The sequence below is a fragment of the Varanus komodoensis genome, unplaced genomic scaffold (assembly GCF_004798865.1).
Source record: "Varanus komodoensis strain SLA01 unplaced genomic scaffold, ASM479886v1 scaffold94, whole genome shotgun sequence".
NCBI classification, from domain to species: Eukaryota; Metazoa; Chordata; class Lepidosauria; order Squamata; family Varanidae; genus Varanus; species Varanus komodoensis.
The window spans coordinates 883572-948674 of NW_025336646.1; the positions used below are offsets into that span (position 1 = coordinate 883572).

The 65103-nt window shown below is 43.5% G+C and overlaps 1 protein-coding gene across 1 annotated transcript; it reads left to right on the forward strand.

Moving 5' to 3' along the window:
• Positions 1-12492: 12492 nt before the first annotated feature.
• On the forward strand, positions 12493-54500 carry MFHAS1 (multifunctional ROCO family signaling regulator 1). Its single transcript, XM_044418926.1, has 5 exons — positions 12493-15823; positions 40960-41239; positions 42616-43011; positions 51577-51955; positions 53997-54500. Exons 1-2 carry the CDS (start codon positions 12493-12495, stop codon positions 41088-41090), a joined length of 3462 nt encoding a protein of 1153 aa, XP_044274861.1. The 3' UTR covers positions 41091-41239; positions 42616-43011; positions 51577-51955; positions 53997-54500.
• The last annotated feature ends 10603 nt before the right edge of the window (positions 54501-65103 follow it).

Below are 65103 nucleotides of genomic sequence, written 5' to 3' on the forward strand. Positions count from 1 at the left end.
GTGAGGTGCAGTCCAATAAACGAGAACTTAGAGGAGGCCGGCGGTCAGGAAGTGGCAAGGCAATGCAACAAGAAGCAGGTACCTTGGAGCAGGAGCAGATCCAACGAGATCAGCACCTGCGTAGGAACAGGCTGCAGCACTCTGGAGACTGGAGTTGCCGAGGCAGCTGCTGGAGGGAAGAGCCAGCTGTTAAATAGCTCCTCTCCCCTTCTCCCAGGTGTCCGGGGAGGTGCTCAGGAAGGCCCTTGGAAGCTGCAGCAGACCAATTCTGCAACCATCAGGATCGCTATTCTGGAGCTAGGCCAGTAGATGGAGCCCAGGAGCTGCCCAGATTCTGATACACAATCTATGAAGAGATTCTATTTTTGTTGTTGGGTTCCCAATGGAGGGTTTGTTACCAGGGTTGGGTTCAGACTGCACCATAACCCACATTTCAACAATAGACAACAATTCAACAATAGCCCATGTTCAACCCAAACTCAGCCCCGAGTGTGAGTTCTTGTGTTGTCTGAGTCACAGAAGGGACCCTGGTGAGCCCAAATGGACCAGTTCTCTGATCAGCCAAATTCTGCAGATGCAGCAACTGGATTCCTGGCAGTCACTGCTTAAATATCTCAACCTGCATATGGTTCTCAACTATGACATAACTCTATAACTTTCTTAGAAGTATTATTTAAAAATTGTCCAAACCAGTAATCACTTAATGAATGCAGAATTCCAAACAGTTTCTACAAAGTAGTGCAAGGTGGAGTGTGAAGGAAGGCAGGGTGAGCCCCCGCTGTCCCCCCCGCCCACCAAGGGATCCACCCACTCTCCTGAGTCAACCCTCTGCCCCACTCTGCGCACTGGATTTCACACCAGTCCAGCCAAAACAACGCTCCCCACTTTGGTCGAAAGAGCTGATACAGGAGAGGGGGACAGGGGCTTGGGTGCTTGGCTGGAGAAGGATGGCTGCTTCGGGTACAGATGCTCAAGGGCTGCTGGCAAATCTCCGGAAGAATCGAAATCAGGAGGAGGGAAGGTGTGGGAGCAGGGCTGGGAATGTGGGCCATCCCCAGACTGGGATAAGCAGAGATGCTTCTTCCAAGGCCAGACTTCCCAGACTCTGGGAATAACTGAGATATACAGTTGGCAGGAGGGGACTCGGAGCGGGGGAGTTTCACAGATGCAGATGAGGCACCATGATATGGTGTCAGCAGAAGAGGATCGCCCAAATGGAGGACTGGTGTGCAGAGAGGAGTCATGTCCCCTTTCAGAAGGCCCCTCCAGAAGAGATGGGGGCCAGGCAAGCTCATAGGGAGAGTTCCTGGAAGCAAATACTAGATTGGATCCAATGAAGCACTCTGTGCATGCTCAGAAATTCTTTTTGGGTATTTGTGTGTTTGGAAAGTGCTTTGGACGTTTTGCAAGAAAGGTGTGTGGCTTGGAATGTACAAAGGGAGGAATCCTAGCTTACAGCAAGGGAAAGAACTAAAAGCAATCAAAAAGTGGGTCAAGAAGTGAAATAGGAAGGCAAGTTAATAGCCCAGCGCCAAAGAGCCTTCAGACTCATTGCCACATCACTCCAACAGAGAAAATTCCCAAATTGTCCCTGCTCTGATGCACCTCAGAAATGGTTGTCTCATGAGCAGAAATCCAGCAGGCTTATTCGGGCAAAAGGTCCCCAAGCAAATTCTCCTCTGGAGGGAGACAGAAGGCACACCCCAAATGCCTGTATTTCATCCCCTTTTTGACAAAACGGTGGTCTCTAGCAGCCTACCCTGCCACCTCGCCTGGCATCTCCTGCCTGGGCTGCATCCCAGCTGGAACGGAAGTTAAGCCCAGCTGTTAAGCCCTGAAAAGATTGACAAAGCTCAGCTCTTACACTTTGAATAAATCATCCAACCTCCTAACCTTTGCTGCCAGGCTCAGAGACCAGCCCACCCAGTTAACCCTTTGGGCTCCCATCTCAGGGAGGCATTAGATTCATGCCCTGAGGAGCTTCCAAACCAAATTTCAAGCATGAGTGAGACAGCTGAGGGGAAGGGAGGAAGGCGATGGCAAGGCAAGTGGAACAGAAATACAGTTAAGTGTACTTAGGCTTTGCTTCAGATGGGAACATGGACCAAAGGTTTTTCATTATGGATGCTGTTGATGCAGACAGCAGGGGCTAAAGTGCTGTCCAGGCATTTCCCAAAATCGCCTCTGTTCCTGGCTGCGTGAGACAAGAGTGCGCACCGTGTATGCGCTGCTCAAGAGCTCTGTCTTCACCTTTGTGTCCTGGAGAGGCATTAATAATATATACACAACTGCCTCCATTCAGCAGCACTCAGCAGGCTCCCTAGGGATGCTGAGGAGGGGAAATCCTACTGGTGCGCTGGGAGCAAGTGGTTGGCTCCTTAGAAAAAGAGAGAAATGCCCCACCTCTGCGCAGAGATCCGTTTATGTTAGCACACGTGCCATTTATTGTAACAACGCCTGGGTGTGTTGCAAGCTCAGATAACACCGGTTGTTATTTGCTTTGGAGTTGTTTCTGAGCAAGATGTTCCCAGGCCACCCTGCAGACCCATCGCTGCTCAGGAGTGTGGGAGCTGCATTTACGAAAGCCACTCCCAGTTGGTGCTGAGAATTGGGAAAGCCATTGCAGATGCTTGATTTTTTTTCAACTGCATTTGTCATTCTATTGGGCTGAAAGCAGCTGGACCATCCTATCAAATGGGCAGAACAGTGTACACATGCTCACACACAAACGCACAAACACTCTTTGTCCACTTAAACTATAACTTGAGTTCTGACTCACAAAATGAATGCCATTCTAGGGTTGTTAGTCTTGAAGGTGACATAATATTCTTTGTTCCTTTTTCATCAAAGTAAGATAGTTACCCTCCTCTTGATTTTTAGTCCACAGTAAAAAGAATACAGAGATTATACTAACAACAATAATGTTGTAAAAACAAAATGTACTTAGAAACATAGAAACAGAGCAAGTCAGAAAGGGTCTCCTGGGCCATCTAGTCTGACCCCCCAACTCCAGCCAACTCTACTCACGACATGCCCACCATGTGCATGCCTAGTCTGTCCTTGAACACCCTCACAGATGGGGCCTCAATCACCTCCCGTGGAAGCCCATTCCATACCCTCGGGGTCCTAACTGTCAGGAAATATTTCCTGCCATCTAAATTGAACCTTGGTTCCCTGAGCTTTGCTCTGTTGGAACGGGTCCTGCCCTCCTCTGCAGGGGAGAACAGGTCTCTACCCACCTCCACCCTCCCCCCACACCCACATACCTGTATGTTGTCAACAGATCCCCTCTGAGTCTCCACTTCTCCAGGCTGAAGAGACCCAGTTCCCTCAGTCTCGCCTCATACGGCTTCCCCTGCAAGCTGGCCACCAACCCTGCGGCCCTACGCTGCACTGACTCCAACCTGACAATATCCTTTCTATAACGAGGGGCCCAGAACTGAACACAGTACTCCAGTTGTGGGCGCACCAGAGTCGTATAGAGTGGTAGCAATACCTCTCTCGATCTCGAAGCCACACTTCTGGCTATGCAACCAAGGATGGTGTTCTGCAAGGCCTTGCTGAGCACAAGTTGTCACAGCTGAGAATCACCCTTATACCTGAAATCTTTTTACTAGCCCACCTAAGCACACATTCCACAGGTATTTCATGGCATCCTATCAGTGGCCCACAAGAAAGACAAATGAACAAGCTCTCATAATGTATAAAATCCTTCCCTGTTTGGAGGGGTCAGGCTTCTGTTTCTCAGCATGCTGCACAAATGCTAGTTTGAGCTTTTGTTGATAAGTGGTTATTATTTCAGTTTCCAAGGGGATGCACAAGATGATGGTGCTCAGCAAAGAGGCAATGGCAGCCATGTGCAGACTTAAAGGGTATTTACCTGAGGCGTAAAGGACCAATTTAGAGATGAAGAGCCTCTTGTTTCATTGTCAAACATAAACCTGAAATCATTTAACTTCACCAAAAGTATTATCCAGGTAAGCCACTACTGGTTTGGTCAGCAATGTGTGGTTATGGGTTCTTCTGAATCTCGGGGGTGTGGGGGTAGCCATTATCCTCTCAGGCTCCCAGAACTTCCAATGTAGAGAAGCACTTGGTGACCCCAGCACAACTACATTTTACAGAAGGTAAAAGGCATGGTGTTAGATCTCTTGCTATTGCTTCTGTTTATGCTCCCACTCAGGGAAGATGATCTCTCTAGATAGCCTTTTTCACAAGTCCAAATCCTGTGCATGCTTCAAGAGGAAAAATAAATGCATGCGATTGTGCCTCAGACACTTTTAAAGAACAGACAATTACTGGTTTTAAACGGCACATAAATTATGAACCACCCAGGGAGCTTTGGCTATTGGCTAGTATAGAAATGAAATGCAATAAAAGGGTAATATAAAAGGGATTATAGCACTCATCATGCACCGGTGATTCCATCATCGAACATTTATGGTCTGCAACCACCTTCGGGGGAACTGCAAGGGCCACCCCACAACATCTTGCCTTTTAGGTTGTTCAGAGCTCTGATGGGGGGGATGGGAGCCTGAATAGAAGCCTGGGAAGGAAGTGGGGAAAGATGGGGGGCGGTTACTATAGTTTCAGGTGGGGGAAGGTATGGTTTTGCGGGGAGGGCAGGCCAGGGGAGGGGAGCACAGCCCAGACAGCTAATGGCCGTGTCATTGTTTCATGCTCCTCTTCTCTATGGGGCTGGCGGCTGCTGTGTCAGCCTGCCTTCGGGTGTCCGGATGCTGCATTTGGATGCCAGATCAGTCCAGGACAAGACCTCCCCATCCACGACTTAACAGTGGATGAGGCAGTTGATCTGGATTGCATCATTGAGACCTGGCGGGACCACAAGCAGCATGAACCTCACTGAGGGTGAAGTCAAGCCTTTTTGGAAAAGGAAGGGAGGAGGGGGTTTCCACTTTGGAATCAACTCTTCACATGGGAGAGGGCTGCTTCCACAAACTGGAGGGAAACTTACTTTGATGGATGTTGCTTGAGAACAACCGTCTTATGATGCACCCTGTTCTCAGGTTCTGATGTAGCCTCAGGCCTCCATCTGCTGACCAAGTATCAGAATTACAGCCCTGGTAGTTGCAGGATTAGTCCCATGCTCTACTGCAGCTGCCAGGGCCCTCAGGGTCCACTTTACCGTCTTTCAGTGCCAGGCTAAGACCACCATCTTCGCCAAGTTGCCGATTCCAAATAACCCATGGAAATGGGGGGTATTGTCAGCTGTTTTTCTTCTCCTTAGCAGTCCTAGTGGTATGGACTAATTTAGTTATTTTGTTGTTAAAATGTTGTTTTAAGAATTTGATGCAATTTTATGCTGGTTTTGCTGCTCTATCGTTATAATAAACAGCATTTATTAACTGTTTTTCACCACCCAGACAGCTTTGGTACTGGGCATTATAGAAATGAAATAAATAATAATACAATTGACTTCACGTACTTGGCAACTGGAATGTCTAACAGTGATGCAAAAAAAGATCTCAGCTAAGATTAAGGAGGAATTAGAGTTTTATTTTTTAAATAATAGGCCAGAAGCCATGTCATAAGCTAGGACATGGAACGCAATAAAAGCACTCACTGGAGAGAAATGTTCAGAGGAGTTAGTTTCTGTTACAAAAACACAGAATAAAAATCAAAGATATTGTAGTTAGCAAGAGGGTATTTAAAAGAAAAGCACAAAAGGAACGGGTCCAGATGGGTCTATTAAGAACTTACAGGTAAAAGGAAATAATCAGAAAGGCTAAAAATACAATCAGTATATACTTGTAGTTTACATAGAAAGAACCCTATGAATTTGGAGACAAAATTACCAAATTGATAGTAGCTGCATTAAAAAGGATAAATAGGAATAAAATTATGGCAATACGAAATGAGAAAGTAGAGCGTATGTCTACTTTGCAAAGTTTTCTGAACAACTGCATACCTCCAAATGGCCACTAGGGTGAAATACACTCTGATTCAGACAGCTTGGGGATTGCTCAGAACACACATTATTGGGCTAAACCAGGAAACCTCAACAGAGAACATAGGAAGTTCCCTTGTCATGAATCAGACCATTGGCCAGCTAAGTCCACCACTGTCCGCACTGACCAGCAGTGGCGGCTTCGGGCAGGAGCTTTTCTGGCCCTGCCTGGAGACACAGGGCACCGAAACTGGGACCTTCTGCCATTGCAGAGGGCAATTTCTAAGTGCAAAAATAATCAGGCACTAGGACCAAACAGGCTCAAAGTCTTCTGCTGATGTGACAGTTGCTCCTGGAGAGGAGGATGCCGCTTAGCCTGGTGCCTCAGCTTTGACCAGTCCGCTTTGGGTACCCTGTGACAAGCCCAGCCCAGTATGAGACCTGGTCTCCTGGAAGCATTACTTTTGGCCGTTCTGAGGCTCTCAAGCCCCCTGACCACATTAGGCTATGCATCCAAGAGAGGGACGGCAGAGCTACTCAGGGCCCAAAGAATTGTGGGTGATTCTCTTTAAAGAGTTCTCAGTGACTGCATATCAACAGATAGATCTTGATCCTAAGAGTGCTCAGCGGTATCTTGGAGGGGGGCAAGGCATAAAGACATGAATATATTTCCATCTGCAGCAGCAAGACTGTGTTCTGTTAAATGGTGGAAAGGCAGCATCTAAAACTCCTTTAGAAGCCTGGTGCCAGAAGGTTTGGTATTTGACCCTAGCTAACCCATGTGTTCAGACTGATCAAAGGACAGACTAAGCCAAGCGCCTTCTCAGTTTGGCAAGCGTTTATCTCCCATATGAGTGTCAATAAGAACAAGAGTCAACTGCTGGCACAATTTGCCAGATTGTGGTTGAAACTATGGGATGAGTTGCATTGGGAGGAATGAGGCTGTAATAAAGATGATCTCTTGCAAAAATGCAAAGCAAATATAAATGCAGTACAATATGTTGTCTTGTAATGGACAATATATTAGGCATATATTTTTGTGATGCTGTTTTCTTAAACTGATTTTTTTGATTGAGTCCCCTCCTGCACATCTCTATGGGGACCTTTACTTGATGGAAGCAACTGGGTGTCTGTATATAAATGCAACTGAGCTCCCTGTCTGGTTACAAACTGGAATCCCTTTTTACCTTTACTAGCCCCCTGGGTCCATCCTGAATAAAAAACACCTTTGTTTGTGAATCCCCTTGCTGTGTACATTTGGCCAGCGATACGTAACAGGAGCTTGTTTGCCTTGTTCAGATGTAATGGGAAACCATTGCTTCCTGCCATTTAAAGACCCTGCATGAGCCTCCAATCGTGGGCTCCCTCCTTCTGTCTCTAATTTTGTGCAGTACCGAAGGAGATCAAAAACATCTACATTTTAATCTATCTACAGTTCCCTGTGGTGTCTGAACACAAAGATCTTTGTTTTATTTTAACTATGGCAGGTGAAAACAAGCTATCATCATCACATGTGTTTGTAGAACCGTGCTTGTTCTCTCAAACTAAGTTATCTGTTTGGAGTCAGAAACCACAATAATGCAACTGTCTCTAGTCTGAGCAATGAAATTGTGCTACTGTTCTTATTCCTGTTTTTTAGGCCTAAGGCTGCAATCCAGATATGCTTATATGGGAGAAGGTGTCACAAAACTATGCCTTGGGCTCCCAAGCATATGAACATATTGGAAAGGGGAGGATCTGCAATTGCCAAGATATTGTTGGACTGTGATTCAAATCGTCTCTCTCCATTAGCTATGCTGGCTGGGGTTTATGGGAGTTGTAGTCCAACATCTGAAGAGTCACACATTTCCCATCCCTGTTATGCGAATTCTGAGTCTGATTCTTGGGCCATGTAGCTCAGTGCTGATTACAGCAGGGACAGGCCACCTGTGGCCCTCCAGAGGCTTTGCCTACAACTCCCATCATCTATCATTGCTGGCTACACTGACTGGAGCTGATGGGAGTTATAGGTCTAAACATTGGGAAGGCCAGAATTTGCCCACTTCCGGTCTACACACTGGCAGCCAGGGGCTCTCCAGAGTTCAGAGGGGTCCTTCCCAGCTGCCAAGGTTTAAACTTGAGATTGACTGCATATAACTTACCCTAAAGCCCCTCCCAAAGCACAAGTCCAGGGAGCAAATCAATGGGATCCACTTCTGAGTAAAGCAACTTTGGGCTTCTGATGATCAGGACAAATCTGAAGTCCATAGTAAAGCACATTCCTAAATATTCCCAATCACAGCAATTTGGACTTTGCTGTAGCTGCTCGGCTAACGTCAATGCAGTAAAAATTTTGAAGTCACTTATTCCAGAATAGTTCTACCAGAATGATGGCTACAGTAGAAGGCTGGTCTATAGAAGGCCCATCTATTATAAACACTAGCATTCACTCATGAAACCAGAGCATCAGGTGACAAGATGCAAAGGATGGTTCTCTTGGACAGGAGTGAACCATTTTTGCTGGTGGTGTACTGTGCCATCCAGAGGACAGAAAAGATGCACACATACATAGCACAGTCTTCTTTTTTTCATTGGGTCATCTTCCCAACACATTCAGTTCACCATCTCTTGACCTTAAAACCTTTTCCTAGTCAGCATAACCTGAACTGTGGTAATAACTGAAAGCAAAAGCAAAGCGAGAAGATTGCCCATATAGGAACCCGTTTCTAGCCACTGCTTCTAATTCTGCTTAGTCCTTCGGTTGCAAGACATTCTCCTTTTTCAACACTTCTAAATCTGTCTCTCCAGCCACTCAAGCACATGTAGCATCTCTGGGTATATCATTTGCTTGACCAAAATAAGAACGTGAAGGGGAAGTGTGGGGAGAGCCTGCTTTAGTCGAGGACATGCTTGTCATTATCCAATTCCAAGGGAAGGATTATAGCTGATTGGCAGGTCACATGCTTGGCATAGAGAGGGTCCCAGATTCAAGCCCTGGTGCTGGAGCCAGCTCCAGATTGTTTTTTAGGGCCTCCGCTCAGTGAGTCCACCTTTGGGCCACCATCAGCACCAGCTCCTCTTCATCCTCATGATCGCTGCCACTTGCACGCTTGACAGGCCAAGAGCCAGGGAGCAAGAAGGCTGCAGCACCTGGTGTTCCTCTTTCGCCGCCGCCTCTTCCACTGCAGTCCAGGAAAGGACAAGAAGCTGCAATGGCAAAGAGCAATTCCAGGTGGCTCCTCATCCCTTGGCAGGTGCCCAACCATGCCTACCCTTGACGCCAGCTCTGACCAGCATCTGCAGGCTGGGCTAGGAAAGATCCCTGTTTGAACCTTTGGAGAGCCACTGCTAGCTGCTAGTCAATAGATGATGCTGAACAGGATCACAGACCTGGTCAAAGACGTTTTCTGATCTTCCTAACTGCATGCCCATATGGTATGTGAAAGTTAATCTGGACTGCGGTAATGTGATCTTGTTCGGCAGCAGCAGCAATATGGAATTGGCCTCTTTTAATCTGGTTCCCAGAAAATAAGATGAACAGTTTCGATTGAAAATTTTCTTTTGAATGCACAGGTGGCAGTTGTGGCTGGACAGAGTGGTGCTAAGTACCAAAAAGATCCAAGGCTCAGGCTCGCAGGCCAAAAATAATGCAGACATTTTCATATGCTTATTCATGTACACTTTAAAGTTAATGTCTGTGTATCTGCACGTGTGTCTTTCAAGGACCCTGTTTTCTAAGGACACCCCTATTTGTAGAAAGGGTTATACGAACTGTGGGGTGGGAGGATTTTGATTTCAGGGGGGAATCCAGCAGAAAGATTCAGTGGGGCAGCAGGAGATGAAGCACATGTGGGCAAAAAGCAAACTAATCCAGGGAATTTGATGCATTGGAGATCGTTAGGGCCTCTGTACCTTTACTGTAACAACTGCCCTTAGAGGGCAGGCTGGTGGGGATGATATCATCCCAGAGATTTGGGACTTCCAGTGAAAGATTTGGGACTCCAGCCATTGTGGGCTGCCCCTAACCCTGATGTTGTGACCAGGGATCTTTGCCCAACTTAAGTTTAAGCTGGTGTGCCAGCCGGGCTCATTTCTGGAGGAAGCAGATCTGGCCACAGTCAATTTTGTTATTTAGATCACAACCTGATTTACGGTTGCTCACTCTGTACGTGCCTGTCTGCAGAAAGCACTCTGAAACTTCAGCTGGTTCAAATTGCAGTGGCAAGGCTCTTGGCCATAGCCACTCCTCCTTTCTACCAACTGGCCTGCCTGTCAGCTTGTTTCTGGGTGGAAAGAAAGGTGCTGGGTGCCATCACTGTAAGCCCAAATGGCTTGGACCAGGATATCTAAAGGACCATCTCCTCCCCTGCATGCCCACTCCTGGCAAGCTATTGCATATCAGCAAAAAGGAAGACCCAGATTTGAATGTGTTCATCTATGTGCATTTGCAAATCTAGCAAATTGAGAAATAATTAGAAGGCATAAGCTCCACAGACATACAGTGCACATGGGGAAAGACTGAAAAGGTGATTGGAGTGTTTGTTCCATCCTCTGTTCAGGGGCTACAAGGTGATGGAAACTTTGGTGCAGGTGCTCTCCCTTCTTAGGAGTCTTTATCTTTAGGATAGGTTTGGAATGGACAGCCATTTCAACGGAGGGCTGAAGTCAATGTTCAAATGAAGGCTTGGCTTTTTGAACGTATTTTGAAGTTTTAGGGTGTTTATCCTTTAAAAGTATTATGGCTGGGGAATTCCCTCAAACAGGTTGTCAAAAATGGGTTCCATGGCACTATTTCTGGATTAAAGCCATATGTCTTGCAAGCAAGGATGTTGGACTTGCACTGGTCACCTCTTCATGATCTCGCAGCTGAAAGTGCAAAAGGAAATAATCTGAGATGCCTCAAAAGTTGTTTTGGCTGCTGGCCTGACTCATCCACTTATGATATCATAGCCAAGAGGTAGGACAGCCATTGCGATGTAGCCATGCTATCCTAAAACCAGGGAGATCCCCACTGAACCACAAAGCTTACTAACTGACCTCGGGCAGCCACCACTGGTCAGCCTCAGCTGCCTCACAGGCTTGTTGGGCACTGGCTTAAAAATGTACACCACCCAGGGCTCCTAGAGTGGGATAGAAAATGGCAAGCGGATGCGCACATACACCTGTGAAACTTTTTACTCTCTGTCATCAGGGAATGCCTCACCATCCTTCCCTTCCCCTGACACGCATCTTTGTATACCGAAATGGGGACAGCCTCTTCATTCAGGGAACTTGAACCTGGGCGTGGGTCAAGGCGGCAGGGTGGAATAACCAGTGCGTTTGTTTTGCCCCAATTCTGTGGGGATTGTTTATTAGAATTTTATCCCATGGATTAGTGAACCAAAATGGACAGGAATGGGTGAATTTAATTCAAATGAAAAGACATCACTCTGGCGACAAGAATTCGTATAGTCAAAGCTATGGTTCTCCCAGTTGCAATATATGGCTGTGAAAGCTGGACCATAAAGAAGGCTGAGCACTAAAGAATTGATGCCTTTGGATTGAGGTGCTGGAGGAGACTCCTGTGAGTCCCTTGGACTGCAAGGAGATCAAACTGCTCAATCCTAGAGGAGATCAACCCTGACTGCTCTTTAGAAGGCCTGATCCTGAAGATGAAACTCAAATAGTTTGGCCACCTAATGAGAAGGAAGGACTCACTGGAGAAGATCCTGATGCTGGGAAGGATTGAAGGCAAAAGGAGAAGGAGATGGCAGAGGATGAGATGGCTGGATGAGATCACTGGGGCAGTGGGTGTGTGCGGACTCCGAGGATGAGAACAGGAGAGCCTGGAGGAATGTTGTCCACGGGGTCGTGATGGGTCGGGCACGACTTTGCGACTAAAGAATAACAATCCCCTGGATTGACCCATTCACTGGCACACGGATTTCCTTCCTCTCACGCGAAGATTTGAACGTGCTTAACCTCGACTGGTGAACGCAGCTTTGCATCATGGGTGTGAAAGGCCCTCCCGACGCGACGCTTTTCAAGGCAGACACGCGTTCGGCTCAGAGCTCAGCAGCCGGCGGACGGGAATGAGGAGCCCGGTTTAAACCGGCCGAGCGCGCCGCCGGCCGGGCGGGAGATGCGAGGGGCCCTGCGGCAGCGGGGAAGCGAGGCAGGGGGAGAGCGGCGCTCCCAGCTCCGGCTGGCGCGCCCTTTTTCCTTCAAGGGCGGCTCCGGCCAGGCGCGCGGTTGCGTGCCGAGGGGCGGCGCTGCTGCCGCTGTTACCGCCGCAGCCGGCACCTCCTCCTCTTTCTCCTCCTCCTCAGTGCCCGTTCGGGAATCCACCGGCGCCGCCTGGTTGGGAGCGGCCGCCCAGGAGAAAGGATGCTCCGCCGGGCGCGGCGGCGGCGAAGGCGCCGGAGACGGGATCGCCACGCTGCCGTGCGTGTCCCCAGCCTTGCCTAGCGCCGGAGGACGCCTGCTCCATGGCGAGCGTGGCGGCGAAGTCCCCCGCTGGGTTTGAGCGGCGCGGCCCGGCTGGTTGACGGGCGCCCGGGCGCGGCGGTGTCCGGGCCCGCTTTGACTCTCGGCTCCGCGCCTCCTAGGACCGCTGCGACGGAGCCATGGCCGAGACGGAGCGTCCCGAGGAGGCGGCCCGGCTCTGGCGAGACGCCGCCCTGCGCGCCAGGAAGCTGCGCAGCGACCTCCAGCAGCTGGAACTCGAGCTGGGCTCCGCCCGGGAGGAGAGCGGCCCCGAGGCAGAGCCGGAGCTGAAGTCCTCGCCGCCGCCGCCGCCGCCGCCGCCCTCGCCCTCGCCGCTGGAGACGCTGAACCTGAGCGGGCGCGGCCTGGAGGAGCTGCCCGAGGGGCTGTGCGCCGCCGTGGGCAGCAGCCTGAGCGTCCTCTCGATGCGCAGGAACCGGCTCACGCAGCTGCCCTCGGCCGCCGCCCTTCGGCACCTGGGCCGCTTGGCCGAGCTCGACCTCAGCCACAACCGCCTGCGCTGCCTGCGCGACGACGGCCAGGCGCTGGCGCTGCTGCGCGGGCTGCGGAAGCTCAGCTTCAGCCACAACCAGCTGGGGGCCAGCGGCGACGGCGCGCTGCCCGCCGGCCTGGGCGAGCTGCGGCAGCTGGAGGAGCTGGACTTGAGCTTCAACCGCCTCTGCCACCTGCCCGAGGAGGCCCTGGCCCGCCTGCAGCAGCTCCGCACCCTCGATGTGGACCACAACCAGCTGCCTGCCTTCCCTTCGGTACTGTTGGGACTAGGCGCGCTGGAGGAGCTGGACTGCTCCGGCAACCGACTCCTGCGGGCTCTGCCCGAGGGCATCTCAGCTCTGCGGCGTCTGAAAATCTTGTGGCTCAGTGGCACAGGCTTGGCAGCCCTGCCTGAGGGCTTGTGCCAGCTGGGCGCCTTGGAGAGCCTCATGCTGGACGGGAATCGCCTCAGAGGCCTGCCAGCTGGCTTTGGCAGCCTGCAGCGCCTCAAGATGCTGAACCTCTCCTCCAACCTGCTGTCCGACTTCCCCGCAGCTGTGCTGGCCCTGTCGGGCTTGGAGGAGCTCTACCTGAGTCGCAACCAGCTCACCGTGCTGCCTGCTGGACTTAGCCAGCTCTGCCAGCTCCGTACCCTGTGGCTGGACAACAACCGCATCCGCTACCTGCCGGACTCTATTGTCCAGCTGCATCAGCTGGAGGAGCTGGTGCTGCAGGGCAACCAGATTGCCATCCTGCCAGAGGGGTTTGGCCAGCTGAGCAGAGTCAGCCTCTGGAAGATCAAAGACAATCCGCTGATCCAGCCCCCCTATGAGGTCTGTATGAAGGGCATCCCTTATATTGCAGCCTACCAGAAGGAGCTGGCCCACTCACAGCCCGCTCTGAAGCCCCGCCTCAAGCTCGTGCTTATGGGTCTGAAAAATGCAGGCAAAACTCTGCTACGAAAGTGCCTCATGGAGGAGGAGGAGGAGGAGGAACAAGGGCAAGGAGATTCATCCCTAAGTGCAGCCAACAAGGATTCAGGGAAAGCCCGGGCCAGGGGGTGCTTCATGCAGCCCCAGAGAGACCTGCCCCAGCCCCCGTGCCCCAGAACACAGCCAGATCACTGCCCCATTGTTGAGCAACCGGAGGCTTCACCACTGCTGGCTTCACCCCTGAAATGTTCTCATTTTGGATATATTTCCTCTGAGCAGTGGGATATGATCTTCAGTTCATCCCCAAAAGCTGCGGGACAGACTCAGGTAGGATGCTTTGCTGCTGAGCGTCAGGATGAAGCTTCACGGCCCCCTTCACCCAAAATAAATGGGGGGTCGCATATAGGCTATTATCCTCTGCCCCAGCCCATTATGCCCCCTGCGTCGTATGCAGCAGGGCTGCTAGGCAGTAGCAAAGGCATAGAGGTGGCTGATTGGACGGCGGACGCAGAGAGGGGCCTGACCTTCATAGTCTATGAGCTGGCAGGAGACCCAAGTTACGATGTGATCCAGCCCTTCTTCCTCTCCCCTGGAGCCCTCTATGTGCTGGTGGTGAACCTGAGCACTTATGTGCCGCAGTGTTTCTATCCTTCCGTGGGACACTTCCTTCACTGGCTGGGGGCAAAGGTGCCACATGCCGTGGTGTGCATGGTAGGAACCCATGCTGACCTGTGTGCTGAGAGGGAGGTGGAGGAGAAGTGCTTAGACATCCACCGTCAGATTGCCTGGCAGGAGAAATGTGATTATGAGGGCCTGCAGAGCTTGGCCCAACAGGTGGATGAAGCCCTGGGGCAGGATTTTGATCTGCGCTGCTCCAGTCCCCATGTTGCCTTCTACGGAGTGTCAGACAAAAACCTCCGGCGCAAGAAAGCGCAGTTCCAGTATCTGCTCAACCATCGGCTGCAGATTCTCTCTCCAGTGTTGCCCATTAGCTGCTGGGATTGCTGCCAGGTACGCCGTTTGCGAGAGAAGCTCCTTTCCGTGGCAGAGCACAGAGACATCTTCCCCAATTTGCATCGGGTGCTGCCCAGGTCTTGGCAAGTGCTGGAGGAACTGCATTTCCAGCCACAAGCTCAGCAGCTGTGGCTCACCTGGTGGGACTCCGCTCGGCTTGGCCTGCAGGCAGGACTGACTGAGGACCGTCTCCAGAGCGCCCTTTCCTACTTGCACGAGAGTGGCAAGCTGCTCTACTTCGAGGAGCATCTGACCCTGCGAGAATATGTTTTCCACAACTTGCCCAGACTCATTGATATCCTCAACGTCTTCTGCCAGCGGGACGCGACAGTGTTACTCCAGAAGCTGCTGAGCAATACCCACACGGACGAGCTGAAGGCCGCGCAGCTGCACCACTACGTGGAAGGGTTCTTGCTGCACGGACTGCTCCCGGCCCATGTTATTCGCCTGCTCCTGAGGCCCCATATCCAGAGCAGAGAAGACCTGCAGCTTATCCTGGAGCTGTTGGAAAAGATTGGCCTTTGCTACTGTGTCAATAAGCCCAAATCCAAACCCTTGAATGGGGCTACTGCATGGTACAAGTTCCCCTGCTATGTGAAGAATGAGATGCCCCACGCAGAGGCATGGATCAATGGTACCAACCTGGGTGGACAGTCCTTTGTTGCTGAGCAGCTGCAGATTGAATACAGCTTCCCCTTCATCTTTCCACCTGGGCTGTTTGCCCGCTACAGCGTCCAGATTAACAGCCACGTGGTTCAGCGATCTGATGGGAAATATCAGATCTACGCATACAGGGGAAAGGTACCTGTAGTAGTAAGTTACAGGCCTGCCAAAGGCAGCCAGCAGCCCGATACTTTATCTATTGCTAGTCATGCATCCCTACCAAATATATGGACAGCCTGGCAAGCCATAACCCCGCTAGTAGAAGAACTCAATGTCCTGCTTCAAGAATGGCCAGGCCTGTACTATACTGTGCATGTCCTCTGTTCCAAGTGCCTTAAAAGAGGGTCGCCCCACCCGCATACCTTTCCAGGTGAGAAACTCAGTCGCGGTGTTCAGGCCCTTTGTGTATGTCGCTGGGTGAATCTTGACAGTTTGCCAAGTGGCACTTGCAGCATCTGCAGCAGATGTGTGGCACGTTCCCATTTGCCACTTGATGGAATAATGCGGCTGATCATAGCCTGGCAAACTGAAGGCTGCAAGGTGAGAAAGCTCACCCCAGAATAAGTTTGTTCGGCTGTATGGGCTCCATGTGCCATCCTGCTAAGTGATGAGGGATTTTTGGGCTTTCCTGTTCTCCAGATCTCTCATGAGGTGTGGCACTGTGGTCAAATTCTCCTTGCCACTGGGGAGTACAATATATTGTACTCCTTTTAATAGGTGCCTACTCTGTGTGGTTAATTCTCCTTATTGCAATGATGCAGATAAGTCCAATAGATGGCCAGACTGTGCAGTTATGTAGCATTATCACTTGTATATTCCTCTTATGTGGTAACATGGAGTATCCCACACATCAGATGGGAAAATGGTTGTCTGTATATCCTCCAAGTAGCTAAGAGGCTTTGGGATATTTTGGTAGTTTCTTTCAACCAGTTTGCATGATATTTGCATGCTCGTTGTGGTAGTTTATCAGCCAGCGAGTGATCTTTTGTATAAAATTAACCCTTTGCTGTTCAGCAGGCAGCATTTTGTAAGGATTCATCTTTGTCTGTCTTTGTCTCTCTGCTGGAGCATGTGCTGATGTAGTCATGGAAGTAACTGGAATGCTGCTTTATAGAGCCCTGTAGATTCCTCTGCATACTGACATATATACTAGTTTCCTCATCCTGGTGATTGGCAGATGTGTTTGACTACAGTGCCCACCATTGACCATGCTGGCTGAGGATGGTGGAGTTGTAGTCAAACACATCTGGAGAGCAGGGGGCTGAGAAAGGAGACTGTCTCCTGATCACATCTGTTAGATCCAGTCCTTCCACTGTTTTTCTGTCTTACGTGATTTTGTAACTTTAAGTGCCTGGGCACCATTGCTCTGAATCTTAGCAGCCACATGTTCCAGCCAGGGAGATGATTGGCAGCCTTTCCCCACTGCCCCCCCCCCACCTTTCCATGCCTGAGTCTGAGGAAAAGGTGCCTGGCTGGTGGTCCAAAAGTTGTGCCAGCCTGATGAAGAAGTATTCTTAATGCTTTTGAATGCTCATAAAACAAAGATGTCTTGAGGGGATTTTAAAAAAATTAACTGGCTTTAATTGATTTTCAAGAAGGAGAGAAAGATACGTACAAACGATATCTAATAACAGGGTTTTCATCGAAATTGCCCACAAGGGAGAAAGTTCAAACACCCAGGATGTACTGATTCCCCCCCACCCCCCAGAAGGTTCGTAGTAGCTTGAAAGAAAGGCTGCTGCCTGTGACATGTGCATTCGTTGCACATCTCTGTTGAAATAGAAATACTGGCTACAGGTAATAGCAGGCAAAAGAAAGTGTGTGTTTCTGCTACTGAAAGAACGACTTTCTCAAACCCCACGGTGATTCTCTTGGGGAGCATCCTGCAATCCCTGGAGAATGCTTTATGGACCTAGAATTTTTCAGAGTCCCCCTCCAAGTACCTGTACCCACTCCTTTGCAGCCGCTGCAGAAAGAACCACAGCACCTGGTCGTGGACCCTGGAAAGGTCTAAAGTGGGGTTTAAGGGGCAGAGAAGGGAGAGGAGAGACCCATGGCCTTTCCAGCTTCTCTGGGGAGGTGCAGAGGTTCTTTTGGCAGCAGCATGGCAGGGCACTGGGTATTCCAAAGCCTCCAAGTTCAGAAACTTCTCTCTCACAGGAAAGCAGCCCATAGGATTGCACTCTGAGACCATTTTTGTCTGTCTGCACGCTGGCAAGCGCCCTGCTGGGTGGAATTCTTTTGCCTTCAGCAGAAATGCTCTGAGTTTAAATGTCTGTCAGATCCAGTGTTTGGAGGGCTACCTTGGTGGTTCATTGAGTATATACTTCAGGAATAACTCACCTGTGATTGTCTGCCAGGTCACTCTGTGTTCAGATGTATAGCTACAGGAATGGTGAAGAGAATGGATATCCAGCATTACAGTTATTTTCCTATCCTTATTCCATTAACTATTTGTTTCTATTCATTATTCCAAGAAATTATTCATTTTGTAGAACCTCAGCAGCACTATCGAAGAACTGGGGTGAGGGGAGGCTTTCTTTTTTTATGTGGCTACTAGCTTTGCCCTTTTATGATTTTTTTAGAAAATCTTATTTTTTCAGTCATAAGACTCAAGTACGTTAGGGTTCACAAAGCATTTTAGCATTGCATCTGCCCTGGTAATCAGTATTTGAAATGAGCTTTGGGTCTGAAATCCTCTCAATGGTTTGCATTGGCTTAAAGAACTCAAAGGAAACCAGTGAGAAATTGGTCAAGCCTTCCCTGTATAGTCCCACCCTGGGTTCTGTCTCTGAGTATGAAGCTGATCTTTGTTTTGTTTTAAAGGTGCAGTGGCTAGCAGAATTTATTGAATTTATCTCTTCGAAAATCTGTGAAGTACTCCCCATCTTGTGGTCACTTCTGAGCACCACTGATGTGTGCAGCTCGGGAGAGTTGCAGAATACTGCTCTTTCTTTCCCCCAGGTTTCAACTTTGCAAGTGTGAGAGGGAGAGTCAAGAAACTATGCAGAAGGGAACAATGGCTTTTGTGGTGACATGCAAGTCTCTTTTGGGATCAGGTTGACTTGATCACCACAGTCATGGTAGGTTGCAGCATGTGCCAGCAACCATTTTAAACATTCAGCCCCCAGCAGGGAGTGTCTGTGGCTTGTTGTGTAGTATGAACCCAAGGAGCAGGGGTTAGACAGATCTACAGCATATGGTGGATTATTTGAGGGTTGTTTAACAACTAATGCTCTCCAAGGTTGGATGACATGACAAACAAGGGCAACCTCCTGCATGGGCTGAGTGGCTGCTGGCAAGGACTGCCACCTACTTTGGTTTCAATGAGCCACAGTGGGCTTCAGTGACAATGCAAACTGGCCCCAGTGTGACCGTTGGAACTTTCTGATGATGGTAGTTTGAATTCCTTTTTTGCCTGTAACTGGTTGATACTTTCCTGCTTTTGTAACAGAGTCATGAGTTGGAATGCCGGAAGAGTGGTTCTGGCAAGCAGCCCTTATGCTGGCATATTATCAAGTCAAACTTCTGACCTTAATAAGGAACGGGACTTTTCTTTTAACAAGTTGTTGGAAGTACACTTTATATAAATGGATTGAGAAAACAAAATGAACAGATTTTATTCATTCTAAAAGAGTATATTAATTCTTGACTTGACTTGTTAGAAATGTTATTAGACAGTGGCCTGGCAGTAAGCTAATAAGAGTAACATTGGAGGAGTCAACGGTCAGGCATAAACTTTGCTTTTGCATGTGGCAAGCTTCTATTGATGTGCAGGATTAGGATTACATGTTTTCTGCTGTAGAGATAACAAGGGTAGATTCATGGGCTGCTAATGGGCATGGCTCTGTCAATGCAGGTATCTTCACAGTGAGGTTGTGTCCCATGTAACCACTGGAAATTCTCTCATTGGTAGCTTATGAGCATCATGATAGTTCCAAATGGTGCGATTTGTGGACTTCTATTAAAGTGGGGTCTAGCTATATATCTGTAATGAAACTGCAGGCTGCTCTGTAGATAGGATAATCAGTATGCAAGAATGAGGCCACTGTCAAGGAGAGCATCCACTGCCAGGTAGACCTTGTCTGCGTCTCCTTCCATTTGTTACTTCTGTAGCACTAGTGGTGGAGCTGGTTTTTTAAGTAAGGCACACGCAAAAGAGAGTTCCTTGCATTTAAGGAGCTTTCAGTCCAAGTTTTGACACTAAAGAAGATTGCAAGGGCGTAAAACTAAGAAAATACAATTAAATGTGCTGTGTTTCTGCTATCCTCAACTTTATAATATATAGGTAGGGAAGTTGTTTCTACTGGAAATTAGCTGGAAAGAAATAAGAATATTTTAGCATGCAAAGTTTGTACACTTTGCTATAGTTGTTGGAAATGGATGCCCTCTCTAGCTTACCTTGCTTCTGGTCACTATAAAATCTGCATCTGGACACTGATAGCTTTTCCGTTGACTAACTGGTAAACAAGATTTTAGCTTAAATATTTGCAAACCAATGAAAAATGCACAAACAATGTGAACCACTAGATGAAATTATTCAAGAACAAGATGAGTTCTTGGAACCAGAAGATACTGATGAAAGTCTCCACTATTTTCAGGCTACCTGCATCATTGCATTACCTGTAGGGGGGATTTCTTCCTGGGGAGAGGGTGAGTACTCGGAGGAGGGCTTTCTCTGCGGTGGCGCCCCATCTATGGAATGCGCTCCCCAGAGAGGTCTGCCTGGCGCCGTCGTTATTTGTTTTTCGGCGCCAGGCGAATACCTTTTTATTCAAATGTCATTTTGAACTGTTAATAGTATTTATTTATTTTATTCTTTGGCCAGGGCGAATTATTTTATACTGTTATTATTTATTTATTTGTGTTGTGAGCCGCCCCGAGCCTTCGGCAAATGGGGCGGCATAGAAATTTTCTAAATAAATATATAAAATAACGAAGTCCTAAAAATTATTTTTAAAGGTGCCAGGTCAAAGACAGCCCCTTGTTTGATTGAACATTGCAGCACTATATTTCCTTTTTAGAAGAGGAAAAAGAGGTGCATGTCAAAGCATGGCTAACTATACATAACATGCCGTTGTTTATAATAAAGTCCAGCAGGACATTCAGAGACTAAAGGTATAATGTTTGTGGATTTTAGAGCTGTGATGGGTGTAAGGATAGTGAGGGGGTGTTTATGCATAACCTGTTTCCAGATGCATGTTTGCCATAGTAAAACCTGAGATTAGAATCCTGCACGGGGAGAGTTGCTGCAGTAAAGTGATGGGTGAGGAAAGAATTAAGTCCACCCCCACCCCATTGCCCAGGGCTATCCTGGCTTTGTCACATGTTTTTTCATGCCCATTGCTGTTAGCCCCTATGAACTTGTGCTACGTTTGAATGCATTTTTGAGTCTCATGAGTATATTGGATGACTTTCACAGTACTACATGCTCTTTAAATGTGGTCTTAACCACATGACTTTTTGGAATGTTTAATTTTTTGTAGGTTGGCTTGAATTCTAAATGGATGAAAAACAGCCTAGAAAAACTCAAAATCCGTGTAAGTTCTTGCACTGGGGCACAATGCATTTCAAAAAAGTGGCCATGAAGGCCTCCCCTGGAATCCTTGAGGACTCTTGGGAGAAGGGGTAAGATGCAGAGACCTCTCAATACAGACATAATTCTTCATCCAGAGGTGAAGAGTAGGCTTTGCAAATCAGGAGCTGCCTTTGAAAACACATGTTCCCCCTTTCTCTCACCATTAACTATGGTTTCACATTAGACCATGGTTAGTAAAAACCAAGCTAACAAACCAAGATGTTTACATTGTTTACAAATTATTTCAGATCAAGTTTTGAATTTGTGTCTTATGAAGGAATCATTAGTTTGTTCCAAGGATAAATAAGGAATGTTTTTAAGGAAGCATTCAAAAAAATACCCCCAGTTGGAATGTTCCATTTCAAAGATCTTTTGACCACAGCATCAAGATATTGCAGTAGTAGCTTTTTCTTGTTTCCTTTGAGGTGTATCTAAATATATTCTAGAGTATTGACTAAAGAATCTCTTCTGTATGCTAGGAGTCATTATAGGTTGTGAATAGTGGTTCCAGGTGCATCCTGCTGGTAATCCAATGATGCAGGAAAGTAGAAAGAACTCACACTTTTATCCCATCAGTCATCTTCATTATGTGAAGGGAAGTGGGTTAACCCTGATTGGTTAAGTGGTTTTGAGAAAGTTCTGTAGAGTGTAGAATGGTTATTAAAATCCTAATCCCGTTTAATGACACTGAGGATGGAACTCAAGGTTGATGTTTGTTCCAGATTAATTAGTTTGTGCTGAAATCATGTAATCTTATGAAGTTCTGCTTTGAAACCTGCTGAACAGTTTCCACTTTGGTCCATCTAACAAGAACAGCATGTAGGAATAGCTATAGGGTATCAGCTCTGTTGAGGCTGCATATTTATCCATATTTTTATACAAGAAAGCATTGAACAACTCCTTGTACTGAGCTTGCTGTAGTCAGTCATAGTGGAAAACATTTCTGAGCCAACATGAATGGGATCTGCCTGTTAGAATGCTTTTATGACGCTGTAGTTGTGGATGCTGAGACAGCATCGAAGGATAGGTACATTATTAGTTGACATGATATTTCAGAATTAGAGCTTTGTCCTCATGATTCAGTCAGACACGCAAAGCAGTAGAAAAAGGACAGTAGTGGCCTTTGTGAAACTGCTTGTTTTCTTTGTTGGATGTTTTTAAGTGAGGAACTGCATCTTTATGAGAAACTACATTTGTTTTCTCCTAAATGAAATGAATCAATGGAGTTATTTTGTTGTTCACACTCAATCGTTCAGCTCATCTTTAGAACTCAAGAATCCATTCTGTTGCAAAGCTGACTATGAACCACAATAAAACTCATTCTTTCCAAATGTTTTGCTGCCTCTTGTGGAAAGGACTTTGTAGTAAAGAAGAACACCATCTCTGTGGAGGAGCCCTGTAATTAAGCAAATGCGACTTTGAGTGAAACGAGACATGGTCCAGTCATACTGAATGCCCTGCAGATGGTATACTTGGGAATAAGCATGTTTAGGTTAATGCTGAGACCTTTCTGTTAATGATGCTGCATTGCAGATAGGCTCCGATATTAGGTTTTAAGGGTCTAATTAATTACCAACAGCGGTATTTAAAAAAAAAAACATGGTACAGCTTACCTAGAAGTACAGAATACTCATTGGAGATCATGTGATTGGATGTTCGTACATGCAAAACCATTTTCCCTGCACATGATAGATTTGGATGTCAGGACAAAGAATAGATTAAATGGTATTCTAGCGCTTTAAAAGGTTGCATTTAGTATTATTGTACAGTACTTGAATTTTTTAAAAAGCATAACAGTAAGCCACACCAATCAACATCTGAGATTAGATAACTGATCAACAGTGCAATCCCATATATATCTGTCCAGTCTCATTGAATGCCTGGGCACATACTCCCAGGTATGTGTTTAGGATTTCAGTCACAAAGCTGGGCTTTTTAAAAAGCTTTTGCTGCTTTTTCCTTTAAATGATTTGAATTTGCCAAGTTGTATGATACATCCATTAGCAACTGCTCTTCCATGATGAAGTCTTTCCCACTCAGAACCTTGGCTTCCCTATCAGTAATGCCTGTGCCAGTAGAAGGATCCCCTAAACTTGCCCCAGAAGTTTGTGCTCCCCCTCCCCTACGCATCTGTACTTTCATACATTGTCTTGCTGAAACAGTCCAAGAAAGTGGAAAATGTCTTTACATAGTACGTAATTTAGGGTACAATCCGACACATGTTTAAATAGAAAAAAGTCTGACAATTCCCAGCATCCTCCAGCCAGCAATGCTGCCTGAGGAATGCTGGGAATTTTAGGGCTTTTCCCCATCTAAACATGCATAGACTTGCACCCTTAATGAGCTTGTGTTGGTTTTCAAGCTCTCTCAGTATCTGAGGGGGAATGTGCAGCATACTGAGTGAGAGAATATGGCCTGGTCTGTTTTCCTGGGTGAAACAGTGGCCTTGTTAATTATTTGTGAGTCACAGTCAGAACTAGGGAGATCACCAAGTTTACTGTTAGTTTCTCCACAGCCATCCTTCCCGCACTGGGTAATTTTAACTGCTAGGGTACAGCCCATCCACCTCTTCCCCATTCAATAAAGCAGCTCCTCCTTTGGCTTAGAATCAACTACAGAAAGTACCAGGACTACTTTATAATTTATCATGTTATAAATATGAATGTACTTCAAAGATGGAAAAGTTCATTTAGTATGTTTTGAAGGCTTCTGCTTATTTTTCTGCTGTCTTTTATTGCCTTTGCATGTTTTGAAGAACCAACTGGGCTATTCCATTTCCTTAGCTTCTCAAAATTAGATATCCCTACTGCAGAGCTTAGATTTTGAACGTGCAGTGCTTCAGGGCTGGGCTTGTTGGATCAGATATGCAACTGTTTTACATGTATCTCCTGTAAACTATTATTAAAGCCACTTACACTTACTCATTTGTTCCCATAGTGAAGATCTGTACAGGGCTATGGTAAATGCTTACTTTCACCCTTTAAAGTCATATATTTGCTAAGCCAACTACACAAGAAAAGCATTAAACATTTGCAGCATGGAAAAGGTAAATAACGTGTCTCATATATAGTATACCGTCTCATATATAGTATACATTTTCAACAGATGTATATACTTTCTCTTACTTTGTATGATTTATTCATCTTGTGCTATTCATGAGGAAGAAACTAAGCAGGGCACTGAAGCTGTGCTCTAATCCAACCTCTGAAAATTTAATTTAACCACCTTTCTAGTTTCTGAGATTTCAGAAGGCATTGCCCACATTTTTTGAAGCCTGCCTTTACAGCCACGAGATCTGGATAATTGCTTTTCAAATGTGAGCTTAAGTTCTTCGAAACCTATCCAATCATCTTCTTGGCCTCCTCTGCAGCCCTTTGGAATTGGAATTTGGAATATACGTAGGGCTATAGAAGGAACTATAGAATGGAAAGCTCTGAAGTGGAATTATGCTAGAAAAAAGATATGCATCTGTTAAAAATCGGGTAATGCTCTTCCATTCCTCCCAAAATGGAATCAGAGGTTACTTTGGAGCTTTCCTTTCAGCATTCCTTCCTTTTAGCATCCCTACAGCATCAGCAAAGTAGAAATATTAACTTATATGTCCTTATTACCTAGATGGAAGAAGCCACTAGAGTAAGTTCAAGCCTTATATAAGTTTTTGAATCTGAAATAGGAACTTCAAATCTCCTGATAAGAAAAGGCTAGACTATGTAATATACTGCTGTGCACAGGCTTTGGTGTTGTGCAAACCAGTTAGAGCACAGGATGTGCTTGGCACCACAGCACACTATCATTCTTCGATTTTGTGAAACTCTCTTTTGACTTTAAAAAGAAATGACAGTGCATTTTTATTTATGAGCATATTATTAATATATGCTGAACAAGTGAGATCTTGCAGCATTGCTGGTTATTTTAAATAAAAGTGGAAACATTTAAACTCACTAATTTAAAACAACCATTGAATAGATCACAGATGCTCACATAATTCTTATTATGCAATTCATTATATAGCCATAATACTCTCACAAAATGTAGCGGTGGCATTCTTTCTCACAGCTGCAGAAATAGAATTTGCTCAAATGGAAGTCTGGTGAATCAGCAATGAATCACAAAGTGTGGGAGCTTCTTGTCATGGAATAATGCTAGCATTAAATCTAAGAAGTGGGCTGTGCTAATCTGGATGTTTTCCTTCCAAGTGGGGTTTTTTCCCCTAGTTTATGCTGAAGCTGACATGGTGCTTGATGGAAAACCTCAACATTTTAGATCTGGATTTACTTATTTAAACCTTTATTTTAATCTGTTGTGAAGATATCCTTATGCCTGCAGAGCAGATCCATGGTGCAAAGCAGATTCTGTCACGCTGGAAGGATGGCCTGTATTTCATAGTGTAATAGGTTACAATTTAAACTAATAACATATATATTAATGCAATTGTTTTAGGAATGAAAATTAACACAAGCTTGTTTTTTTAAAGTAGATCAAAACCTCTTTTATTTTGTCTCCTTAAAAGAATAAATAGGTAATGTGACCTTGCTCCTATTTCTATCTTGCTGGCCTTTTTCTTGAAACTCGTTTTATTGAAGTATAAGAATTGACCAGCTACTGTGACAGGATGGGGAAGGTTCAAGCAGTGGAAATAGATATACTGTTGTACTAATCATAGAAGGCTTTTCATTTCACCCTGAGGATTAAACCTTGAGGGTTTTTTGCATTTAAAAATACTTTGCATGGTTCAGCATAAAGTTCTCTTTTCTCTGCTTTATTTCATAGGCCTGTGTTAGTTGAATCACCGTGACATAATCAATGCAGTTTGCAAGTAGACTGAATCGCACTACAACAAGTAAAGGCCCTTTCTAGATAATCGTTTCTCATGTTGAACTATTATTTGAAGGGAAATCAGCTAGAGGTGAAAGACTACAAGAACTTGACCTTGATTTACTGTCTGTAGAGTGGAGCTGTAGTTGTGTAATGCATGACATCATTAATCCATTTGCTATTGCCAGTAGATTTAAAACCCCCAAACAGGGTTCATTTATTAAGAATTGTGCTTTGTTTGGTATGCTTCTCTTTCCTGCATCCAAAGGCTTTGGTGGAAGGTTTTTGTGAGCTATTATGTTTGTTTGCATGCATTTTCAGGACTGATTTCATTCATACCTGAAAAGAAATTAGTTCTTAGGTTAACTTTGGGTTGTCTATCTCCAAATAATGCATGAGTTCATGCATCATGCAGCAACCTCCAGTAAACAGCTTGCGACCAGACACATTGAAGATTAATAATGTGCTGCTACTAAGTACAGACATGAGCAGTGTGTGGTGATGCGTGATTTCTCATTGGGAGATCCATCTAATCCTCCAGTTCAGTACTTATATTATTATATTAAAATCATAGAATCAATAGTGGAAGGGGCCAGAGGGCCATCTTGTCCAAACTTCTGCTGTTGCAGGACACTAACTTACACCATGCCATTCAGATGACTGTGCAGATGCTGTTTGAATGTCTCTAGCAAGGGAGAGCCTACAACTTCCACAGGCAATAGGTTCCATTGTCATACTGCTCGGACAGTGAGGAAATTCTCCTTGGCATCTAGTCTAAATCTGGTTTCTTTTAACCTAATTCTGTTATTGTGTCCTGCAGTCTGAGGCTGATCAAGATCCTGCCCCTCCTCTTTGTGACAGCCTTTGAGGCACTTGTAGAGTGCTATTGTATCACTACTCAGAACTGGACACAGTACTCCAGGTGAGGTCTCACTAGTGCTGAGTATAGGGGAACTAGTACTTCACTTGTTTTGGAAATGAAGCTTCTGTTAATTTAGCCCAAAATAGCATTTGCCCTTTTTTGCAGCTCTATCACATTGTTGGCTCATATTTAGCTTGTGATCTACAACAACCCCAAGATCCTTACCATGTGCAGTATTGTTGAGCTAAGAGTTCCCCATCTTGTAGCAGTGCTTTTTGGTTTCTTGTTGCTAAGCGGAGGACTTGGCATTTGTCCCTACTGAATTTCATTCTGTTGCTCTCTGCCCAGCATTCTCACCTATTAAGATCACCTTGTATCTTATCTCTGTCTTCCAGGGTGTTTGCTATTCCACCCAGCTTTGTGTCATCTGCAAATTTAATTATCTTTCCTTGTACTTCCTCATCTATATCATTAACAAAAATATTGAAAAGTACTGCTCTCATGACAGAACCCTGCAGCACCCCTCTTGTCACCTCTCTCCAGTTTGAGAATGTGCCATTGATGAGCATGCTTTGAGTTCGATTTTGCAACCAATTGTGGATCCATCTAATGGTTGCACTATCTAGCCTGCTTTTTGCTAGTTTGGTAATCAGAATGTTATGGGTCACTTTGTCAAAAACTTTGGTAAAGTCTAGCTAGATTACATCTACAGCATTCCATCAGGGAGTTTACCCAGTCAAAAAATGAAATTAGATTAGTCTGGCAGGATTTGTTCTTGAGAAAGCCATGTTGGCTTCTTGTAATTACTGCATTGTCTTCAAGGTGTTTGCAAACTGTTTGTTTATGATTTCCTGTTTTATAATTGTAGTACGGTGTTGTTCCGCTCTTCTGTATCTGTAAAATTTTAGTCTGTGTGTACAGCAAATATGTCTATTCCAATGTCATGGATAATCATATCTGAATCAAGACCTAAAGTCTCTCAGGACCTAAAGTCAGTATGCAATATAGGATGCCGATAGGTCTGCTTTATTGATTGGGCAATGGTGGAAGGCGTTGTCTTTGACATTCCAAGGATGGACCACTGAAATATACTGTAAACAGTATTGCCACTGAAGGCTATTTAGATGAGGTTGTCTACACCACGCTACTTTAGCACACTGCAGGGTTTGCATGGATCCCTGGATTTAAGATCCTAGATGTTGGCCTTTCACAGTCTTGAATAGGCTAGAATCCTATACAGGAGTGATTGGCAGCCTGAAAATCCTTGGCTTGATCTCAAAAGCCAGTGGCAAACAGTTGGTTCAGACTTCTGGCTAGAGAAATTGGTCACTTTCCCAGTAGCTGGCTAGGCAGGGGGGAAGCGTGTGTGTTGCTGGTGGGAGAGAGTGGGGTGGCCTCATCCGCCATCGTCATGTAGCTCCCGATGGAGGTTATAACTCAAGCAGTGAGGCCTGCAGGGTGTGAAGGACTCCAAACCCAACTGGCCTAAAGGTTTATGTGCAAGAGGCAACAAACCACCAGTTAGATTTTTAAAACAAAAGAAATAAAGGCCCTTTATTGATGCATGCCCCCAACAATACAGAGCAGCCTGCTTCTCTATCATAAGGGGACCAGCATCAGCCCAAATGTTTTTATACCTTTAAGAGCAAACTCAGTCAATGGTCATTGTGGCCTATCTCCATCCGTACACTGATCCTGCCTTCTGCACATTGTTAGCTCAAGAAAGTAGGCCAGTTCCATCTCTTGCTATACAGCAAGGAACCTCCCTTCCTTTTTGTCTGTTGCAAGTAGTCTTCTAAAGGCACCTTTTGGAAAGATGCCCTTTTATACATCAAATGAGAATTATGAGGGCACATAAGTATCCTTAGTGCCTGCTACTTAGCTCTCAAATCATTTTCCCTGGAAGTTAGCCAAAGTCTGTTCTTGGCATTTTCTGGAGATGATGTAAAATTAATTCTAGCATGATTTTACTGATGGAAGCTACAGCAGAAGAGAATTGACAATATGAACCAAAGTACATATTTTAAAAGTTGTGGTATTTGTATTCCAAACCCAAGAGAGGGAACAGATAAATGAATAGATCAGTAAAATTTCATCTAATGGTTACTGGACACAGAATTTTATAGGCACAATATACAAAGAGTGGCATTTATACTGGCATTTATTCAACACTTGCCTATTTCCATTTTCATATCACATCTCCTTTCTTATCTTGATACTTCCCTGCACACCCCAGAAACAGAGTGGCTCCAAATTATGCTGCAGATAGGCTGAGTCTGGGAGAGAGTACACTCTGTATGTGAAGCCATAGAGGCCACAAAGCCATGGAGGCTTAGCCTGGTGCTAACCAACTACCCACAGAGGGGATTTTTTTTGTGGCTCTGAGGCTAGCCCCCCCCCCCCCACTCACCCCAAAGACTGGCTGTAGGGTTTGCTTAACCCTCTTTAGCTTACTGTGTCATCCAACATGGCTGCCCCTCATGTTTTCGAGGACAAAATAGTCACCCTAACCAGCAACAGATTGCCCTGAATCTGCTAGGCCCTGCCCTCCGCCCCAAACTCTGTTTCCAATGTTGTTCTTGCCATTGTTGCTCATGAGTCCTGCCTTTTGCCCCCTGCACTCTCCTCTCACTTTTGCAGGCTGTTTGTCTCCAGCTAGTTTCCTTCAGCTACGGGTCATCTGCGCACTGGCCTTGAAGGACCCCATTTCCTTGTAAATGTAGGTGCAATGACAGGGTGCCTCTTCTCACCTGCTGTTTTTCTACATGCAGCAAGTGCTGGACCCTCCTATGTACGGGATTTCCGACACAATCCTGGGATGGCAGAAGTTGTAAGTCAGCACCTCAGTGCAGGTTGCAGGAAGTTGATAAAGATGGTTGCTGAAAAGAGAAGGCACAGAAAAGGCAGTGCCTAGATACTTAAATTTAGAGGATAACGTTACCCCTTCCCAAAACAACATAATGCTGAAAATCTTCCCTGGAGAAATATAGTAGTGCATTTCCAAGAGGAGGATAGTAGTGCATTTTGGAGAGGGGGAACCTTATATTGCAAGAAAAGTTAATAAAATAAGTGTTTAGTTTTGTTCTCTTCAACACCATTTTATAGAATACCTCCTCCTCCCGCTTGCTACTTTTCAAATGACAGCAGACCTAAACTTCTAAATTTCGCTCATTCTGTGGTCTTTGTTAGACCTTCTTTTCCTTGGTTTTATTTTTGGGGATGGGGTGTTCATATCATGTTCAGCCAATGATATAACTACTTACTGTGTGTTTTTAATATTTACAGTGCTGCTTTATTTAGAATTCTCAGATCTCTCATATGCTCTTGAGTTTGAGTAATTTGAGTTGTCTGTACCAGATTCAGAATGTGTGTATATCTTTCATCTAAGAATGAGCAATTCCTATTTTGCTTTTTTAACATTTTTCTAAACCAATATAAATACAGGCAACATGATAGATTCGGATTCCAGTCTGTGTTAACAGATGGAGTAGAAACTTGGTGACAAAGTAATTGTAAGCTTATTCCCCAGTATACACACTTTTGAAGATTTCCTTGTGTATCTGTTTCACTTACACCTTGTCCTGCCTTTGAAGACCCGAAAATGAGTATTGCATATGGTTTCCAGATGGTCTCCCGTCCAGGTAGCATATAGGAACAGACCTGCTTACTTTCAATAGTAGGGCTGCATCATGTACTCTTAAGCTTTCCTTGGGCATATATCCCATCTTTCTTTTTATAGATAAAGAATATCTCAGCAATCCTCCAAAGCCATCATCATTTCAAAATTACTATTATGAGAATTGAATTGTTTTGATGGGATTATAGCCGATGAGATTTTCGCTTGTTTGTGAATGTATTAAAATGTTGATGTCACATGCTATATTTGTGGATTGACCTTGGCACCTTCCTTGCTTATATTTCCTTTCCTTTCTTACTGTATCTTCTGAAAATAAATTTAAAAGAAACAGAAAAAATACAATTACAAAGTTATTGCAGGCATGAGGTGTTAGCAATTGTTAGGATCAGGGCTTTTTTTCATCATAGAATGCACCGGAACAGCGTTCCGGCACCCTTTTTTGACGGATTTTTCCAATGGCGTGATTTTGAATCACCTGCGGGCTGCTTGTGTGTCTGTGCTGATTGTGAGGGCGCTGCTCGGCTTGGGATGCTGCTCGGCTTGGGAATGGTGTGTGTGGTCGCGCGCTGAGTGCTTACTGCAGGCAGCGACCATTATGTGAGTTCTGGCATCTTTTTTTTTTTACAAAAAAAGCACTGGTTAGGATACTATTAGTAGTATGCTAGCTACAGAATAGTTACAGTAGTAGCTATAGTAGTATGCTATAGAATAGTGTTATTCTATGATTCTATGAATTATTTTTCTTTTGTGAAAGGAAGGTGTTGCACTCATGGATGAGATCAGATTTTTCTCATGCTTGGCCATGTTAATGTAGAATGGTAAGCCAGGATTCTGGGAAATCCTGACTTACAGAAAATGAGCTGAATACTGGAATGTGCATCCCATTTGTTGCCACTTTACAGCTTCTGCAAGTTTGAGCAGCAAAACTAACAAGAAATTAAAACTACTGTGACATCCAAACCTAGAATCCTGGTTTGTTGCACATGTTGCGAGCCAGGTTCATAAAACAGAGTTTGTTGTTGTTAGTTGCGAAGTCATATCCGACCCATTGCAACCCCATGGACAACATTCCTCCAGGCAAAACAGGGTTTATTCATGGTTTAATAAATCTTGGCTTGTTTGGGAGAGCAAAACCAGGATCCCAAAGCTTATTGTGTTATGCCTTCTATTTCTGATTAGCTGCTAGTGGGAGAACTTAAGTAGGAGTAAATGGGCATACATCTTGTTCATGGTAACCCAGGATTTTCCCAGATCCTGTCTTAGCATTCTATTTTACTGTAACCATCATAAAACTTGGGGCTTGTGTTTCTAATTACACTGGGGTAATGTAAAATGCCCAGAAACAGCGGTAAGTAACTGCTCTCCTTACTCATAATTATATGAGGGTAGATTCCATTGATAAAGGCTAGACTGTTGGGATCAGCCAACACATTTCAAGGAATGTGCTGCAACATGGAGCAGGGATCTGAAAAACAGACCTGTGAAAGTGATCTCACCATCTTTCAGGGTCTAACTTTGTTCTTCCTTATGGTTTACTGGTGCCAAAAAGACAGTGGAACCTGCTACCTAATTCTGTTGTGGATATACATTGGCTTTCCATTTCTCTGTTGTTACTAAGTGCCACAAGTGGAAAGTAATTTGAAAGAGGCATCATCATTTGATGAACACACACATTTCCTATATCCTCCTGAACAGAAACAGTAAAAAAAAAACCTGGAAGACACAAGTGGGATGAGTGTAGACACCATAAGAAGGGATCCTCCTTTGAAGATGCATTCAGCTGTTGCAGGGGCTGGAGGCAGATTATTAGACATTGGCTGGAACAGAAGTAATGCCTCCCAGAGCAGAGGTGCTGATGGATCTTCCACGGAATATGCTGTGGTGGTTAAGAGCACAGGGCTGGGGCTCAGGCAATCTGGGTTCTAGTCCTCTCTCAGCCATGGAGCTCACTGGGTGACTCTGGGCAAGTTACAGACTCTCAGCCCAACCTACCTCACAGGATGGTTGTTGAGGTTAAGATTGAGAGGAAGTGGAGAATTAGGTCAACTGCCTTGAGCTCCTTGAAAGGAAAGAAGTGGGATAGAAGTATAATAGATAAAATAATCTGGATTACATAATCTTCTCACTTCTCACCTGAAAGTACCTCAATCTGTTATGCTTGAAAAATGTGAATTCAGTGTTTTACTTTATGGGGTATTTCTAACCAAGTTCCATGGTTTTGTTTAAATTCTTTATGAGGTTAAGAGCATTTTGTAGGCTTCCTTTAAACTTCCAGTGAGGCTCTGACATGAATCATCTTGGGTGAGCTGCATGGAATTCTGGGGTGCATAGTCAGTCGATGTGGGACGCTGCTCGGCCATGTTCAGCACTTTGTGGGAACTAGGAATGTTCCTTAGAGTGAACCTCTCACTTTGCTGGAAGGGTCTGCGCAATTTGGCTGGCCTTGGGAGCTAACCAAATTGGTAGTCACCAGGGCCCTTCCCATCCCTCAGGGATCAGGAACTGTTCATAGAAGAGCAAGGCCAAGGACAGTTCCATGCACAGTCCCCCACGTCTGTAGTTTTGCTGCAATTCTTTCCAGGGCCGGAAATTGTCTTTGCATTCCACTTTGCAGCTGCCCACATGTTGTGGAAGCGTGGTGCCCAAACCTGTCTCCTAACCTTGGAAATTGGAGTGAAGAATAATCACTGCAGTTGTGCTGTGCTGTATCTTATAAACTCACAGCCTGTTTCTTCTCTGCTTTTATCTTTTTAAATAGTCGCTGTAAATGAGAAAGAAAAGTTCTTATTCTCTACTAGTTTTTCAAGGAAAGTGAAATGCTGCCCATGCCACCGATACAGGTGTAATTTTACCTAAGCTTAAGTAAAGGTTACATTAAAGTTTAAAGATGTCTGTGTGGACATTCAAGGCACATAGTAGTATCCTTTGCCAGCTCACAACAACTTAAGGCCATGCTTTCCTTGTCCCTTTTCAGTTCTAGTAGGCAGGTAGAAGTAGATGCGAAAACAGCTGCTCTTCCCCTGTAATTTGTTGAGAAAAGTGCCTGAGTTTTAGGTTGAAGGTTGGCAAAAACTGGAGGATTCATAGCTCTCTAACAGATCTTGGTTTGCTTTCTATTCATTTTCAGGGGGATAGAAATGGCAAAGAAGGGAATCTGATGTAGCCCCCTCTTAAATCCCATAATCCCCAGCCTTATAGGCTATTGACATGCAGGCGGGGGATAATGAGAGTTAAAATCCAACCTGAAGAAGGTTGCAGTAAAATCTACTTCCCATTGAGAGACTAAACCTGCATTTGGGCTGAATCACTGGAAAACATTCATTTTCTGTGTCCAGGGTATGTTTGCCCATGGTGGAGAAGTCTAGGCAAGCCCCATCTGCAGTCCCAGGTGATGTAGGCAACTTACTGGCTTACTCTCACAGTGGGAATTCAGCCGCACATTCAGAGTATCACAGACCAGCGACACTCCAAGTGCTGTTGCAGTGAATCCAGGGTTCCTCAGAAAGTTATCATGGTCCCATTTCAATTAAAATTTCATCATGCCAGATTTGCTCTCTGTATACAGTGTGGATCACAACACTGCACTGGAAAGGTATAGAGCAAGATTATAATATTTTGGGACTAGTCCATTCCCCTTGCTGTATATAGAAAAGGGAGAGGGGGCACTTAGTTCAAGGGAAATGTTAACAGCCTTTAAGTGGCACCGCAAATATACATTTGGCCAAGCCTATAAAAGCTAATGGATGTCTATTTCTGAGGCAAAAGGTATAGGAGGTGCGTAGAAGCTGCCAGGACCAGTGGGATGGTTGGTGGATTAGACCTGAGCAGTTCTAGGTAGGCAATCATAAATGAAAGGTAGCTGCCATTTGGAGCAGAGTAGCAGTTTGGATGCATCTGAGTGTGTATTGGGTGGGTGGGTGGGGGGTTATGTCAGAATATCCTGCCACACAATGAAGCATACCTGTGTGTGGGAGGGGGTGGCTGCAGAGCCCTGCAAAACTGGCATGCTAGGTAGTTTTCAGATTCACATTCTCCCTTCTGCAGTACAAAGTGATACAGTCTTGGGGAATGGTTATGCTGCATGTTAGACTGACCCTGAGGCTACTGTGGAAGAAAGGCCAGAGGTAAATTTCCAGAGGGGAAGACATATTACTTCGTTGCAGCAAAAACAATAAAACATGTTGTGGTACCTTGAAGATGCCATTTCTTAATGGCATAAGCTTTTGTGGACTGGAGTCCACTTCATCAGATGAATGAAACATTATTCACAGTTGGCAGACTTATACGCATACTTGGCAGTGGGAATTATTAGCAGGGAGTTCAGAGGCAATTTAAATGCAAAAGTACTGTGATAATTCCCATAACATAGAGTTTATCTGTTATTGATACCCAGAGCTCCAGGTTCCATAAGTTTAAAAAACTGGCGTGTGTTTCCTGCCTGTGTCACAGTTGTATGAAAATGTAATCTGGGACAAGAGATGCCAGCAGCAGTCTCTGAGATAATGGTCTTTAGAACAGTTTGTGGACTCTGATATATCTTGTCTCCCAATAACGGTGTAATGTAATCACAGAGAAAATGCTGATTGCTATCTTGGTAACCGTCAATTTGGATATTGTTGTTGGATAACAGTTCTGGGAAACTGACATCATATGTTTTGAGGGGCCACCTTTCCTAAATGGAACAGCACTGAAGAAGGCAATCTGCAGAACATTGGAAGGAGTGCCCACAGTTCCTGGCTTGGTGGTAAACCTGGCTCTTTTCCTGTGTCTGTCCAGTTCACATGTAAAGGGGGCGAACTGTCTTTAACACAGAAATAGCAGTGCACAAGAAAGAGACACGGAATGTCGCTGCTCTGCTGAATCCCATCAGTCCGTGACTCCAAGTGGTCTTTTGTAAGACATGCTTCCTGTCTCATTTCTAATTTTGGCTAGGATTCAGGAATCCTTTGAAGTGATGGCGACTGAAATCCTTAGTAATTCTTTTACGTGAGCAAAATTAGCTTCTATGAAAAGGACATAAAATGGCCTCTTTGATAAATCATTCTTAAAATAGCTTCAGAATTAGACTCTTCTGTCAACATAGCCTTTTATGTGCATGCCTGAAATGCTGGTACTGACGGATATTTTATTAGGTGCATATGAGTAACAGTGGTCAACATAGTCTGTGCAATACTGAGCACCTGCCTGTATTGCATTCAAGAACCATTTTTGTCTTGAGAGAGCCAATGGTTCTGCCATTTTTACTTAGCTGCGTGCCTCTTTCTGTCGTCATTCCTTTTCAGTTTACCCTCAGTGACAACGTGATGGTGATGGTGCATGCAAATAGCTTGAATCATAAATGAAGTATATTGATGATGCCTGCTTTGGCTGGCTGAAGCTCAAAAGGACAGCTGTGCCTTTGTGTATAAAAAGGTTTGCTGCAACATTGATTTAATTTCCAGATGTTACTTGTTCTGGTGAATGCTTTGGCTAGATGATTGGTGAGATTCGGAAAAAAAAAAGTTGCCTTTTTGCCTGAAAACTGCATTGCTTGTGTGGGCTAGTGCAGTACTTGTCCTGCAATATAGATTCTTTTTCATTTTTTCCCCATTGCCTTCATTGTGCAACTCCTTTTCTACCATTTCCTAGCCATCTATACCATTAAAATGGGGCTTGCCTCAAGCAGCACTTTTTGGAATACCTTTCAAGGGCAGTAAATATTCAGGTGTTTAGATTATATTTTTACCGTCACAGGGGGAGTGTTGTTTGGGGATTTCTGTCTCAGGTGCTGGATGTACTAATAGTAATATAATAGGCATTTATGAAGATACTGTTTAACGTTCAGCTGGACCGAGGTCTTTTATTTCCATAGCATTCAGCATGTATAGAATACCTGCCTGCCTAGAATCTTTTATGAATTAAAGGTCATTTTTCAGAAGCTGGGACTGAATAAAAGGAACAGGCAAAGGATTGGGGGTGGCAGGAGTGTAACTTCCTTGCAAACTATTTTTTAAAACCTGTCATTTTGTGGATGTAGGTAAGCTGGTTGGATGGATATGAAGTGCTGCATACTTTTCTGCTGTTGGATTTGGATTGACTGCCTAATTGCAGGAGAAGTAGGACAGAATTATCATGAATAAATAAACTGTGGACAGTTGGGTAAAGGAAGTGAATCATAAGGGAATAAGGTGTAGTGCCCACACTTCTGGGTAGTGCCCACACTTCTGCTGAGTGACAAAGAGCCTTGATGTCACACGGTGAATCTCAGAGCTGTGGATAACATGCCTACACCTTTTAACAAAGGGCACATTTGTGTACAATGGGTGAACTTACTGCCTTGTTCTTAGTTATCTACGAGCACATCTTTGCTCAGTTATCTTTGCGTGTGCGGGTGTCTGTGTGTGTGTAGCAGAGGTGCTCAGGCTCCCCATATGCTTCAGAACGATATCCAGTACTAGTGCTAGACAAACCTTAGCTGTGTTCCAAAGATGGCCCGATCTGTTGCTTTTGTAGCATGACTATGTTATACCATCAGAGAAATTTAGGTAACCATGCCACAAGAACAAGATGTTGAATTAATCTTTGGTAATGTGCATGTGTTACGTGTGCCTGTCATCAAAATGCGTTTCATGGGTTCTGTATCATCTAACTGCACTAGAGCAAGCATTTTGATTATGTAGTCCGATACCATCTAGCCATTTGATTTATAGTTTGCATAATTAATTTCTGCTTGGTCTATCTTCTCTGTATGGAATTTCCATTAAATGGATGCAGCTAAGCTGAAGATTTCTGACAGATATGCTCAGTGATCGGCACTGCGTGTTTCAATGGCCTTCTAAATAAAGCAGTTGCATAATACACCGTCAGCATCTGGTAACTCTTTGGGTGGCCTGGCAAGTACAATAAATCCAATCTAGAGCATTCCCAACATGATGGTTTTTCTTTGAGATGTGACATTTTTAAACTTGTCACACCAGGGAGGTACAACCAGCATGATTTGAGGCAGCAGACCTAGCCTAAGCACGGATGGAGGGGAGGATGTAGCAGGAGTGGAGCATCTTAGACCCCAGGGCCTTGCTCAGCCTTTAAGGTTTTCCCAGAATGTCACCAAAAAAGTTGTATATCTCAAGTGTGATATAGCAGTTCCCTTTTAAATCAAGGTGCAAAGTGCATATGTGAACCAGCCATAGAAGTCCTGACTCTCTGTTCCATTTCCTTTGCTTGGAATAATAATTCTATCACCTTCCTGACCAAAGATGCAGAGTTAAAAAGCAGTACAACTGAACAAATCAACAATAAATGCAATGAAGCCTTGGAATCCCGGTGCAGTTTCCGTCAGTGCCTCTGTGTTATTTTAAAAGAAAACACTTCCTTGGACTATAAGAGTTCCTTACTATTTTGTATTTTTATGAACTGGCTTACAGCCAAGGAAAGGGTTCCAGTGGTGTGTGACATGCCTTAAAAAGAATGCGCTATCCAAACACAGACTGGTTAGAAGAGGTCTAGCCAGTGAGTAAAGCTGAAGGATTTCAAATGTCCCCCTCCCCTTTTGTTCCTAGTGCTTTGGGAGGAAAAGGATTCAGGAGTTCTCTCTGGCAGCGCAACTATGTCCTGACTTTGATCTGCAAAGCATGTCTAAATTCCTCGTGGGTCTCACTGGGCCTAATTCAGCCGCACAGGAAAAATGCCTTTCCCCTCGTAAGCCAAGTTTATATAATGCTTGGCACCGATTGCGTGGTTGTAAGAAATAAAGGTGCAGCAAACCATTCCGGAGTGTACGCTTAACCATTCATGATTAGCCCAGGTGCTGGTAGTACATAAACTAGGAGGAGGCTTGTGAATATGCTGTGCTGCAAAAAATAAAAATTTTGCAAGGAAAATAGGTTTTTGTGATTTGAATAACTTGTACAAATTTATCTGCACCATTTTTCCAAATTGGCTTTATTGTGTACTTCACAAACTATTTTGCACAAATCATTCTGGCTCCACATGTCATGGGGAGTGAGGAGCAGCTCTGTCCACAAACCCTGTCCCTTATTCTATGAAAACCTTGTTCGGAGCATTTTTCTAATTTCTTAAGATTTCAACAGGTATTGCCTGCATACTTTTTCAAGCATGTATTTTGCATTTGTAACAGCTAAGAAAGCACATGTGCACCTTTTAATGAAAGCTGAGAGTCTCATGAATCTATGTTGTGTGCCCAGTACCACACTCTGTGCTTGTTTTCTGTGGAATTGCACCTACACCAGCTCACAAACAGAGGCAGAAACCTGCTCTTGTCCACACCGCCCAATATGGTTGACACTGACTGACAGCTGCCTCCAGGGATTCAGGCATGAATGTTTACAGCCTTACCTGTCAATGAAGGGGATTGAACAGGGGCATTCTGCACGCAAAACCTGTTCTCCACCACCATGGACCTTCCCTACTCTTCACTTGCTCTGTACTCTGAAAGTGAATCATGACTCAGACATGGGCAAAAGAGCAGTGCATTTTTCTGGTTTATTATTTATTGTCATCTATTGTTTATGCCTTCGTTACATAACACTGTGCTGCAATGCACTTCATGTGGAGTCATCCTTGAAGAGCATCCCGAATTTTTTGCTGGTGCAAAATGTGGCAGCAAAGCTGCCGACACATTGTGTTTGCAGTGTCCCAAAACGGATACTCTCCCACACTAGAGACATTCAGAAAGAAACTGGACCTCCATCTGAGTGGGATAGTGTAACCTGGTGTCCTGCAACTGGTTGGACCCAGTGGCCTTCATAGCCCCTTCCAGCTCTACTATTCTATGATTCTATGAAGGATTTGTATTGCTTACTGGTTGTTTCCTGGGCTGAATTCAAGGTGTACTGTTAACAAAGCTCCAGAAAGCTTAAAGCCTGGCTATCCAAGGAGTGCCCCGTCTCAGTATGAGCCTCCTTGCCTTTATTTAATCAGTAGGAGAGGCTCTTTTGCAGAGCCCAACTTGTCTAGCCAATGAGAAGAGCCTTTCTCTTGTCTTACTCCCAAACTCTGGAATGAGCGCCTTCTGGAGCCCTGACTTGTCACTGCATTCTGCAAGGAAGATTATTTTATTTTATTATTTTATTTTATTTTATTTTACACATCTTTTAAATTTTGTTTTAAAAATGGCTGTGCTCCTTAAGGTTAATATTGTACTATACTTTTATTTGATTGTTTTTCTTTTTTTTTTTTGGCAAAGCGTCTTGGCTTCAGAAAGGCAATATAAAATAACATAAATAAATGCCTTTTTTCTGAGCTTATTTGCAAAGCTAGCTGCTCATGTAAATAACATGAGCTAGAACAAAAGAATATGCAAATGAAGAAGAGGACTTAACATGTCAGGTTGCAGCAATGGCAAAAATAGTTATACCACGTGGATTTCTGGAATCGCTAGATGTTGCTAGTTCTCTTTTATGTCTCAAGTGTGATTCTTATATTTGACAAGTTTATTTATGATAGCATGCATTGTAATTGAAAGGGGGAATGTTTCTTCCTGAATTCATTCCCATCACCTTTTGGACACCTACAATCAATTAACACTTCATACTAGTTTCTATAGAACATTTCCATGTTGATGTAGAATTAGTTGGAATTGGCAAGATTCAGAAGCAGCCAATCAAAACTATGAATAAAGCTTTATAGTTGTTCTGCAAAATAAAGGAACACAGAAGCTCAGAGAAATCAATAATGAACTATTAGAGGAAAAAATAGGGAGGGGTATTGTGGAATTTGAAACCTTTCAGTTGCCATTTAATGCTTTAATAAAAAATATAATTCAGTTCTGCCAAGAAGCCATAGGTTGGTTGCTGGAATCGCAGAGAATGTTTCTCTTACCTGGTTAGCAGAGAACATCAGATTGTGAGAATGGCTACTTCCATCCTTAATACTTACAAATACTTAGATGTTGGACTTCAGTGTCCTAATGGTTTTCGTTTCTTTATATACATCAGACAATAAGAGGAATGCCTTCCTTTGCAAAACAAGCTTTGAGAAGTAGATCCTTGGTACTTTTCTGATGAGCTATGGTTGCCCATATATTTGCAGAGAATGCTGGACTGGGCAGTCCTTGGATTGACCCACTAACGTGCTGATATTGTTACAGACAAATGCAGAATTAGAATAATTTAACAGTTAAACCACAATTAAATTTGTATTAAGAGGTCCTGCCTAGGCTGGGGCTAGAAAGCGTCCATCTGTCTTTCTGCTGCCTCTAGCTCTTCTGAGTCCTGTTAATAGTTAGCTCATGTATGCAAGGCTTTGTTGAAGGGCTTCCATGATAAATCTCCAGGCACATGTGCCCTAATTGCAAACTAACCATGTCTGTCTTTCTTTGCAGCTTTTTCCTCATTAGGCTCTGGAAACACCACATTAACGTGGTGTCTCTGGTGCCTGTATTGGTGCAAGTGATAGGAGGGGAAAAGCAAATGACAGATGTTCACTTCTGTCAAGGGCAGCTTATCATCCTTCAGCCGTTCAGATTATCAAGAGGAAACTTGTGCTGGGTGACATTTTTGCATTATGTCATGTCTCTTTGACTGTGTGATGACGTCTTCAGTTGTGGTTTCCTCATGCTTAATTGGCGTGAATCATGTCATTGTCTTCTTAACACCCTTTATCCTGTTCTCTCAGGAGAATTGCTGAGTCAGCCAAGGCCAGAGGGATTGACTGAGATCATCTGTCCGAGGAATGTTAATGAGCGAGTAAATGTAGCTCTCGTTTACCCCCCCACGCCGACAGTGATCAGCCCTTGTTCCAAGTGACCTCTGGAAGACGCCTGCCTTTCCCAAAACAAGGACACACCAAACACCCCTTAATCAAACATGCCCTTGCTAAGCATTTTTGGAGATGTGCAGCCCAGGAGTGGTTCAGATTATTCATGGGCCAGGATATCACAGCTTGGGAAATAAAGGTAGAGTTGTTACTTTTCTCAGTGGGGAATATTTATGGTGCTGGTATTACCGTTTCATGCTGCAACAGTGCAGTGAAATGAGAATGAGGTGAACCAAGGTTTGATTATCTTTTGTGGAATTTACACCTTGAAAGCCACCAGTGCAAATGGAATACTTCAGCTTTTTGTAATGGAATATTTGTTCTTGTCAGAAATACAGACACTTTGACATTTCCCAGCAGTTCATGTTTTGGCCACTTATTTGGGGCTGGTGGGTAGAACCTCAATAAGGAACAGTCTGTAGTCGCTAATACACAGTTCCTTGTTGCACACCTTTCTGGGATGTCATAAGACTCAGATTCCGCAGTGTTTTGGTAACATCTGCATGACTGGGCCACTGCAGCAATATGCAGAAAAGCTAAATCGTAGCATTCCTCTACCTTTTGGATTAAGAAATTAAAATACTGAGCAAATATTTCCCAATAACTTCCAAAGTAAAATCAGCTATGTTGATTCACCTGTCCATTTATAATATTGTTTAATCTGCAGTGATTAGTGTGGGCCATATGACCCCCCCCCCCCCCAGCCACACTGCAGGTAGTATTTCTTTGGGGTGACAGTAAGAGATGCATTTCTACCACAGTGCAGATGGTAAAGTACCTTTTTACCGGCTAACAGGGACTGTGAGGAGGATCAAAGAGGTCAGTGAGGCTCAAAAGGCGGCCATGAGCCAAAAACATAAAAATGAAAAATGAAAACCTCTGCTATAAGGTACCAAGATTTTTTTAGCCAAGGAGTAACTGATGGAATTGAAGCTCTTCCTTCATTCCGCAGCTGGAACAACTGTAGTGGTCATTTCTTTTGTTCTTTGTAATATTTCTGTACCACTAGCTATTAAAAATCCCTAAGTTCCTACTAATCTCCAGTGTTTTGGATTCATTCTTTCCTAAAATTACCCTAACAAAATTATCAATAAATAAAATGCCATAAGTTAATAAACTAATACTTTGCATAACAAACAATCAGCAAAAAAACCTAGCTTTATGCATATTTCAGTTTATAATAGCCAAAACTTCCACCTATTACTTTTTGGACACCTTTAACTGAGATTTATAGAGGATGGGCATATGAAGTGAATAGAGTGGGGTGCGACCATCAGCATCTGGCCTGGCATGTAAACTTTTGGGCAGTGTTGGAAACCAAATCCTTTGTTTAATGGACATTGGTCTGATTCAGCAGTTTTCTCATGGCAAATAAAGATGCATATTCTGCCTAGTTTTCCTTAATTGTGTTTAAAGTCGATCTTTTTTAAATGTAGTAAGTTAATAGAGTGCATCTTGGGAAACGTAGGTGTTGTAAACCTTGAGACATCTGTCCTGTCTTTCTCTAACAAACAGATTAATGGGAGCAGGTGTGCTGAAGGCTGCACTTTGGGCTGGACATAAATCTGCAGTTTGCCGGAATTCATCCTTACCACAAGCTGGAGTTGTGCGTTCCCAAGAACTCTGCAATGGCTTATGAAGCAGGAAATGCAGCAAACCTTCCCATCCTGACTTACTGGTGAACTTGCATACAGTACAGTCTGAAGGCTCTGGATGGTTTTACTTGCTTCACAAGTACCAAAACAAGAGCATTGTAGGCTGAAGGCAATGCACTGGGATTGAGGAGTCTGTGGACCTGTCCTTGTTCTTTGGACCCATCCATGAATGTAAGATTTTTCTCAGTGTAATCACCATTCAGATGCACCTGAAGAAATATCTAATGGAAAGGAAGTGTTGGTGGTTCCCATGCAGGTAAGTTATCACCATGTTCCTCAGTTCCATGGCCCCTTTGGTGTTCCTCTGTTTCATGGACAAGAACTTTATCATCCTCCAGTGAGGTGACCACCCTCTTCCTCAGTCCTGACTCTCAGCCATTCTCTTGAAGGCAGTAGGAAATCTATTTGAAAATAATGTCTATGAAGTTACTGTGCAAAAATTGTAAGCAAAAGATATGCCTTGGCCAGCTTTCTAGTAAATAGTGCATATAATTAAAACCTCACTAGGTGAAATGAGGAATTGAAAAAATTATTGAGGTATTGAAGGAACTATAAGTATAGAATTAGGTAGAAATTGCTGCAAGCAAAATCAATTAATTGTTGGAGGAAAAGGCTATCTTTAATTTTCATTTTTCTTCTGTATTACAGCAACACAGCAGGACCAAAATACCATCTCTGAAATAATTTTTGCCTTTAATTTGCAGGCCCGCTGATTTGAAATTTGTCTTCACAGTCTAAATAAACTAAAGCTCCCAGTTAAAGCTTTAGTCAATTAAGCTATCTATTCAATGTATTAAAACATGCAATCCTACAGATGATAATAACTGGTATCAGCAAAACAGATGAATATGGTTAGAAAAATTCCTTACTGTAGGTGCATAAAAGGAAAACAAAAATGTTAACTGTGCTCAGCCTTCTGATTGCTTCATGTGTGCAGTTTCTTATTTCACTAGTTTAATGGCTAGCTCAGTTTGATTGTTAGTCTTATGTAATGCAGACACAAGTAGATACCTTTTGTCCTGGAGCATAATTGAAATGTCACTTCTAGATCTTGATGTAGTGGAGTGGCAGGTAGTTTTTCTCCTTATTAACTTTTAGAATTTGGATGTCAAGCCACTAAAACACAGGCAAGGAAAAGTTCTGTGCGAATGGTGCTTGCTAAAGAGTAACTGCAAATACTCGGATCATGTAGTCACACATCCTGGTTAACCTGTGGAGCTAATCCATAAAACTGTAGTGTCTTTTGATGCATAAAATCATTAAATACTGGAACCTCATTGACTACATCCGATAGGAAATTCTCATAATATAGAAGCACAATGGAAACAACACTTGCCAGTTGAAAATGCTCAGCCCCCATGCTCTTCAGAAAATGCACTGACGGGAATGAATGTTACAGATCTTTCACAGTTTCAGGAGGAGGTAGGAAAAACAGTGGCACCTCAAAAAATGACCCAAGCAATCGGTAGGTTCATGTTAGAGCAGGCAATCCTTTGGGTTGAGTTACTTCCAGAAACCAGCCAACAAGGAGCCAACAAAATCGGCAAGAGAAGGGGGTTGATCGTTCTTGCCGCAAGAACTTGTCCTAATTTTGCCACTACTTTCTGGACTGACTGTAGTTGTTCAAGAGTGGCTCCACCTTAAGCACATTACAGTCTTGCAGTCTGAAACTCACCAAGGTGTGTGTGACTACAAATGGTGGCTGTTTCTCTCATAACTAAAACTGAGTTAACTTGAAATAAAAATCCGGAACAATGCTAAAAAGTTTACTAACAGAATACAAGGAGCTTTTATGCATGTGGGACCATTCAAAAATATGACCTTTTCTCTATTGCCTGAAGCAATATAATAACCCCTTTTTAACCTACTGACTTGATTTGCATGTGGTGACTACATGCTGCGGTCACATGGGAGCAAGCAACTGTGCTGCCATGGCTGATGTGTAATATAGTCCTGGAATGGTTGTTTCTGGGTTGTTCCCCAGGATGCTCAAACCTGGTACTCTTAGTTGTTGAGATAGAAACAACCCAGAGTATGACTTCATGGTCTGTTGACAACAAACAAGCCATAAATGGGGCATTTGTGGCTTATTTTGTAAAGCAGAAGCGGGTAGAAACCAATCTCATTTCTGAATACAGTAGTGTTTGGAACAGGGTTTTCTCTGATGCCCTTCCTTGTCTTACCTGCTTTAAGTCTTTCTATGAAGCTTGCCCGCATGTTTCAAATTTACTTCACATAAACATACTTTCCATCACATTAAAAATAGAATTAAGAATAAACTGTCATCAAATCACAAAAATCATCAGCTCACAAATATAAAATATAAAACTTAGCAGTTAGGGCACAATTCGATGTCCTTCCAACATTGTGATCTTAGAGCTGAGACTCTGCAGGCCCAAGCCCCTCACCCCTTCCCCTTTCAGGCAGCAAAGCAGTATCAACTCCCCTCAGCTTGCAACTGGGCCTTGCAGGGGGAAGGGGGTGAGAAGGAAGGAGGGAGGCTGGGGTCAGAGTTGGACTACCTGTAATTGGCACCCCAGCCTCCTTCCCTGCTCCTGCTCGGCATTAAATCTAGATTTAATGGCTCTCTAGCTAAAATGCAGGTATGAGGTGTGGTGGCGGCAGCAACAAGCAGTTCTGTTGTACCTTGTACCTGGTAAGTCTCCGGGTTCAGAGGTTAATGAGCATTTGCTGTAGGGGAGAAAAGACTGACAGAGTTGTGTCTCATCCTTCCAAAAAAAAAAGCTACCAAACCTCCCAGAGGCGGTTCCATACTTTAGGGTAATCCCAGTGTAAGCTCAACTGCTGACCATCATGTTGCCCTCTGACCCTGTTGTAAGCAGGGAGCAGACAGCCAGGCTGGCTGTTCAGATGCCTCAAATTTCAAGTGAGCTAATACAAAGAAGATAGTTCTTGAAGAGCTGTGAAGGAAACACATGTATATCCAAGGAAATTTTGTTTACTGTGAACTATTGGCTTAGACATCTTAGAGAGCAGCATGCCCTCCACCTACCAGACGTTCAGCTTCAGTGCATCAGGCAGACATGGTGCACCAGCCACGGGAGACATGGTGCTGTTGACAAAGGGCTGTGCACCAAAAAAGGAACTTGTGGGCTTGGCAGAACGGGGGGAAGTTACCTCTCCGGTACAAAATATAAGAGAAAACCTGTTTGGAAGATCATGTGCGGACAGAGTGTGAAGATCCACAGGGTCATGGAGTTTTCACCATTGGAAAGACTTCCAGGACGGGCTTTAGCCAGGGAGACAAGACAAAACCTTGGAGTCTTCTCAGGCTTGGCATTCCCCTAGCCAGGGCTCCTTTGGTCTGAACCAAAACAGTTCAGCCTGTTCTTATGTAAGTAGCTCATATAGTGTTAACATGTTCACAAAAATGGTCAGAGTCCTCTGCATAAAAATAGCCTAAAGTGGAAGTGGGCAAAAGAAAATGTTCTGTGGTTTACCAAAGTTTCTTCTCTGATTGCTTGGAAATCTTGCTCACCAAGGTGTAATGGTTCATTTGCACATCTGGATAGATAGGATCCTTACCCTATGTTACCTTGTGCTCTTTGGGCTGAACATCGTATTACCCTGCAGCCTTATGTAGCAGAGGTCCCAAAGCCCCTTCTCTCTGGCCAAGCCCCTGCCTCAGGAAGGGATATTTAACATGGCACAAGGAAGTGCTTTATTCCCCTTTGTTCCACTGTTCCTTCTTCACCCATTTGCTGCCTCCGAGAAACCCATATTTGAGCCGAGAGGTGCATTTGTGGATCCATGCAAATGCTTCAGCATGCCATGAACTGCGTGTTTACTTATCTAGGTATCTTAGTGTTTTCCCATAAAACATGTTCAGATTTATTCTCCGTCTATCGAATTATTCCCTTCAGTTTATTCTGAAGGGAATAATCTCTTATTCTACACATGTTTTTGTGGAAGTTAATTTGAAGTCTGACTCCATCTGTTTGTTAACTTCTATATGTGGGGGTGGGGGGTGGGCTGGCTGGGTAAATCTTAGCATGCCAGAGTTATAACACCACAAAATCTGACTAAGAAGGCTTGGATGGGGGATCAGCTGTATATTGGTTTTAAGCTCCTCAAAGCTCCCTCAGCTTCTTTGGGGAAAGGAAGAAGCTTGCCCTGGGCTTGATTCCACTCCCCTTCCCATTGCTTGGGTTCATCAAACCACTGGAGAGCGGGAACCTGCAAACGACGGTCCAGTGCCCTCTTTTGCTCTTTTTATTGCTTTACTTGTTTTGTCTTGCACAGCTTAAGGCGCCTTCTGTCCATTACTGGTTTTGTTAGGAGTCCGCTTGAATTACTTGCAATAATGACTTGGCAGCTGAGCTGTGTGGAGATCCAGGAAATGTTGGTCAGTGAGACAGCATGTGCAAAAGGGGAAATTTGACTCTCTTCGCCCTTTCCAGTTACTTCGAGCACAGTTTTGTGCATGTTTAGACAGAAAAAAAGCATGGCTGACTAGGAGATGTTAGGAATTACAGGGCTTTTCTGCCTTAACATTTACATGATTGCACCCTTAAAGACCTGGAAATTCCTGGCCTGCGGAAACTACACAGCTAGCAGCAAGCAAATTTGCTGGCTAGCTACAGATAAGGAGGACAGTATATGCAGTTCAGGGAAGAGTTTAAAGCTAGAGATGGTCAACCCTCCACCTCACACTTAGCTTTAATTGTGGCTGGATCAGCAGATGCAAACGTCCCCTGAGACAGGCTGTGGTGGTAGAGGGCATTTTTCTGAGCGAGAGAGCTATAAATTGGCTTTTCACATAGCATACAAGTGCTCATGCTGCAGCTGGGGAATTTCATCAGGGGTGTTGTCTATTCTTCCTGGAACTTCCTTGGAAGCCACCCAGTAGCACAGTTCATGCTGAAGCAAGTGGTGGTCCAGTATTCCTTCCCTTAGAAGAACACATGGGATACAGCAAGTCCTCTTACCATACAAGAAAATCCAATCCTCATGGCATAGAGAAAATAAAATTATTTCAGTTTTAGGCACTGCATCACATGCTTGGATTAACAATAGAGAAGGTCTGTCCAAGTCAAACAAGGGATCAGGGAGAGTCGCACTCTGCAGAAGTCCTACTGCAGGCAGCCCTCCAAACCAGTATGGTGTATGGAAGGCCGCAGTGGGAGGAGAGTTTGGAATTCTACATGTGCCAGTGACAGAGTTAGACTGCATCTAATTGTTTTATGATTCAGTGTGCATAGCCATTTGCTACGTTGGTTAGCAGGCTATAATTTTAATTCGGTCTGTTTTTCCTGACCTGCTGGAGATCTTTCTTTTCAAGTAACTGTGCTCATGTAATTTGCTTTTGTAAATGTTTTATATACGTGATATTTGCACTGCTCTTGGGACGTACAACAAGAAAAGTGATACTGCTCTGTTATGTACCCTTTTTAAAAGTCTGAGTTCATTTCAGCTGTGAATAAATATGTACAAATTAACTTCTAGCATAGCAGCTGCCTTTTTTAAAGAAGCAGATCTGAAAAATGCAGCCCACACAGGTGTAAAATAGGCACAGAAGCTCACAATTGTGTGGATTTAAATTGTGAGCAAAAGATGGTTTTCTAGGGCAACAGAAATTGCCTAGAAAGGCATTTGCTTATTGCAAGATAGGGAAACTTGCATTGGAAGCCAGATATTCTCAAAGTTCAGTTGCATCAGTAAGTACGAATGATGCATTTGAAGGACTGCCACTGACAAGCAGTTTATGCATGTAGTTTCTGCACCTGCTTTGCATCAGTTTGGAAAAGTTCTTAGTTTACACGTAGGCTGACATATTTACAGTAATTGCTTACCAATGTGCTGTCATTGGGAGCATAGCTAGCTAGTATGGAAGGAGTGTACATGCATGGGCCAGAGCATAGAATTAAGAAATGCTTGAGTGTGATGACTGACTTGTAGGACATGTGCATGTGATTATCATGTTTAAATTGGCTCTCAGTTACAAGTATATCCAGGTTGAGAAATAGTAATGTAACCCTTAACCTGTTGTTGCTAAGAATAGTTCTTGCCAACTCCACCTCAGGTAATTCCATCCTGAATTCTGTGACTAGAGCTACCTTCGAGGAACTGCATGCACAAGAATAAATTGCAGTCACAAACCCAAGCATATTGCTCAGTTTCAGAGATGAGGAACCTCTGCCACAGACGCAACTCAGAGAGTACTTGTAGAACCAACCCCTCCAAGAGCTTTTCTTGGAATGCTTTTCTCCAGGCAGAGAGCCTCTGTACAGAGAAAAGCAAAATGGATGGGACGAGAAAAGCCAAGGACAGGGAACATACACCAGTATATTACTCAATCGGCATGGCATCTCTTTCAGAGCACAAGTAGATGTCACAATAATTGTAACAAGTCTCATTGGCAATGAAAGATTCTGAACAACTGAAACTGAATGCTAGTCAGAGACAAAGAGGATAATGGAAACTGACAGAAAAGAAGAGCAAGAGCTGTGCATGGTAACAGACACTTATTAGATTAAACTCAAGCCATTCTGGAGGCTCAAGATGGAGGTGGGTTACAAAAGTATATGCCCTAAAAGAATAGGGTTTAAATCATAAATAAGTGAACCCATTTGGAGAGGTTAACGGGTTTACAGATGAACTGGGATAAATCAGAGATGATGTTATTTAATTGTGATAAAGAAGAAAGGGAAAAGGTTAGGAGTAACTTTGAAGTTAAAATATGTAGAATAAATATTTAGGTATAAATATTACAAAAACTCTAGAATGCCTAAAAAAGAATAATTTCGATAAATTGAAATAGGAAATAAAAGAGAAAATGAATGAATTTAGGAAGACTGAACTATCATGGTTTGGTAGAATAGCAATATTTAAAATGAAAAATTTCCCTAAGGTAATGTTTTTGTTTACAGTGTTACTGATTAAAATAACAGATAAAGACTTGAAAGAATGGCAAGATATGATTGGTAATTTGTGTGACGGGTAAAAAAGCAAGGATAAATTAAAAAAGATGGTATAGATCGCAAAAGATGGCGTGGGGGAGGCGGTTAGGTATTCCTAATGTAAGGTTATACTATGTAGCAAGTCAAGTGAGGCATATACCTGATACTGTATTAACCTGACATGCTAACATGGCTAAAACTAGAATTTTATCAATTTGTTAATTTTTTGAAAGATTATAATAAAAATAATATAAGAGAGATTGAAAATACCTTCCTTAAATAGATGATAAAGTTTTGAATAAGGAAAAGCTTATGCCATCAATCTCACCATTATATCCAATTATAGAATTAGAAGGATTTGCAGTAAATTGGAGAGAGAGTTTGGGGAAAATTTTGAAGAATAAACAAATTATTAAGTTAAAAGATTGGTTAGAGAAGATGAATAATAAGGATAAGATATAAAATAGAAAACATTAACTTGCTTTAATGTAATTCTATTAGAACGTTGGACTAAAGATTGGTTAAAGAAAAAAGATGGATGCAAAGATTATACTAAATGTGAAGAAATGATAGTGGAAAAGGAAAAACAAGGCACTATGCAGATAAAAGGGATCATAACTAAAATTCACAAGATTTTAGAAGATGAGGATTGATATGATCCTCTTAAAGCAACAAGGGAAACAGATTTAAGAAGGAATATTAGTAATGAAGATAGGAAAATATGTGGGATAAGACAATATTAAAATGTATGTCAGTAAGAATAAGGAAAAAAATTATAAACTAGTATGGAAATGGTACCTAACCCCAGTAAAACTGAATCATATGGATAGCAAATATTCTAATCTATGTGGGAGATGTGGTTGGGGGGTATGCACACATTTTCATGTGGTAGGAATATGAATACATAATGAAATTTTGGAAAGAGTTTTTAAAAGAAAGTTACATTGACAGTAACAGGATTGAAGTAAAGCCTGTAATTGCATTATAGTCAATATTTGATAATGGAGATGGTATAGCAAAGAATCAGTTATAGCAAAGAATTGGAAAGTTAAACATGATTATCAGTGGAGTGATTGGTACTGAGAAGTTTGGAATGTAGCTATTAATGATAAATTAACATGTGATATTATTTTTTTAAAAAATCTATATAAATATGAATTATTTTGACAATATTTGGGGCCCATTTATTAAGTGCTAATAAGAGGCTAAGGATTTAAACCTCCACAAGAACCCTGACACTTTTCAAGAGGGACAGCGCTTCCTGTAAAAGCAAATGGTTTAGCAAGTATCCCGTGGTCCTGGTGCTGGGATGCATGATTTTGTTATAGTATGATTTTAATTCCATATTTGTGCAATTTAATATATAAATAACATGTGTGCATGCATATGCACACACAAGCAAAACAAAATGCTTTTGTGCCATATAGAGGTTATAGCACTTCTAAGAAATGATTGGACTTGAACTTCAGTGAGTCTGTAGCAGAAGTGAGATCTGGGTGGTTGGACACTGAGCTGGAAAGTTACACAGCCACGAATGTTGCAAAAAGTATTTCAGAAGTGTTACTAGCTTGTCTAACACAGCCATCATTTTGCTGTGCAAGGGAAGGCTAAGAAAAGATGTCAATTTACAAAGCTTCCCTCTCTGTTCACCTGGAGTCAATTTATACTCTCTTTAGGAAACCGGATGCGTCTGTCTGAAACCAGGAGCATGTATTAATTTTAATTCATTCATTTTTATACCAAGACCAGTCCATGTACCAAGCAAGGATCCCTAATCTCTCTGAGGAGGAACAGTGAGAAGTTTTGTTCTTCCAAAGCAGTGTTCTGTTTATGACAATACTGGCTGGGGAATTTTTGTGATTAGCTTCTTATATGTAAATACCCCTTTGTTCTTTCTTTAGTTTCCCCATAGGAAGAAATGAACAATTCTGTGGCTGCAATGTGTTTTGGAAAAGGACATCAAATCAAAACTGGAAAATACCTCTTCTTCTGAATGACACATTCCCAGGGGACTGAACATATAACTTAAAAAATCCAAAACTGAAATGGTTTTTAAAGTAATATATTTACTTACAGATGGAAGATGGACTAAAGGACTCATTGCTTGACCTTCAGCCTCAAGTCATTCTCTTGCAAAGAGCTGCTTGCCAGCAGAATGGACTGAAAAGCTTCTCAGGGATTATGTTCAGTGTAAAAGCCACAACTGCAGTCCAGGACAGCAGTAATGGGGGCACTCCGTTTCCAAGTCTCTCAAATGTGAAAGAGTGGTCTGCTGTTCAAGTAATTTGTGTTCTTTCCCTAAGTGTTCATAGTTATTTTTGTAAGTTTTAATTATCTATGCAGCTTTGGGCTAAATTGGCACTGGGTGCAATGCTCAACGTGGAGATTGTGCTAGACCAGCTGCTGGGTTCTCGTTTTGTTGTCAAAATACTGCATGCATGTATCTTCACCGTTGAAATAACTCACACATATACACCAAATGCATACTTTGATTTCACCACACAGTTTCATGGTAAAAGCCACCTAAGCAAACACCTCACAACTGAAGTGGAACTCAGAAAAAAACGTTTTAGATTTCAGGATGTTCTGTCTTTTGTGTACAATAGCATCGTGTAGTGGAGAGAGAAGGCAGCTTGAGCCCAGAACTAGTTTGTGGCCTTCCATAAAGCAGTGGTTAGCAGTAAAGAAAGCCTGGAATGATTCATGAGCAATGTTAAGGCCCTGAGAAAATGGCAGAGATTAGCTTAAGCACAGGTGTCCCCCAGGGCTGCAGCTACAGCAGGGCCAGATATGGTAAGGCCCAGGAGACTAAAAAGGACAATTCAACTGTTGGTGATAACATACCACAAGGATCGGGCTTTCTCACCAGATAGACCCTGTTTAAGTTCAGTGCATTTAAACTAATTCTAAAATACAAGCAGGTAAATTCAGCTCCTGCTGCCACAGATTTTACCTTCTCAGTTCTGCAAGTGTTTTCCCCTTGACTAGAAATCACACTGTTTTCCTCGTACATTTCTGTCATGCTTGGGAAAGTGAATGATGCATTTTTTGTAGAATAATGCAGGCTAGTTTCAAAGGATTAAATTAGCCCTCAGTTTATATGTCACTTGAGTGGTATAGCTTTTGCCCTTCAATTGTTGCTCCTATGTCATTTTGGTCATGAAAATACATTCTACAGGTGTGATTTGGGGCAAATTGTGTGTAGCTTTATGTACCACACCTACCAGATTGAGCAAATGCAGTTGTGGACCATACTTGCAATACAATTCACCACAACTGCATAGATGGAAGCTTTTATAATTTCTGAAATGGTTTGACAATAGCTACAGGGCAGGTGACCAGATTCAGTTTCACTTGCTGGAAAAGATGGCTGGCATTTGCCGTAATATCCACTCTTACATATAACATCACATGCAAAAATTCTAGCTGCATTTTGAAGTTTCGGGTTTTAGGTTCTAGCTGCATGTTAGATTTCCATGGGGGGATCGAAACAAGTGCCAACAATGAAGGATATACCTTATTTGGAAAGAAGTTGAAAAGGTGGAATGTGTATCAGCAAATGTTGCTTTTAGCAGCATGAGCTAGCTTTTAAATCTTGGTGGCTAAAGTTTGCATGCATGTTGAAAGAGCTAATATCTTCCTTAGAGCAGTTGACCACCTGTGCACAAGGGAGATAAACTGCAGTTTACTCTTTGTTGGATTTTGTACGAAATTTCAGCTTTAGTGTGGAGTTTTACATGACTCCCAGCAATGAATTAGCTTTTTACCCCACGTTCCTGATGGATAAGTGGGGGCAAAAGCAGATTTCAGCGGCACATCAGTTGAATAGGTTTAACCTGGCCCAATGGAGGGTGTTGTTGGGCTTAGGTTTGTTTTGCTTAGGTTTGCCTTAAATAGGATCCAATACAATTTGGTCATTCTGTGGTAAAGTGCCAAAACAGCAGTGCTAACTAGCGGTGGCTACAGGCTTCAATACCACTGAATTTTTGGTCGATGCTAATTAAGTTGGAATGTCTAAGTGTACCTCAATCTTTGACACAACTTTCTAAGTAGCTCTGGGTTATGTAAGGAAGAATACCGTTTTGCTTCTCAAAGCCAAAATGAAAATGTTTGGGCATCTGGGAAAATCTGTCTTTACCTGTGATTAGAGAGTGACACTTCACTGTCGTAAATCTACATAGGAATGGATGTTGGTCCTCATCTCTATTTTCAGACTTTTTAACATCACTGTGTTGTAGGGGCTAAGGGTAAGCAGTTGTTGCAGTTGTGTGAGAACTTTACATACAACTTTTCTAAAAAGTAATCATCCTTTCCTATGCAGGATACTTCAGTACACACAACACAGACAGTGAGGATTGGCTGGCAGAGTGCCTCTTTTGGAACCAATTATGGAGGACCTCTGCCAGTTCTGGGAAGAGGGTGAGGTTTTGCTCTGCAAAGCACAAGAATCAATCAAGCCATTCCACTTATCTGCTGGAGAATTGCCCTTGTTCTCAGTCATATTTTCTATTCCTAGATTCTGCAACAGGAAAAGCAGTTTCCTGGATATATATCACTGTGCTGCCAAAGCAAATGTGTGTTGTTGTGTTTAACTCTCCTAAGAGTTCACGTCAACCCATCTTTGTAATCCACATCTGGAAGGGCAGGAAAAGGGGTGTTGGTGGAGCATGGATGCATTCTTGTTCAGCAAAGGGCATGGGGGCTATACTTACGGCTGTCTGTTAATTCTCCATATTGCAGCACAGGCATTTTTACAAAAAGGAAAAGACAAAAAATATTATCACGGAGACAAAAAAAAAAACAATAAAAGTCATCTTAAGCTTAAGTCATCTTTGCCTATTCATTTCTCTCACAACCATAATTCTGTATCTTCGCATACCTGTGGGCTTTATTCCTCTGCAAAATCAAAATAAATTTTGAAAGGTATGAATCACTTAAGAACTCCTCTTCCTCCTTACACATACAACTACTATACTACATCTCCTGTGTACGTTTTTTGTAGCCAGACAACATGGAAAGCCCTTCGAAACAGAATGCTTCTCTGAATTTTGATTGCAAAGTTCTTGTTTTAATCATATTTCTCAAATCATCTTGTACCAAGCCCCCTTTTTCCCTTTCTAAAATTAACAATGCAAATAGCAACCAACTGTAGAACAATGCCTTGACTGGAGACCAATTAAAATGCCAAGAAGCAGTGAGCAAGCTTTGAACTGCTTTAGAATTCTTCTACAGTAACATGAAATATGTGGGTGGGGATGAGGTGGGGAGAAAAAGATTGGGATGATGAAGCAAGTCTTAGGATAACCTATACTGTAATCTTATACATGTCAACTTGGAATCACTTTGCATTGACTTCAGTGGAACCTACTCCTAGGAAAGCAGGTATGGAATTACCCACTTTAAATAGATAGATGGTACCTCCCACAAAATGAAGAAAGTGACTGCTGATCAATATGCAAGGCAGAGGGTAGCTATCTGCTTATCTGAAAATGCAAAAGCTGATAGTGGTTTAGATCTGCCTATAGGATTACGCATACAAAATGGCATCTTTATGGAAGGCCATCATCCAGAGACTGTTCTGTCTTTGCAGGTGTGCTCCATAGAAAGGTAGCATCAAAGTTTAGATTTCATGTATACTCAGCATGTCCTGAGGCTATGGGGCTATGCATGTTAAAACAAGCACGTTAAATTGGGCCCAGGCTTCAAGTGTAACTTACACAGAATAGGTCTTACGTGGACATGTGACCTGACACCTGACACCAGATGCGCAGCCCTATTTGGGACCAGTTGTAGCCTCTGCACCATCTTCAAAGACAGCCCTATGCAGAGCACATAGAGCACATTACGTAATCCAGTCGGGATGTTATCAGCGCATGAGTAACCATGATCAGGCATTCCTGGCCACTGAATTCACCAGAGACGCCAATGAGAGTTTTGGGTCCAGGAGCACTCCCAAGTTGCGGACCCGGTCCTTCAGGGGAAGTGCAGCCCTCACTTCTCTGGCCATGGCTGTCAGGGCCACACCAGTCATTCAAAAGCTGCTGGGCCTCATGGCTGCCACGGTTTCGTTGCTGCAGCTCGCAAGGCTCCTCATGAGACCTCCAGCTCTGGTTCATGGGAGCCTTCATGTAGGACGAAGACCCCACAGAACCCTCCTACCCCCACCCACTGCTGTCAGGGAGTCCCTACACGGGTGGAGCGCAGTGGCCAACCTCACCTCAGGCATGCCATCTCCCTTCCCGGCCATCTGTGACTGTCACCACGGACACCTTCAATACAGGCTGGGGCGCCCACTGCACAGGCATGTGCACACAGGGCCACCGGACCCGGGACGAAGCCCGTCTCCACATCAACATGCTGGAGAGGCTGGCAGTCCAGAAAGCCCTGGTGTCCTTCCAAGATGCCCTGACAGGGCGCCATGTTCAGGTAGCCAGAGACAACACCACAGTCATGTACTCGCTGAACAAACAAGGGGGAACACACCCCGCCCACCTCCCTACCCTGGCCACCACCCTCTGGCACTGGTGCGTTGAGAGGGGTATCAGCATCACAGCCGTTCACATGGCAGGCCACCTCAACACCCCCGCGGACTCCTTGAGCCGCTCCCCCTCCCTCCCACACGAGTGGGAACTGGAAGCCTCCACCTTCTGCGCCCTATGCAGGAACGGGGGGTGTCCCGAGAACGATCTCTTTGCCGCCCCCCAGAACTCCAAATGCAAACAGTTCTGCTCCAGAGCAGCACAGGGCACGGGGTCCCTAGGGGACACCTTTCTCCTCAGATGAGAGGGGTCCTCTTCCACGTCTTCCCTCTCTCCGCCTTGATAACCAGGGTGGTAGCCAAGTTCCAGAGCAACAGGACCAGCTGCATCCTTTATTTATTTATTTATTATTATTTTATTAAAATATTTTTATGCCGCTCCATTCGCCGAAGCCTCGGGGCAGCTTACAACAATAAATTAAAATAATTATAATCATTAAATTAAAAAAATATAAACATTAGATTAAAAATACAAAAATACAATATAAAATAAGCCAGATAAAATCCAATAATATTATTGTCACGCCCTGGTGGCTGAAACAGCCCTGGCTTCCTCTCCTCCTTCACCTGTCCAGGAATGAGTTCTCCCACCTCCCCTCTCCCCAGCCTGCTACTGCAGGATCAGGGCAGGGTCCTGCACCCAGACACCAGGACCCTCCGGCTGACAGCCTGGAGGATCACACCCTGATCAATCCATATGGCACCCTCCCTCCTGCAGTCGCTGCCATCCTGCAAGCCACCCTAAAGCCTTCCACACGGCACTCCTGCCTAACGAAGTGGAGAGCCTTCGCAACCGCAAACACAGCTCAGGGCCTGAAGCCCACCACTACTTCCACCGAATATATCCTCAAGTACCTACAGATCCGCTTTGCTGCAGGCCTCTCCCCCTCCTCCATCAGGGTCCACTTGGTGGCCGTCTCTCATTTTCACCCCCTATACAAGGCTCCTCCGTGTTTGCCCATCCCTGGCACACCGCTTCCTCGGAGGCTTACAAAACATGGTTTCTCCTGTACTTCCAGTTGACCTCGCAGCGAGATCGGCAGCAAAGAATGGGAGCTCCATACTTCACACCGAAATCCATTCTCCATCGGGCTCTGGGAGGCCCAACCGAGCCCTGACAGGGCTGGGATTAGAAGTTCGAGCCCACTTCTGCTTTGTGGGGTGGTGGTGCCCCCCCCATCCGCCAGGGGGAGTTCATGGATTCTCAGTGAACAGAACAAGAGGGGTGCTCCCCCTCACTAGCTGTCGGCACTGGCTAAACAGCGAAGAAAAAAAACTTTAAAGTGGACATCAGACCTGCTGGGTGAGCAAATACCCTTTTAAAAATATTGCCCTTAAAATAACTTTTGGAATAAGCACCAATTTGAATAAAAAGCCCCTTTTGATGGAGGAGGAAAATTCCCCCCTCCCTGTGGATTCTAAGCAGCGACAGAGCTAGGGGAGATTAATTGGAACTGGGGAAATTTGAGAATTGGAAAAGAAGAGATTCTCTCTTTTTAATCTCCCCAAGGGCGAAGAATTAAATCTGAAACTTACTACAAATTAATCGGTAGAAAAAATTTTTCTTTTTGTTTTGTTTTTGTATTCCTCTTTCTGAGACAACATGGCGATCTGATCATTTGCGGATCTTGTGCATGAAAGTGAAACTATTCTGTTTGCTATAACAACAAATAACTGTTTATTGCCACCCTTTGGCTATCTTGCCTCACAACAGGTATCTTGATTACCCGTATTTTTCCGTGTATAAGACGATACTTTTTCTTTAAAATAGTTACCTAAAAATGGAGGGGCATCTTATACATGGGGGGGCCAAGAGGAGCTGGGAGGGGAGGCGGGCGCAGGCGTGCTCTGGGGGGAGGCAGGTACGGGTGCAATTGGGGAGGAGGCAAGCGCAGGCACAGGTGTGATCAGGGGGGAGACTGGTGCGCGTGCAGGCACACATGTGCGGGGAGGTGGGCACATGCGCAGCAGCAGCTTGCTTGCTCGGAAATCAGTACGAAAAGTGAGGGGCATCCTATACAAGGGGGAGTCTTATAGTCGGAAAAATATGCGATTTAAAAAAATTGTGACTCACTGCTGCCATCTCGTGGTTACCTTGCTTTATAACAGGCTGTCCTAATAAATCCTTTATTTTCATCATGAAAAAATTCATACATCAACATCTGCACCCACGTCCGCAACCCAAAGTCCAACATACCAACCAAAACTTCTGGATTTGATGATTCAACAGGAAAAATATCAAAAGGACTTACAGATAACACTTTCAGCAATGCAAACGTCTATTCAAGAGTCCATTCAAAACGCCACTCCAAAATTTGCCTCAAAACAAAATGAAAGATTGGATAAATTGGACAGTCATGTTCTGGACATAAATAATCAACTTACAGAGAAGAATGATGATATTGATAAGAAAACTGAAAAGATGGATAAAGAAATACAACAATTAACACAAACAAATAAATCATTATGGGACTCATTCACTATACTGGAGATGGAGACGGCATCTATCTAAGACTACTGAATATACCAGAGACAAAAAATGAAAACCTAAGTGACTTAATAAATACTATGCTAGCAGATGCGCTCGGTCTGTAAAAGGAAGAGATTGACAACGAGATTGACCTGGTTTATAGAGTGAATTCAAGCTATGTAAGAAGGCATAAACTTCCGAGGGAAGTTCATGTTAAATTTACAAAAAGATCTATAAGAGATCATGTCCTTAGAATTTCACGCGATAAACTACTGACATTTGATGAACATGATGTAACTATTTTGAAACAAATACCTCGGAGAATTAGAGAAGGACGGAAGAAGTATCAATCCCTCACGTCCAAGTTGATGGCGAAAGGAATCATGTTCAGATGGATATAACCAGAAGGGATACTTTTTACTTGGAATTCTGCAAGATTTAGACTGGATTCAGTCTTCAAGGCCCAAGAATTCTATGAAAAATTTGAAGTTCATTTGAAGATGAAGAGCGGACTGAAGAAAAGGAGAAAAGGAAAAACAGTGAGGCAACGGCTGCAGTGCCTTTTCTCTCAGAAGAAGGAGAAATAGCAATTTTAGACCAACAAGGGGATGAACAGTTATTAGAGCCAAAAGAAAAGCTAGAAGCATGACACCTAAATATAAATAGGTATATATACTTTATAAATATTGATCTTAAAATGGAAGGAAGAATTGAAATATTTTCTGTGAATATAAATGGATTAAATTCACTTCCTAAGTGGAAAAGAATTTTCTCTCAACTTCAAAAATTGAAATTAGATGTAATTTGTTTACAAGAAACACATATAAAAAGACAACATCACAAACTTCTGGAATGTCCAAAACTTGGCAAGTTATTTATATCTTTGGCTCACCAAAAAAAAAAAAAAAAAAATGGTTTGGCTTTATATCTTAAAGAAAAACTGGATTCCAAACATATCTTTTCAGATGAAGATGGTAGAATTTTATTGGTTGAAGTGAAAATAAAACAAAAGAAGGTGCTTCTGGTGGCAATCTATGAACCTAATGACCATCAAGATTTTTTAAATCAAAAATTATATACCTTACTTCTACAAACTGTATATCAAACCCTTTGCTTAATGGGAGATTTTAATGCAATTGTTGACAAAAATGCTAACAAACCAGGGAGATGGTTAGCTTATAAATTAAAGAAAGAAAGAGAAAAGAGATTAATACTTAAGTTGAAAGATGGAGAAGGACAACTACAGGTACAAAGTGCATCAATAAAGAAAATAGTGGAAGATTTTTTTTACAAAGTTATATCAAGCCAAAGAAATATCAACTGAGAAGATTTATGAAAATATTCAAAAGAAAAATCTACCAAAATTGCTGGAGAAATATCAAAAAATATTAAATGAGGAAATAACAATGACAGAAGTAATTGAAGCGATTAAGAGACAAAAAAATGATAAAACCCCTGGCCCAGATGGATTACCAGTGGAGTATTATAAATGTTTTGAAGAAATTTTATGTACACCTCTGAAGTAATGCTGTAATTGTCGGATGCCAAAATACCGAATACTTGGATTGAGGTAAATATTACTTTAATTCTGAAAGAAGACACAGACTTGACACAGTTTCAAAACTACAGACCAATATCACTTTTAAATGTGGATTATAAAATCTTTGCTTCTGTAATAGCAGAAAGGTTGAAGAAATTCCTAATAGACTTTATACACACAGATCAAAATGGCTTTTTACCTATGAGACAAATTAGAAACAACGTGAGGATCATCCTGGATATCTTAAAATATTATGAAGTGCATTCTGAAAAATCAATGGCACTATTGTTTCTAGATGCACAGAAGGCCTTTGACAATGTCAAATGGCAATTTATGAAACAGCAATTAGAACAAATGGAATTTGGTGAAAAATTTATTAACGCAATAACAAGTATTTACCAAAAACAGACTGCCAGGATAATAATCAATGGAGAATTTACAGAGACTATAGATATTCCAAAGGGCACAAGACAAGGGTGCCCCTTATCGTCATTGTTATTTATACTGATTTTAGAAGTCTTAAATAGAAATGTTAGAGAAAATATTGATATTAAAGGCACTAGAATCAGAGATGAAAGCTGCAAACTTCAAGCATTTGCAGACGACTTAGTCTTTATTTTAGAAGACCCTTTGGTAACGATGCCCAAACTCTTAAAAAAAATAGAAGATTATGGTGAAGTTATCTGGGTGAAAATAAATAGATAAAAGACTAAGCAAAAAACAACTTTGATGGAGCAAGTAGATCTTCAAATAATTAAAAGGTTAAATATTTGAGAATTTCTCTAACAGCCAGATGTGCTACATTGAAAGAAGATAACTATGTTAAACTATTTTAGGAGATTAAGAGTGATCTAGAAAATGGACTAATTTAAAATGATCACTTTTGGGAAGAATAGCTATAGTTAAAATGAATATATTACCTAAGCTTTTGTTTTTATTCCAAACAATTCCTATAAAAATTGATAAAAAGTGTTTTGATGATTTAAATACACAAGTTTTGAGGTTTATATGGCAAAAGCAGAAATCAAGGATTAAGTTAAAAATGCTCCAGGAGGCTACAGGGAATGGGGGCTTTGGTCTTCCTGATTGGTTGTTGTATTATCAAGCTTGTGTTTTAATGTGGTTAAAAGAATGGATAACTTTAAGAAACAAAAGAATTTTATATCTTGAAGGACATGATTTACAAATGGGATGGCATGCTTTTATGTGGTATGAGAAATGTAAGACACACAGTTACTTCCTAAACCATTATATTAGGAACTCATTGATGTCAATCTGGAAAAATTAAAGGTAAATATCTATACTAAGATGCCAAGATGGCTCTCTCCTATGGAAGCCCTTGTATATCCAAATGCTTTGAACTTTAACATGATTGTGAGGTATGATGATATTCTAGATAATGATGGAAAACTGAAACCAAATCAAGAATTACAGAAACAGGATATTGATCTTTATTGGTGGCATAAGGTGCAAATACAATGAAGACATACTAAAGATTATAGAATGTATGGCTTCCATAAGGAACACACAATGTTTGACCAAATAATTTTAAAATCGGATGAAAAAATGATCAAAAGATTGTATAATTTTCTTTTGGACATGAAAATGGAAGATGAACAAGTTAAGGAAACTATGATAACATGGGCACAAAATTTTAGATAGAATATTGAGCTACAGAAATGGCAAACGTTGTGGGAAAGAAATATTAAGATAACTTTAGCAACCTCATATAAAGAAAATCTTTATAAAATGTTTTATAGATGGTATTAATCACCGAACAGATTAGCAAAAATGTTTCCAAATATGTCAAATAGATGTTGAAAATGTAAACAAAAACCTGGTACTTTTTATCATATGTGGTGGACTTGTGCTAAGGCAAAAAAATAATGGGTTAAAATACATAAATAGCTTGAGGAAATGCTACAAAGACCTTTAATATTCAAACCTGAAGCATTTTTATCAGGCATCATTCCTGATGATTTTGATAAACAAAGTATATATTTGATCTTACATGTAATTACTGTGGCGAGGATTGTATTTGCTCAGCATTGGAGCAATGAAAAACCACCTACTGAAGAGCTGATTCTAAAAAAGATTCCGGATTGCGCGGAAATGGATAGATTGACTCTGTCTTTGAAGGAGAAGGAAGATACATACTTCTATTAAACTTGGAATTCCTTTTATCATTGGTTAGAGAAATGGGACTATATGTAATCACTGTTTTAGTTTAAATTTGTAGAGAAAACAATTAAAAAATTGGAAAAAAAGCATGGTTTCTCCAGTCTGACCACATACCCCCTCCTGGAGGCTCACAAAGAAGCTCTTCAAGCCCATGGCCACATCGGATCTTCGTCTCCTCTCCTGGAAGACTGCAATCCTTGTGGCCGTCACCTCCGCTGGACGTGCCAGTGAGTTGTCTGCCCTATGGATCGACAGTCCCTTCACCACGTTCCACAGGGATAAGGTTGCCTTCCACCCTGACCCTCATTTCGCGGGTGACAACTCCGTTTCACGTCAACCAGAACATTGGCCTTCCTGCTTTCTTCCCCAACCCCTCCAGCCCCATCGAGGCCACACTCCATCCCCTCGGTGTTAGGAGGGCCCTGGCCTTTTGTAGGGCCCAGACTGAGCCGTTACACCGCTCTGAGCACCTCTTCATATGCTACGAGGGCCCCAGAGCAGGTGAACCCATCTCCTGTCGAAGACTCTCTAAGTGGGTCTCCAGCACCATCTCCCTTGCCTATGAGATGGCCAAGATTCCCCTAACGGACCTCCCGCGTGCCCACTCCACACGCGCACAAGCCACTTCCACCGCGCTGCTAGCTGGTGTCTTGCTCCAAGAGATCTGCAAGGCCCACACCCTCGACCTTCGTCCGCCACTACCAGCTGGAGGTCTGCACCAGATGGGACTGCGCTTTTGGAAGGGCACTGCTCTCCGCGATTCTCCGGTGACAACAGCCCCCTTCTCCTGGACGGTAAGCTTGCTAGTTGCCCATAGGAGTGATTGCACAGAGACCACAAAGAAGAAAGGCAGGTGGCTTATCTGTGACTGTGTTCTTCGAGTGGTCATTCGTGCATTCACGCAACCCGCCCTCCGTCCCACTGGCTGTCGTCAGCCTCTCGCCCTGAATGGGATGGGGCAGGATGCAGTCACCGCTATATCCTTCACAGGTTGCTCAGATCCCTTGCACGCCTGGGACAACACGGTCTGCAGGCAACTGAGGGACAGGGTAGGATTCCCCCCACCACCACCTTTATGCTACCTGTGCAAGGGGAAGGCTGGGCTCCAGCCCACTCCATGACGCTGAGCCTTGGAAATTTAATCCGATCAAGGCTGGCAACCCATAGGTGTGAATGCACGGATGGCCACTTGAAGAATGACAGTTACAGGTAAGCAACCTGTCTTTATATATCTGCTTATATTACTAATACTGGGGTTCAAGGTGGCATTCAACATCAAAAGCTTAGACAATAATTGAAATATACAAGAGTTAAAACATAATGAAATTAGTGGAATATTAATATTATATAATGTAAAATTGTGACATATTATCTACAAAAGCACTAGACCAGGGGTCCTCAAACTTTTTCACCAGGGGGCCAGTTGAAAGGTGGCATTGCTGGGTGTGGGCTGGAAAGGTGGTGCCAGCGATGCGCGCAGCCCGGTGAGGGGGCGGGGGCGGCACGGCGAGGTGAGGCAAGGTGCAGGCGGGTGCATGGTGGGGGGAGGCGAGGTGTGGGCGCACGCGCTCATGCACTGCAAGGTGGGCGCTCGCTTGGAGATCCTTTTCTCCAAGTGAGCAAGCTGCTGCCTCCCTGCGCACGGGGCGAGGTAGGCGGTGGTGGGCGCGTGCCTGGGTGCAGGCACGTGCATGGTGGGTCCAAATGGGCATGGCGGGCTGGATCCGGCCCCCGGGCTGTAGTTTGATGACCCATGCACTAGACCAGGGGTCGGCAACCCACGGCTCTGGAGCCGCACGTGGCTCTTGAATCCCTCTGCTGCAGCTCCGTCGCTCAAAATATGTGCCAGCACAGCCGTCGATCTGCCGAGGCGCAGAGTTACAAAATACCAATAGATGATGATGAGGCATCCACTCAGGAACTCTGCCCTAGCTGGGTAAGTAAATTGCTACATTCCTCTGCTAATTTTTTATTTATTTATTTATTTAGAATTTTTGTATGCCGTCCCATCGCTTATAGCCTCGGGACGGCTCACATAAATAAATAAACATAATACATAATACAATTAAAAACCCAGAAACACCCTATTGTGCAGGGAAAGAGTGGAACAAGCTTCCTGCAGGCTCTCATGTTATTCAAACCCCGCTGAAAAGATTCTCTTTGTCCAAATGTAATCTCCTTCATCTGAATGTTAAAAGCTGTGTTTGGGACCTGTCACAATTCACAGCACTTGACTGTTTATCTGGTAATCAGTCACTAAACACACCTATATCTGCGACCCACGTCCAGGCAGCCAGCGATTTACTGAGCTTTTTCCCCTGGTAGGCCAACCATCGATAAATCGAAGAAAAGAAAAGTTTCTGAAGAAAACTGAACATTTAATGGTATGTGGGTAGATTCATTTGCTTTTACTGTTGACGAACTTATGGGGTTTGCTGTTTAATGCATGCAGCCTTTTAGCACTGACTTTGACTCTTCAGGAAGCTGTTCTTCTATTCAAAATACATGAAAGGAGTCCTACTAGTTTATAATGTAAGATTAAAAATAACAGTTTTTAGTGACTGAACAAGAGCTGCAGCTAAATCATAATGAAGATATACATAGCATTAAGGTAAAAAACGATATATGCAGTGTTATCTTCATTTTAGATGTCAAAACCCTTTTGACATCTAAAATGAAGATAACACTGCATATATCAT

Bases quoted from the DNA above. Each gene is read 5' to 3' on its own strand.
- MFHAS1 (XM_044418926.1), top strand. From the start codon at position 12,493: ATGGCCGAGACGGAGCGTCCCGAGGAGGCGGCCCGGCTCTGGCGAGAC. The intron at 15,824-40,959 runs GTGAGAAACTCA...CTGTTCTCTCAG, and splicing joins CCACCCGCATACCTTTCCAG to GAGAATTGCTGAGTCAGCCA.